At 42.8% G+C, this 72,089-nt stretch overlaps 1 protein-coding gene across 1 annotated transcript; it reads left to right on the top strand.

Moving 5' to 3' along the window:
* The first annotated feature begins 22,129 nt into the window (after positions 1 to 22,129).
* On the top strand, positions 22,130 to 65,670 carry NEDD9 (neural precursor cell expressed, developmentally down-regulated 9). The gene is made up of 7 exons (XM_079776584.1): positions 22,130 to 22,306; positions 39,491 to 39,937; positions 56,040 to 56,141; positions 56,623 to 56,724; positions 57,805 to 59,052; positions 60,347 to 60,436; positions 63,129 to 65,670. The coding sequence occupies exons 1-7, from the start codon at positions 22,295 to 22,297 to the stop codon at positions 63,636 to 63,638; spliced, it is 2,511 nt and encodes an 836-aa protein (XP_079632710.1). The 5' UTR covers positions 22,130 to 22,294; the 3' UTR covers positions 63,639 to 65,670.
* Positions 65,671 to 72,089: the final 6,419 nt, after the last annotated feature.

Here is a 72,089-nt window from a genome sequence, read left to right as displayed (position 1 = left end):
ATGTGTGAGTGTGCAAAACTAAAATAGGACATGAGAAACGAATGGGAACCCTAATCTTAGGACTAAAGTCTAATGTATTTTCTTTTGCCCATAATCTGATCCTTATCTAGAGGTTCTTGAAAGAACATGTCCTGGTTTCGTCAGGACTCAGCTGTTTTGCAAGATTCTTTGCTTATTAAGACAAACTTAAACATTCTTATGTCCCTACTTTCCCCCCAGAAGATAATGTTTTGTTTCTAGGCGACCATCAGTAAGCATTAAAAACATCAAGCTCAAGCCCAGTTTTCCAAAAGAATGATTTCTGTGTTAAAATTGGGGGGGGGGGGGGCACGCAAAAGGGGCTGTACTATCACCTCTATCTCTCATTTTATTTGCTTAAGGATATGCTGACCCTGGGGTACAAAACCAATTTACACACAAACAAGCCATATGTTTGAGAGCTAGAGCTTTTTCTGGGAAAAGAGAACTACACTCGGCTAGGAATTAGTTTCTCTGTAGTTGTCATTTCCAACTTTGCATGTTAAGAAAGCAATGCTTTGTTTGCATGTGCAGAAGGCTCTACATAATGGAACCGTGTAAGTACATGGAACAAAGATGTCGATTTCCTAGCAGCTCCTTTCTGATCTCTATAATGCTTCTTCGACCATGAAAGCGGGGTGCTTCCAGGAGGCCTGGGAAAAGGTCAGCCATAACTTCTAGGGTCTTTAACGCCAATTTGCAGTGAATCGTGTTTAGTGTGTGTCTGTGATTGTGTGTGTGTGTTGGGTGGGGTAGGGTGTGACTGTGTGCACGTGTTCATTTGTTTTACTCTCTTTAAAGGAAGGGAAGGGCTCACTCAGACTCACAGAGAATATCAGCGCCGATTTTGTGCTGAGACATTTTGCCGAGTCAATCCAAGTAAGCAGAGATAAATGAATTACCACGGGGAAGGACATGAGAGCTGGTTTGGATATTTCAAGAGGCACCTACCGCTCCTTCACTTGATTGGCACCCTCTTAGAGCCTCCAAAGCCCTGTTTTGATTTTTGTATTCATCCATACTCTCAGCTTCCAGTGGGCTGGAAAGTTCCTGACATGCTCAGGCTGGTAGAAAATGAGAATACCATTTGTCTCTAGAGAGGCCTCCACGACCGCTGCTAGGAGTCCCCCAGGACAGAGCTGACATGAAAGTCCAGCAGAAGCGGTGCTTCATGTGGGGATAGAAGATCAGCCTCTGATTCGAGTGGGGAGAGCAAAATACAATCTGTGATGGACAGGAATCAAATAACACAGCCTCAAACCACGGGGCAGAGCAAAGAAGGCACATAGTATAGGACAGGCATTTATGTGAAATTAAAGCAGGAGGTAATACCTGGCCGGTATTCTCAGTGGTTAGAGCATCCTATCCTGCACCAAAGGTTGCAGGTTTGATTCCCAGCTAGGGCACATACCCAGGTTGCTGGTTCCCTGGTTAGGGTGCATATAGGTGGCAACAAGATCTCTCTCTCTCTCTCTCTCTCTCTCTCTCTCTCTCTCTCTCTCTCTTCCTCCCTCCCTCCATCCCTCTCCCTCTCCCTCTAAAATCAATAAAACCATATCCTTGGGTGAAGATTTTTTAAAAAGCAGGAGGTAAGAGAAGAATTTTGCACTTCATCCTCCCCCCCCCCCACACACACACACACATGTGTATATACGCACAAAGAAATGCATGCACGTACGCATGCACACACAAACACACACAGAGACTTGTGCAGAGGCATGAAGCAGCACGGGACCCACAGCAAATACACTCCTGGAATTGATCCACAGAGAAATTAGTCAAACATTCTGGGGCAACTAGAGTACAAGGGTCATTTCTTTGTAGAAACACCTGATAAGGGACCATAGTCTTCAGTTAAGCCATGCATCTTCCCAGTTTTGCTTTGTTTTCCCCTGTGGCACAGTGGTTGAGCGCCTGCCTCTGAGGCTTGAAACTTTCATGGGTCGCTAGTGAGTGGGAGGGAACTGGACCCAAATGCAGAAACCTGGAGTGGGGCTGAACTGGCTCTGCTGGCTGGACAAATCCCTTTTACAGAAAATGAGCAGGCCTCAGCATTTTCACCTCCAAAACTGGGCCCCAATATGGGTCCCGCCCACTTTAGAGGAAGAGAGAACCCTGAGAGCTGAAGGTGCTTCTGGACATGGCTTCTCCACAAAAATGGTGATTCGTTTCCTCTGTGGTGTGGATTTGAGCTCCTCAGCTAACTATCCTACCTGCTTAATTCCTGCCTATGAAGTGTCCCCATCACTGATATCCCATTAACAGAGAGCAAGAGACCAAGAAAGGTGATTTAAACAAAACAACCACAACCAAAACAACAAAACACCTTTATTGGTCTCGAAAACCTTTATCTTTTCTGAAATGTTAGCATCGGGTTGTCTATATTAGGTAAGTTTGAATTAAATGTTTCATGTTGAGAGAGTTAAGATTGAGAGAATGAAATAATCAACAACCAGTTTTCATAGGGCTTTATTTTTTTATAGGATTGCATTTATTCTTTCCACTATAGGTTGTATTTCTTTAAAACCCAAAGTAAACAGTCACTTATCACAAAACCCATGGTCGGCTTTAAGTCTCCTTATAGCAGAAAAATTCCGAGAGCTTCCCACAGGTGGAAGATCCAGGCACAGCGCCTAGAGAAATGAAAGTGCAGTTAGAGATGAAAGTTAAAGATAGTGAGAAATGTGCGGGTGTGTGGTTTTATTCCCCAATCTAGTGAGAAGTACCATTTTAATGTTGTTGACCAGGGGGGTTAACCTGGGGCCTTGTTAAATTGATTTGCAAATGAGAACTTGGAAACCTCAGAGCATGGTGAAGTTTAAGGGCCCTTCAGTGCTCAGAGGAGTGGGGTAGGGACTGTGCCCACTTCTGGAATCTCAGAGCTGAAGTCACAGTGCATTCCCAACACACTTACCCCAAGGAACAATCGTCAAACTCAAAAACTGCCTCTGGACTCAGCTAACAGGTCTCTCTCTGATCTGAGAGGAGGGAGCCCTACCGAATGAATGTCGGCATGCTGGAGTGGGGGCCCGGAGCACTTCAGTAGATTCAATCCTCAGCAGATTCAGAATGTGATTCTGGGCACTTAGCCACCTCTCTCCTCCTCAGTGTGGTAAGGTACCCAGGGATGTTTCCCCTTAGCATTGATGATGCCGAGGAAAAGAAGAGATGTTAGAAGCCACCTGAGAGGAAAACTGATGGAGAGTAATGTGGTGATTCCAGCAAGGCTAGGTACAATTGTCTCATTTTTATGGTGTGGCAAATTAAATTTAGGTTTTGGCTCCTAAATTTGTCGTGGGACTCTAACTCTCATCCAGAGCCAACATTTCACAAAATTTTACGACTTCACACCATCTTTGACCTCCAAGGACAATGGCCAGTTAGGGGAAAGACCAGCAGGGTCTCTTTCCTCTCCTAGTCCCAGCTTTTCCCTCCCTCCCTCTCTCTGATACGCAACTTGGGTTGATGTTTGGCTACGCTTTGGCCACACCCATCCATCTGTACATCTCTTTGTACGATGTGTTGAGAACAAGGTGGGCTCATGACCCATTTCAGTACCCAGAAGTCATGGCACAGGCACTTCTGTGGGTTGGGAGGGACCTGGTCCTAGCTGGAGCCTCTGGGAGCTTCTTCAACCATGACTCCTACACTCACAACACTGTACCAGGAGGGCAGACCCAGGGTCCGGAGCTGGGGAAAAGCCTACACCAGCAGACAGAGCATAACCTCTCAGCAGGGGAAGAAAATGCAATATATGACCTACTGGCCCAGTGTGACTGTCTGCCATGAGCAGAAGGCTATCCTGACAGCCAGACAAAGCCTGATGTGTACACATTCAGCAAATAGTTTATCGAGCACCTACTACTAGTATACCCATTTACACAGTACGTACTTGTGGCTGACACTAATAGTCTTCCTCTAGCACCCATTCTCCTCTTCCTTAGTCGTTTCCCAGTTTACCTTGTAGCTAGTTGTGTTTATGTTAACATGATCTGGCTAACAGGATGTGAGTAGGGGGTCCATGAGCACCTTCCTGAGAAGAGGCACATTTTTTTCTCCCCCTTCTTCCTTCCTGCTGACTGGAATGCAAATGTGATGGCTATAGCTTGCGCAGCCTTGAACCTTTGGTTGAAGTGGACAAAGCATGAGATAGGAGGAACCTGGGTCTCTGCAGTCTTCATGAAGCCCTCAATCAGCTCTACACTGCTTTCCTCCAGACTTCTAATAAGTGAGAAGAAAATAAACTTCTGCCTTGGTTAAGCCTATTCTTCTATGATTTTTCTGTCACTCATAGTCAAACCTAACCCTGCAGTACTCAATAAATGTTTGTTGAGCAAACTGACTGACTTATTGGGACTAAATTAAAAATGAGTGAATACAGCCTGGCCAGCGTGACTCAGTCGTGTGTGTCCACCCATGAACCAGGAGGTCACTGTTTGATTCCTAGTCAGGGCACATGCCTGGGTCGCAGGTTCAATCTCCAGTAGGAGGTGTGCAGGACGCAGCCGATCAATGATTCTCTCTCATCATTGATATTTCTAGCCCTCTCTCCCTCTCTCTTCCTCTCTCTGAAATCAATAAAAACATTTTTTTAAAAAAATGAGTGAATGCAATTCTAGGTGCTCAGCATTTTGTCTAAGCCATACACAGTAACGAGGCAGTAAATGAGGTAGACATGCTTCCTGCTCTCATGCACTTGCAGCCTCATATGAAAGCTGGATTTTGGACAAGAAATAACAAGTGTGATGAACTTCATGGAAGGGTGGTGTGCAAAGGCGACATACAACCAGGAGCTCCACCACAATAACAGAGTGAAGTTTCAGATGGATCCTGAACACTGAGCGAATCAGGAGGCGGAGTGCTGTCAGCCCTGAGGTGAAAGGCAGCGTGTTGCACTGGAGGAACTAAAAGGCCAGTGGCTGCAACATTGCATTCAAGGCAAGTCTCAAGGGAAAAAAACAAAGAGGCCGGCAGAGGCCCAATCACCCTGGGTCTTCAAAGCGTGGTCCATGGACCAGCAGCTCCATCATTCCCCAGGAGCTTGCTGGGCATGCAGACTCTCGGGCTCCACCCAGGCTATGGAACCGGGCTGCATTTTAGTAAGAGCCGCAGGAGGTTGGTGCACACAGGAGAAGTGCTAGTACAGGCCAGGCCACATTGGGGATTTCTGTTTTGTTTTATTTCATTTTGTTACTTTTTCTTGAGAAAATTTGGATGAAGCCCTTTAAGCCTAGAAGGAACCTAATCAGATTTGCCTTTTCTTAAAGTTTTTCCGTGAAAAGAATGCATTGGAAACCTAAGTGGATGCACATATATGTAGAAAAAGAGAAATTTTTTAAATAAAATTGGCTCGTTTATTTGTACAGTGTTGGTAAGGCCAAAATCTGATGGAGATTTTGGCCTTACAAATCATGGCCAGGAAAGAGTTGCAATTCAAGTTCAATGAAACAGGAAGACTTGATGTTGCTGATGAAGTCCAAAGGACATTTTCAGAATTTCCTCTAGCTCAGGGAAGTTTAGCCTCTGGCCTCCTCAGGCCTTCATTTGATTGGCCCCCACACAAAAGGAAGGAAATCTGCTTTACTCAAGTCCATCCATTTAAATGTAAATCTCATCCAAACACCCTCACAGAAACACACAGAATAATGCTTGTCCAAATATCTGGGCACAGTTGCCCAGCCAAGTTAACATACAAAATTAACTATCACAGAAATGAAAACTGGGGAGTCATTGGCATGTGGGTGGGTGACAATGGAAGCATTGCTAGTGGGTTGTATTGCTCAGAGAGAGAGAACAAAGGGAGAGCCACGGGGAGCATCACTATTTAATGACGCAGTAGAGGAGATAGCAGGTAGATGGCAAGAGATGAGAAAGACACTTGGCTAAGTCCGTAGAGAACAGCCCATCAAGGAGAGCCATGTGCAGGTAGCAGGGCCACCCAGGAGCAAGATGGGTTCTCTGTCTCCCATCAAGTAAGTTACCAGCACTGGAGAAAGGCAGAGTAGCTCTGGTATTCAGGAGGCTTACTGCCAACCAGAGAGTTGGCCTCACGTGCCTGGACAAAACTGCTTCTGGATAAGACTCGCCTTGGGGATGTGATAGGCCATAGGTTCTGTTAGCTTCCGTGAAAGCCATAGACACCGGGAAACTGAGAGACATAACACAATAAACGAGGTTCTTTTCTGTGCAGGCTGGGGAAACGTTTGTAATACCAGTCCCTGTTTTCTGCTATTTACCACAGAATAGTGATTTCCATACCAGGGTACTTTTGGGGACCAGTTGAAGGATCTGTAGAGCCACAGTGTTCAAAGGAAATAACAAGGGTAGTAAGATCATGAGATTTGAAGCCAGACAAGCCTCGGTTGAACCCTCACTGTGTGATCCTGGACAAGGCATTCACCTCTCTAGTCACCAGGTACCTTGCCTAGAAAAGGATTCCTAGCTACTACTGATTGGTTGTTACACAGATTAGATAATGTGTTTAGCTGTATCTGGCACATGATAAGACCTCTACGTGGTAAATACAAAGAGAATAATCCTTCTGTCTCTATGACAAGACCTTCTTTCTCCTCTTTCTAAAGGCTTCACTCGCCAACACTCCCCTCAACTTTTGCTTTCCCTTTCTATATTTAATTACCATTTTTTAAGTTATCACTCCACATTCCCTAGCAAGTATTAAAGGTATATATGTGTTCATACAACCAAAAAAAAATCCTTTTAAATACATACAAAAATTTTAATGGTCAGTCTCATGTTTGTGTCAGCCTTTGAAACTATGCTGGAAATAAAATGCATGAAGTCAGTTATAACTTTTTCTTGCCAGACAGAAATTAGATTGGTGATTGTGGTTGCCAGGGGTTTGGGCCTAGGGGTGGGGGAAGAGAAATGGGTAGTGACTGCTGATGGGCATGGCTTTTTTTGGAGGGGTGATGAAATGTTCTGGAATTAGATGATAACAATGGTGGTACAACACTGTGGATTTATTAAAAACTACTGAGTAGTACACTTTAAAATGGTGAATTGTATGCTGATGAAAACAAGTAGCTATTGCCTGGGTCAAATAGGGGATTGCCGACTTCCAAGATCAACTGTTACTCAAGCATAAGACACTCACTATCAGACAAGGCATAATTAAGGATTCACAAGTGGTCCACAATGGCTTCACGATGCCAATGCTAGCCAAGGTGGAAAGGACTGTGAGCATAGCACGGTTCAGGAAAATGGCTCATCAGTAGAGGCTGGAGTACATTTCAAGGGAAAGACTTGAGCTGAGGATCAGGAAGGAATACTTGAACTTGAGGAAGCGAAATCGGAGACATTCCAAAGAAGAATCAGGAGGAAGAGATCACGGCCATCTCTGTACTTTGTTGTTGTTGTTGTATTTTTAATTTCATTTTTTATTACAGTGATTTCAAGATGCGATGGGAAGACTGGTCTCCAGGGCAGAGGAGTTGGGAAAACAGATCATGGCCAGACAGAGACGAGTAATATTAGATGGGCCTTGTCTCAATGTGCGAGGATGCAAGACCTCATTCCTTGAGGCCCTTGAACCTGGCCAGACAGTCACTCACCATTCATTCTGTTGCTTTTGAACCCCTATATCCTATATCATAGAACTTGCTGGAAAGACAGCCTGTTGGAAAGAAAACATTTTGACTGGGTGGCCTTTATAATTTTTTATTTACAAGAGTCATCTGAACTCTGTTTGAGGGAAACTAGTTCAGATGTATATACACACACACACACACACACACACACACACACACTGAATGGCCAGATTATTATGATCTCTGAACTCATAATAATCTGGCAACTCAGTGTGTGTATGTATATGTATGTGTGTGTGTGTGTGTGTGTACATATATATGTACATATATATATGTGTGTGTGTGTGTGTGTGTGTGTGTGTGTGTATATATATGTATGTGTATGTATATGTGTGTGTGTATATATATATATATATATATATATATATATATATATATATATATTTTAGAGGCCTGGTGCATGAATTCGTGCATGGGTGGGGTCCGGCCAGCCTGGCCGGGGGAGGGGACATGGGCGGTTGGCCAGCCTGCCTGTTGGTCGAACTCCTGGTGGAGGGGACAATTTGCATATTAGCTTTTTATTATATAGGATATACACTGAGTGGCCAGATTATTATGCGTTCAGAGATCATAATAATCTGGCCACTCAGTGTGTGTGTGTGTGTGTGTGTGTGTGTATAGTGCTTTGAAGCAGAGGGGAATTCCTAGGCGGCCATCTTATTTTATGTGGGTGTGAAGTGAAAAACCTCTCATTTTTGTAAGCCCAGGGAAGGCCCGTGAAGCAGGAACAAAATGAATATGCACGCAAACTTTAAACACCATTTTGAAATCCAGGGCGGGCTTTGTTGGCTAAACCGCAGCCCGTCTGGGAGGCTTCAGTGAAAAGGTTGGCAAGAGGTCTTGATGTTTCTGTAAAATACCAAACTGCCATGCCAAGGAAGATGGTCGAGCCCAGAGCCCAAAGGCCACGTAGATGTGGTTAATTCCTAGGACCTGGGACAGATCTACCTGGGCCTCTTCAGTGCAATCAGGACACCAGTGGATGAGCATGTCGAGAGAGGGGATGAAGTGGGAGCACCCTGGCATCTCCCCAACCTGAGGCAGATCGTGCCACTGCCCTGCCCATGGATGCCCAGGCCCTGAGCCACCGACAGGTGGGACTTATGTCCACAGTCTTGTATCCCATTGTACTGGAATATTTTGTAAGCTCCTTCTGGGATGATGGAAGTCTGGGTCTATGACATTCTTTTATCTCTTGGTATTAACATTATTATTCTGTTAGCAGTATAACATGGTATGGCTGCTATTTAAATATCCCCAGTCCCTATTTCTCACACACATCCCCGCCCCCGAAGAACTTGTCTGCTCTGAAAAAAAGTGGTTTGGGGTAAAGTGAAAGTTTTTTAACATCCATTTTCCAGACGGGCCTCTCTGTTAAATGTTCACATACACACACACACACACACACACATACACACACACACACACACACACACACACACAGCTAATCCATGTGGAATGCTCCTAAGTGAATATGATTGTTTACTAGACTTCTTAGTCCACTTTATGGCATTTTATAATAAAATATCAGCAAGCTCATAAAGAGAGCTTTTTTTAAGGTCCATAATCTCTCTAACCATAACAAAAGGGCGGTAAATATATTGTACGAGAGTGCGATGGAAAAAATGTGCTAAAGTATTTCCATAAATCAAATGTAGCACTTTGGCATTGACTCTAAAGCATTAAATTTAGTAAATTAGAACCAGATGATTTTAAAATAGAAACTTACACAACTTTACGGTGTGATTTTTTTTTTTCAACACAAGTTTATCTTCATGAAGTCCCCTTGGCTGCTACCGAATAGGTATTTAACAAGTGAGGGCAGCATCTGGGTATTATTCATCTTTGTAATTCCCATGGTGCCTCACATTCTATTGGGCAATTAGTAAGTATTGGTGGACAGATGAATGAAATCTAAGCAGCAATTAACAAGTACAAGTTAATTGGCAAGGAAATGTAATATAAATATTTATATGGATCTACAGGTAGACAAAACACTGCTACCCCACCCTTAATAGTAAAACTCTCTTGCTCTTTCTTTCATTGTTAAAAAATGTGTATGTAAATCAATGAATTTGAAATAAGAGTGTGTATCTGCTTCTCACTGAGTTACCATGCCCCCAATGACCATCACTCTGGAATTTTCCTAAGGCATAAGTTTGCGTTCTATTTCTGCTATCATAGGACCCATAGAAAACACCTTTTGTCATTTCCCCCTCCCCTCTCACACACAATTTTACAATGTAGCTGGTACCTACCTTAAGCATAATCTGGAAATTCAATGCAACATGTCAACTGAGAAGATCCTAAATGTGGTGCCACAGGGGTGCAAACTGCCCCAAGGAGAATACTTTCTGCGGAGGGTTAGTAAGGACACTCTTTTTGCAAGTGAAAGAAGCTCCGCTTCTTCTAGGTTCCTGAAAACAAGCATGTTTGTTGCCTTAGGAGGTAGGTTGTCTAAGAGCAAACTTCCAAAATAGTTGGATCCAAAGGCACAGACAACAGGATCAGGGTTTTTGCCATGCCAGATAGCTTTGCTTCTTTTTGCATGTGGACTCATTCTCTCTTACTATAGACACTCCCCACAATGAGAAAAAGATGTTTACTGCCAAGCATAGATTTATAGTTTATGATCCAAAGAAAAAGAAGCCCTCTCCATCCCAACCTTTATTTACAAAATCTCACACTGACTCCTTCTGAGTCCCACGCCGATTTCTTGGACCACTCACTGTGGACAAGATTATACATTCATGTCCTATCTGATGTGACAGACCAACCCTGAGTGGTGTTTGCGGATCTCCATTAGTGGGTGAATAGAAAGGAGGATATTTGTGTCATAAATATTGAGGGTCTAAAATTGACATGGCATGTGGGAAGTAGGGGGAAAAAGAAGAAGAAAGAAAAAAAATAACCTGAACTTTTGATTCTAGGTACCTAGGACAATGGTGGCATCATAAAAAGAAAAAGTTAAAAGTAGACAGTGTTTCATTGGAAAGTTCATATGTGAAATTGGCATCATAAATAGAAACATAATAGTTAACGGTAGATACTCTTTCATTGGGAAGTTTACATGTGTAATGGCCAGGGTTCTTCAGAGAAACAGAAACAATAGACCAATAGGATATGTGTGTGTGTGTGTGTGTGTGAGTGTGTGTGTGTGTGTGTGTGTGTGTGTGTGTGTGTGTGAGAGAGAGAGAGAGAGAGAGAGAGAGAGAGAGAGAGAGAGAGAGATTGATTTTAAGGAATTGGTTCACATGATTGTGGAAGCTGACAAGTCCAAAATGTGCAGAGCAGCTGTCAGGCTGGAGACCCAGGGAGGAGTTGATGTAACTTGAACACAAAGGCTCTCTGGAGCAGAGTTTTCTCTTCCTAGAGGACATCAGTCTGTTTCCTCTTTACGCTTTCACCTGATTAAATGAGGCCCATCCACATGATGGAGGGTAATCTGCTTTGTTCAAAGTCTCTGACTTTTTAGCTGTTCTCAGCTAAAAATATATATCTTCACAGTAACGTCTACACTAGTATTTAACCCAATATCTGGGTACTTTGGCCTAGCTCAATTGACCTATAACTAACTGTCACAATATGTACATATGAGGAGTTTCTGAGAAGCCTCTAGAATATTTCAGTGCAGGAGAAACTGAGAGTTTGGAAATTCAAACCACAAGTCAGGAGATGTGATTGTCATCAGCATAGAAATGAGAGTAGAAGTCATGGAAGACCATCAGATAAAGGAGAGAATCCGGAACGGAAAGGGCTGTGGGTGGAACCTTGGGGAGAGCCTACCTGAGAAGAAGACAGAGGAATATTGGTGAGAGTAGAAGAGAGAACCCAAGGAGGCAGCCGAAGGAAGAGACCGTTTCTAGGCAGGGCTGGTGGGGAATGCCCGGAGCCAGGAGATGCGGGGGACACAGGAGGCCCCCACTGCTTCCTGGATGGCGGGATCTGAAGCTGTGCTCCTTCAAATGGGACCTGCTCTGCTCACCAGGCCTCACCCCACACAGGCCACACCCCACACAAGTCACACCCGCACAGGTCACACCCTGCACAGGCCACTATGAGAGCGACACTGGGAGGGAGCCCTTCACAGCTCTGACAGCAATTAGACAGGACTCAGTTTACATCAGTTGAACTCTGTAATAGTAACAACAAACAAAGCTTGTTTTTTATTTATTTTTTATTTCATTTTTTTTAGTTAGATTTTGGCAGTTTTCATTCCACCACTTCACTTTTACAAAAGACCTATATTAGTACCTGTTTTCACTAACTTAAGGAAATATGCAGAAGTTTTCACTTTTATGAATTCAGGGAAAAGGCTCAAGTAGCATTCAGGGTGTGTTCTGCGTGAGCTGTTAAAGAGGCAGTGAGCACCCTGAGCCAGGAGCGTGGTGGTGCCCAGCTCCTGCCTGGGAACTGCACTTAGAGCTCCAAACTGTCTGTGAACACTGGGCTTTATCTCCATTTATTTTGTGCACCTGTTAGCAATCACTTCTTCACTGTATGCTGTTTCAGTTTCATAGGACCACTCTGCTTTCGGATAGTGGGGGAAACCGTTATCCGACGGATTGGGAATGGAAAACATTGTACTTTATGGTGGAGAACTTGAGATCACTGGCCTGGATGGTGATCGATGGAACGGATGGCAGGACCAGAGGCAAAGAGCTTTGAGTGTGAGACCAGACTGTCCACCTTTTGATCCTGGCATTTGAAAGAGAGAACACTTGGTCTGATGTTGGGAGAAGGAGAGGTGTCAAAGGGAAGGCCCTGAAGGACTAGAGAGTGTATTGATGGTCCACGCTCACTCACCCACATAATAAAGTAGGAAAGTCTGGAGTTCTTTCATAATCATTTGGCAGCAAAGCCTGACCTGGATTGGCCTGAGGTGATGCATAGTCTTTACTTACCCCACTTGATATGTACCCTACTGGTGCATCCAACAGCCAAAATATGAATGAGTTTGTATATGAGGTGCTGGCCTGGGTCCCACAGGGAGTTTTGTAGTATGTAGTGTGGATGCTAAATCTGTTTCTAAATTCTGAAATATTCTGAATTCCACAACTCATCTGGCCTCCAGGTTTTTGAACAAGGAACTGTGTATCTGTATTTAGGATGAGGAAGATGTGAATGTACTTGTAGAGAGCAGGATGTGAAAGATTAAGGGTGCAAACGAGAGAAGGGAGAGTTGGGTAGCTGAATCTCAGCATGGGCTTGAGAGGGAAGAATAAAAAACACATTGCTATTGGGTAAGGAGGAAAGAGTTTTTCTGGCTGACCAGAGCTTCAGAGGAGATGGCTTTTGGAGATACAGAGCGATTCTGAGGTGGCAAAACCGAAAGTTGGGGAACACGTGGCCCCTGTCTTCTTAGGGCAGGAAGGGCATAAGCCTTGTTTCTTCTCCCAACTCTCCACCCACCCGAAGACCCAAAGCTCCAAAGGCTAGTTAGAGCATGAGTCATGAGAACCACAGGCGATGAAGTTCAAGAAAACCCTTGCAACACCCCCTTGTCTACATCCTCTAGTCTGAAATCACAGGGTGCCCGGACTTAAGCAAATTAAGGGAACTTACACTTAACATCTGTAAGCCTCAGTGGTGTGAGTGAGTGGGCCTGAGAGTTTGGTGCACACTCATTAGCAGGGCTCCCCTTCGGCTTCTCTTATAAAGGAGGGAACCACTCTTTATTTCTCCGTTTCAGTGGGCAGAACGGAATGCGCTCTCCGCACTCCACACAGAAAGCCCAGGGTGGATGCTGATGTATGCACCACCGCCCACTCCCCGGCCCACGCTGGAGAAGCATTCCTCCAGCAGACAAAATAAAAGGTTGCTGATAGCTGGAGCACTTTGTTTGCTTTCTAAAATGAATCAAACTCTGTGCAAGCTTGGATTTAACAGTGTGGGTTGTGCTGTGTCCCCACAACACATTCCTTTCATCCTGCCGCCCCCACCCCCCACCCCAGGCCCTGCATTACTCAGATTCCTTTGACTCGCTCATCAGCGCCAGCTGGCGGCCGCCTGGGCTGGCCAGACCGTCCAGATGCCCTGGGACAGAGCCTGCTGGACATTCGCTGGCCTCAGCTGATGAGAGCTGTGAGGGACAGGAGGCAGCCTTTCTTGGAGAACTGGGTCAGCTAGCCTCTTTTAGGGCCCCAGGGGGAATAACATGGCCAAAACACAAAGAAATGGTTTACCCAGTGCCTCCAGGAAAGGGGTATTTTGCTGTCCAAAACACCCACCCCCGTGCTCCCCTATTCTTTCCCATCCCACCTCCACCCAGGAGGGATACCGGATGCAGGATGTGGAAGGTGATTTTCAGTGGCCAGTGTGTCTGCAGAATGCTAAAGCTCAGGAGTAGATGGGAAACAGAGCAGACAGCCCCATCCAGGACCTTTGGACACACAGTTCTCTGCTTATTCCACTTAGACTGTAGCAAAAAGCGGAGGGTGGGAAGGGGGCTGCAAAGTTCTAGCCCATTAGGTCATGCTGTCATGTCACAGCATATGTTTGATCATAATAGGTATGTGAGGAGGAGTCAGGAAGACATTTCAAATTTAAGACCATATAAAGGAAGAACAAAAGTTAGCAAGAAGGAAACGTGCTGTCTTTGCCCCTTCTTACTTAATACATATTATATAGCACTTTTATTGTGTTGGGCAGTGTCTTTAGAAAGAGTAGAAGGCCATCCTCCATCCAGTCACAGAATCCTGTTTATTTGGTCTTAGCCGATCACGTTGACCTTTGTAAAAATCCAGTCTAAAGTTTCTACCAGCAGCAGAGATTTCTATGTCGGTTTCATATAACGAATTGTTTACTTGGACAAACTAAAGCACGCAATAGCAGAGCAGATTTGGGAGCACTACTAGTATTTCATGGCTAGAGAAAACAGGAGAGAGCCTTTGCCAGGCAGTCTGCACAATTTTATTATTAAACTCCTTTTGTTCCACTGAACTTCATTCCTTGGCCCAGCTGCATACATATAAATAGTAGAAATCTCAACCTTTGCACATTTATGAAGATAAATAAGCCTAAACCCTTTATCATGAGCTTCTAATTTTTCACATAATTTCACCTCTAAATTAACTCTCTCAAATACTAAATACTAAATGCTAAAACGGAGCCTCACAATCGCTTGTCATATTTCACGAGAGTTGAGTGAGTTTATTTAACATATAATTTGATCTGTTACACTGTTCAGTTCTTTAGGGGGAAAGGTAGTGATTAAGTATTCCAAAGTTATAATAACACTATTTTATAGGTACTAGTATATGTACAACATCAAAAAGTTCACCGTTTTTCTAAAATCAAGTTAAGGTATTGCCCACAATCACCCCATTTAAAGGGATCTACATGAGTGACACAGTATTACATGTATTATTTCATGGTTAATCAAGGACTGAGAGGGGCCTAACACACTCAATATTAGCACCTCACCCTTGCTTTGACTAAAAGCCACCTGAAAGAGTTGGGATGGAAGGCATAAAGCAGTGGGAAGCGGGGTGGGGGAAGGAGGGTGGTAGGTTTTTTAAAGGGCAGTAACAATGACACACTATTGCCTGAGTGAAAAGGGTCAGTGAGACCTTGTAAAGGCTTCACAGTGTGGGAACCCACTACATCATGCAGGAAAGAGAAAGTCAGAGGAATCATTTCTAATCTCTGTTGGTTAGAGCCACACCCAACCCCAGGTGGCTCGCCATTGAGTGAGAATAAGAAATAAATCAGGGAGGAACCAAATCAGAATTAATTTGGAAATCATGAGTCAACAAGCCTTTTTAGTAAACACCCCCTGCAGCAACACATATTTTTAAACAATTCCTTTAACAACTCTTTCAGAAAACAGAGTTTCTTCCTAGAACCCTGTTTCTCTGTTGCTAAAAACAGGGGGGAGTGGGGTTGGGTGGCCTTCCTGAGGTCTCTTGTGCCAAAATGTTAGTGGAAGGAAAAAGCAATGAAAACTCCATTCCACAGCACAAAGAAGCAAGCACCAGAGACTGTTCTCGGAGCTTCTTTCTAATAATAGACTTTCATTCAGACCAAGATCGTGACCAGCTCAACAGATAAAAGGGAACTATTGCCTGGAGTGAAAGGTGTTGTTCCCCCTGCCTCTGAAAGTCACTTATGTTTCTCACGTTGACATTAGTGAAGGCTGGGCACATGGACAAGAAATAGAGCTTTGAGAAGACATAAGACGAAATTCGGTTACCTACATAGGTGCAGAGGGGGGTACAACTGAAGAAAAGCCAGAATCCATTTCTACAAGTTGCTTAAATCTCATTGTGGAGAAGGAATTCTCCCGGTGAAATAGTACAAGGCAATAACTAAGCACTAAATGATATGCTACACACGTAAAATTGTACGCAGAATTATAGGATTCCTTTTAACGTGTAGATTCCAAAACCTCACACCAGACCTACTAAATCCAACTGAATGGGGAGAAGTCTGAGCATTCAAGGTTGTTTTTTAAGGGAGGTCAGATTTCAGAAGCACTGTGGTCATAGGTGATGAGAGACATAGAAGGTGGTTGGGAGAACATCAACAATGGAGAGATTTTTCTAGGAAATAATTGATGAAGAAGATGGAGTTCAAAGTGGGGCCAAGATGTGATATAGCTAAGCAGACTGATGAAAGGAGGGCAGTCTAGGCAAGAAGGACTCCACACAGATAGGCTTCAAAGTGCCAGTGAGTAAGGGGGGGTGTGATTGTATGCACCCTGTTAGCTCTAGTCACCACTCAAGAACAATACCTGTTCCTCAGTTAGACTTAGTCCCACTAGGGTGAAGACGCTACCTTACTGAACTGACTTGGACAGCACAGGCACCCAGGGGAAGCCTTGGGCAGTACAGCACACCACGCTCTCGGAAGCCAGAAAGCCTGTGCTCACCTGCCTGTGACTTTGTGCCGGTTGTAGAGCCTCTCCAAGTCTCAGTTCTGTGACATGTAAATCTTACCTCAGAGGGTTGTTGTATTAAACGAATATTTAAAAACTGATGTTTGTGAATATCTAGCACAGGACCTGGCACCGGGGAGAGTTTCAATCAAGACTGAATGAGCCAGGGCCCAGTTGGGTTGAAGGAGAAAACTCTCAAGGGCTTATCTTTGTTTGAGGAGGTTTGTGGAGCCTTGTAGAATTAAGTAGTTGCTGCCTCATTTTATTTTTTGAAAGAACTTTGGTCTATGTAGACTTTTTACAAACCAGTATCAAGCCCAGCCAGTGTGGCCTAGTGGTTGAGCAACGACCTATGAACCAGGAGATCATGGTTCAATGCCAGGTCAAGGCACATGCCCGGGTTGTGGGCTCAATCCCAGTAGGGGGTATGCAGGAGGTAGCTGAACAATGATTCTCTCTCATCATTAATGTTTTTATCTCTATCTCTCCCTTCCTCTCTGAAATCAATAAAAATACATTTATAAAAAATAAAATAAATAAAAACCAGTATCAAACTAGGAATGGTAAAACATAGCCCTAGAATGGGTATTTCTAGATTGTTTCTCTATAGTTACGGCAGTCTGAACTTAAGGATGGATGTATCTTTCACTATTATAAGAGAGTGAGTTGACAAACTTTTTCTGTAGAGGGCCAGATAATACTTCTTTTTTGTTTTGGCTTTGCAGTCTACCACCTCTGATGCAACTCACACAAGTCTGCCATTGCAGCTCAAAAGACAAAGGTAAATGAATAGGTGCCTGTGTTGCAATGAGACTTTATAAACACTGAAATTGGAATTTCACATAATTTTCGCATCTCATGAAATAGTGTTCTGTTGATTTTTCCCCAACCATTTAAAAATGAAAAATCTATTCTTTGCTCATAGGTCATATAAAAACAGGCATCTGCAAACCATAGTTTCTAATCGACCCCTGTCCAAGAGGCAGAACTGGCACGTGCCTCCAGTTGGTTCTGAAAAGGTGCATCTTCGCTCCACTTCTAACACATGAAAACTGCACTGCCGCCTTAAACATGACTTCCTTTCCTGGGCTCCAAGCAGAACCTCCAGATAACACACTTTCTTTGAAGTTACGTTTATCCTCTTATTTATTCATTCAGCAATAATTTAAGCACCTATAAGGTACAAGCCTGCACAGTGTTAAACAAGACAGCACCTGGTCCCTTTGGGGTTCACCTTAAAACTGGAGAAGCAAACATCAACAAATCATTATGGCCTGGCTGGTGTGGCTCAGTTGATTGAGTGTCATCCTGTGCACCAAAGAGTGACTGGTTCGATTCCTTGTCAGGGCACATACCTAGGTTTTGGGTTCAGTCCCCTGTTGGGGTACATGTGGGAGGCAACTGATCAAAGTTTCTCTCTCACCTCTCTCTCTCTCTCTCTCTCTCTCTCTCTCTCTCTCTCTCCCCCTTCCTCTCTCTAAAATCAGTAAAAACCTATTTTAAAAAATCATTATGATACAATGTGATAATAGGCCAGGTTCCAAGTACAATGCTGGCAAAGTAAAGGGAAGGAGGAATTGGTTCTGAAAGGCGGAGGTGGACAGGGTGGGGGGCGTTAACAGGAAACAAAAGAGTCAGTGTCGGGCTCAGCTTGACAGCAGAGGAGTGAAGGGAGGACATCCTCAGCAGAGGCACCGTCTATGCAGTCAGGCCGCCACACGCATGTATTGGATTCAGTGAGTCGTCCCCCATTCCTTCCCCATGCGGCTAGAGTGTGGGATGTGGGTAGGGAGATAGTGGGAGATGAGTCCAGAAAGGGAGGGTGGGCTCAGATTACAACCCACAGTGCAGTGTGCAGATTTTGTGTTTTAAGGCACTGAAGTGTCCCCTAGAGGTTTTTAAACATAGTAGTAATGTGATCGGCTCTGTAACTCTAGAAATTAAACAGGTAGCAGTGTGGGAGCAGGGAGAGATTTCAGGCAGGAAAATTACAAGGAATGACTGTACTAAAGCAAAGGAGATACAGAGGACTGCCGGAAAGCACCGATTGTGGTCCTGATGCAAGTGGGGGGCTGGTGTAAGGTGCCCACCCTCAGAGCAACGACTTTATCCTCCGTATGAGGGCTGAACTAGATGGCTTCTGAGGTCGCTTCCTGCCCTCACAAGCTCTGACTGCCCTTCACTCTCAGAGAGCAGCCACACAGGCCCCTCCCAAGTGGTGGACCATAGAATCTCTTCCCTCTAGCATCCTCTTGACTTTTTGCTGTATCCATGCTAGCGGCAGCTGGAAAATCATTTGGACAGCATTCGATGCCATTGCCCTTGCTCCTGCCTACACATGAGCGTTTTGGGAGACAGAGTCCTTGGCAGACAAGCAGGCAGGCGGCAAGGCTGACGGGCGGAGAGAGTGCTGGTGAGCACAGGTAGGGGCTGAGCAAATTTTAGCCCACGGGAGTACTGGGGTGATTCTATAAACCAATCAACAGCACTGATATAGCACGGTTTAAACAGTATTTTTGCCCCCAAAATCTCAGGTAATCGATGGAGGAAATGTTGTTTCTCTATCCATTGAGAGAATTTGTGTTTCCTCAAAGGATTTTGAAGAAAAAGTTCTAGATGACGTTAATGAAGTAAAAATTACCTGCATGATACGAACTGCATGAAGACCGGAACACAGTATTTTAACTAATAGCCTGCAGTCCTTAAGTGTTTAAACAAAGGATAAAACAGAGAGAAAGATCACAGCATTCCCGCTCACAAGGCTCCAGTGACTCACAAGGCTCCCGTCACACTCAGGAGAAAATTCGAACTGCCACCACCTATCTCTCTGAGCTTGCCCTCTCCGTGCCTCCCCTGAGTGCCCCCCTCGGGGCACCTGGACTGCTTGCTGTTCTCAGGCATACCAAGCTCTTTCTTCCTCAAGCCCTAACCAAGGGTCATGCTCTCTGTAGAATGTTCTTTTCCCTGGTCTTTGAGTGGATCCCTCATGTTATTCAGATTTCTGATGTAATATTACCTCCTTAGAGAGACTTACCTGATCATTCTCTCTAAAGTAAAACACCTCTTCCCCCCAATCCTGGGCTGTTTTTCTCTAGCAATTTTTCCTCCTTAGTTTTCCTTCATTTATTTCCCCAAAATATTATTGTAGATTCATTTAATTATTGTCTTCCACTCCCACTAGACTGTAAGCTCCATGCGGGTAAGAACCTGTCTGGGCTGCTGAGTATTCTCCCCACCGAGAACAGTACCTGGCACATGGCAGGCGCTCAGTTGGTATTTGTTAAATGAGAAAGCTGCCTTGTGAAAGGATGGCATACACCCCCTTTTTCTGAATGCCTACCACACGTGTCTATAAGTCTAGTGGTAACCATATCCTAATTAATAAACTAATTAAATATTTATATTACTTATATGCTATATTTAACAATGTGGTGTAATGTATTAATAAAATAATGTGTAATATTAAAATTATTATTAATAATGGTAATGATCATAAACAGCCATTTATTTAGGTCTTGCTATGTGCCAAGTACTATCAACTTCTATCCACATTATCTCATCTAATCCTCATGATGACCCTAGCAGGTAGATATTATTAGTTTCTCAATATATACTTCAGGACACCAAAATCAGAAGTTAAGAAATTTGTTAATGTTCTAACACAACTTTATCTGCCTCCAATACCTTTGTGCTTTTCTTTATATAATTAAAATTCCAGTGACCCAAACCACCTTGAAATGACTTGCAGGTAGATTTTTAAGTGTCTTACTGAACAGGACAGAAACAGGAAAGTGGGAGGACCACTTGGTATGAATTAAGCTTTCCAACTAGAGAATCAGATGACAAAAGGCCCTAACAGATGCTTTGGGAAACTATTTGAAAGCAGTAAAATGGGGTGAGACACTACTCAATGGTACTCATCAAACAAAACAGAAGGAGGGTTCAACTTTACTGTTTAGGAAGCCAAAGGAATGTTATCTAGATCTTCTGGAGGCCGAGACTCATCTTACAGATGGGAAGGCCTTTGTCTAATCCAGGCAGACTCGGAACACAGTTTCCTGCAAAATAACGACTCTCCCATGAGTCTGTGGGACTGTTCGGAAGATCCTCGCAGTGCCGTATGCTGCACGCTTAATTTGTGTTCAGAAAGACTTGAAAAGTCACTCGGGCTCATTTTCACTCAAGGCTAAATAAGGGAAATCGAGGCCTAGTGGATGCCAGAACCAGTGTGTCAACCTTATTATGACTGCCTGGGGGTCATGTCCAGGGAGTAGGTACCACATTAAATTTTGAACTGAACTGTGAGCCCTGGATCTGGAAACCACTTTTGTGGGGCAGCTATTCTCCTGTGCTTTTTGCTTAGATCATAAAAGTAGTGTTACTCCATCGAGAATTTCAGAGGGGTGAGGGGGACAAATCAAACAGATTCTGGTCCAACTTGGCCAGGAAAAAAATAAGGACTGCGTTTTCCATCCCAGGCATGTACTCTGGTTGGTGTCCGTCCCACTCAGGGACAGCTGTTGTCTGCACTCAGCACGTCTGAATCCTGAGGCCCCCCGGAGAGGAATTGTCCCTCACCTCTCTGTCCTTCAGAAAAGTTGCCAAAGGTGACCATTTCTGTCTTTTCCTGGGTAATGGCTTTCTCTACAGAAATCATGAAGCTGAACCAAATGTTCTGTGCTTCACTGGAGAGAGACTGGTCTTCTTAACCAGGCTCATCACACAGCATTTTTTTTTTTTTTTTTTTTTTGTCGTTCCCCAGATAATAAGCGTTGGTGGGTTAATGGGCCGTCTTCAGGGGAGAGGTCAGAAGGAAAAACTGCAGTGTTAGAGCTGGAGCTAGAAATGCCAACCATCAAAGAACATAGTACTCAATAGACAGTGATGATCTATAGGGCGTGCACTGGCCAGCCCCATCTGAGGGGTCACATCTAGCCTTTATCCTCAGCAAAGTCAGAGACGGTCGCTGAATGGGGCTGACACTTAATTCTGTGAGGCCCTCATGAGAAGCTGGCCAGGGAAATCCTGGTGCCTGGGCAGGGAGTTCCTTTCACTGAGGGAGAATTGTATTCTGGCTCCTTGCAGACTGACGTCGCAAGTACTTTGAACACTGAAAAGAACAAAAAAAGCAAACAGCCACACAAAAAAGGAAGGGAGGGAGGAGAGAAGGAGAGCTAGAGAGATATCAGCAGGGGTAGTTAGTAAAAAGGGGCCCGGAGACAGAAAACCTTTTGTTCCCCAGAGTTCGTTTCATGTAGAGATTGTGAGGTGAATAGCTTTCAAATGAAATGGGTTTATGAAGGAGTTGCTAGGTCACAGGAAGCACGACTTTCAGGCTGCTTTGTGAATTCGATTTCTTTAAAACTTAGGTTAATCTCAAGAATTTATCTCCTTTTCCCGTTTATTTTTGGGGGCGTTGGAGTCAAGTTGGGAACGGTTCCCCACTTCGTTTTATTTCCACCCTTTCCTTTAATGTAAGAAGAAATGATCACATTACAAGTTCTTTGTCAGGAATTTTCCTAAGTGAAGAAGTGGGCGGGGCATCTCATTACCTTGGCCCACTAGCCAATGGTGGGACGGTATGCAAATACCATCCGTGATGGGCCCGCCTCAGTCAAAACAGTGAGCTCAGAAGCTTTGGAGCTCAGCTCTGCGCTGCGACTGACACCCCGGCCCCGGCCCGGGACGGCTCGCTTTCGTTTCGCACTGCACTCGATGGAGGGCGGACTCGCCTGTGCTTCATGCAGTCTAACTAGTGTGTAGGAAAACGGCTCAATTCACCGCTGCCGAGATGAAGTATAAGGTAAGAGAGTGCAGTGCCTTTTACATAGGGTGTGTGTGTGTGTGTTTCCTACTGTGACAACTCCTGCAGAGACCTCTGTGTGCCCGAGAGAGTGTTGAGATGGGTCTCAGTCACTGAGGTTGGCATACAAGCCAGCAGGCAGGAGCCAGTCTCAGATCCACTCCCGGCGTTCACCCTACACCCGAGTCCATCTCCTCTGAAAATGCTGGAGACTTGGCCTTAGAGCCGGTCTGTAGCAGCCGCAGGAGAGCAGAGGGTGTCTGACTTGAAGCGGAGCACAGCACGTATTAGCTCCAGCCTCCCAGCTCCCCCAGGCCTGGCCTCCACTGTCTGGGGGAGCCCGGGAGATGCAATGAGAGAGGAATCAGCACTGCTGAGTCTCAGCCTCCTGGAGCAGTTTTCAGCTTGCGTTTTAAAGCGTTTGGTCTGGGAAGCAGTTTGCCCTGTGTACTTTGGGTGGGAGAGATTAAAAGCCCCAGGTACTACTATAACAGCTGCTGATGAAGAATTTTGACATTCTCAAATGATGTTGGTTATAAGAACAAATGGGCGTTTGCCATTTCTGGAAAGCACTTTTATTGGCATTTGAATGGACTGAGGGTCTGAAGGCTGAGGCCAGTTTGTGGTCCCTGAAGTTTGCAGAGTGCCGTAACGCTTTGGCAGCATTTCCCCCATGCATTTACACCATTGTTTGTGTGTTTATTCTTGGCAAAAGGATTACAACTTGCTCAGCATATCCCATTTTAAGTCGCCCCCCCATTTAGGAGGCAAGCAGCTCCCAGGGACACTGAACCAAAGCAGATTGCAATGAATAGGGTGTGAATTTTCCTTGGAGTATAAATATTTCCATTCTAGAATAGATACAACCCCTAGTGCTTAAAAAAAAAGTGCTATTATTAAAATGAGCTCTGGCCAGGTGGCTATGCTTTGGGGATTGACAATTTGTATTACCTGTCTGACCTTCAGGACCGTGCTAGCTGGGAGCTACTTTGCTTTCTCTCTGAATTATGTAGCTTCGGGCCCATCCTTTTTTAATGTGATGTTGTAAATACTTGGATCTGGCTAACAGCCACTAGCTAACCTCAGTGATAAATCTTTTGTTCAAAAGTTATAAATCTTATCCAAAGCTCTAAATCTAAGTGGTGAAAGCCTTTGCTTATAAAATCTGAGTTACAGGTCTTGAAATTTGGAGACACAGGTATCGGTTACCACTCTACTATCAGCTTTCCATTATCTGCTTCAATAGGAAAGATGAGAGGAATGGATAATCTTAATATTTGACTTCAAGATGCAACCAGAAGCAAACCCTCCCATCTGACAGGAAAGTTCTCTTAATGCCGTTCACCCCGTACAGCCACAGTTTCCTTATTCAGAGCAATGATAGGACTAGACAGTGCTTAGCCAGCAGTGATCTGCCCCTCCTCTCTCTGTTGCTGAGCTTTAGTTCATAAAAATTGGCTTGCAGGGAAAAAAGAGAAAATATGTTCATACATTTATTACTGGAAAGTATAAATGACTGCAATTAACAATGAGCGCTGCAATCTAGAAAGTGACAAAGTCTAAAGTCACTTTTATTCCGTGACCTCCTCATATTTTGTTTTACTCTGACGGAACGGAAAGAAAACATCATAGCAACAGATGATGTAAGTTATGATTGGCATTCATGGAGAAATCCTGCCTCTCGGCGGGGTCTTACTAGTGTTGAATACCCTGCCAAGTGATGTAAATACATGATTTTTATTAGGTTGTGGACACTTTCACCAGATGAAAATACTGACTTCTCCAACTGACCAAATGACAGATTGACACCTTGCAGTGACTACAAAATGAGCCAATAGCTGAAGCAATCTACTTTCCCTTTCTTATCAGCCTGTTTTCTCTCTAGTTAATAAGAGACAACTTGTAGGAGAGAATTTTGTAATTTTAAGTAGGAGATGACACAAAGGTGGAGGAGTGATAAATAGCATTTCTTAAGACACTGTGACAATACAGCATTGTCATCTTTAATTCTCCCAATAACTCTATGAGGTGGGTATGATTATACTCATTTTCAAATGTGAAATTATGGTATAGAGAGGCTAAGTAATTTATCCAAAGCCACACAGCTAAAAAAAGTGGTGGAGCTGAGATTTGAACCAAGTCTATCTGGTCCCAGAACTTGTGACTTGAAATCACTATTAGAGAAAAAGAACCATCTGTGACTTCTCTAAAGTATCCTCTGTGACTGCTGTTTTCTTCTCCCAGGAAATGTGAGACTATTTCATTGAAACTATTCCAGCAGGTTGGAGTCTTTGTTGGTGGTGGTGGGTTTGTTTTTGTTTTGTTTTGTTTTGGGGGTTTTTAGGCAGTATCTCCTCAAAGCAAATTGAAATGCATGTTCCATAGTTACTTGTTTCATTTGATCCACTTAGGTAGTAAAAAGCCAGATAATTATTAGAGTGTAAATTCCTGGATCCAGAAATTATCTTTTAAACACTGTGTTGTGCTCTACACTGTAAGTTTAGCACAGACTTAAAAATGGTCACTGGGAGACTTGTAATCCAGCCACTATAAAATTTTGTGAAACTAGATGATCTGGTTTGGCTACTTCAGGGATCGGTCTTAACTGGACAACAACCAAACCTGCAGTCATTTTGCACTTACACACAGCTCCAGTCAGCCAGCTGTGTGTTTGCAATAATCTTGAAATTGTGGAATGTAAGCTGTTACTTTGGTAAACATTTTTGGTTAGCACCTACCTGGTCTATTTTTATTTCATTATATGCTTTTTATTTGTTCTTAGGAAGACCGCAGTCACTCTCATATGTACTCAATATTCCATTTATCTTAAAGGATTCAGTCTGAGGTTCTGTGATGATAAATTATGGGGGGAGGTGTTACTAAGAGTTTTCCACAAGCCCCTCTGCATATAGAGCATGTTCTGAAGTGGGGGGAAGGGGCTGTGGCTTGCTCAGGGAAGGCTTTGCCCCTGAGGGTCTGGAGGTGGAGGTGAATGTGGCTGCTGGCTGCCAGGAGGTGATTGAAGGGCCGGTGCTCAGCTGTGTTTGAGCAGAGGCTGGAGACCAGCCCGTTTTGTGCAGGCCCAGGCCTGGTCAGTGCTCTCAGCAGGCACTGCCTGTCCGATCTCCAATGGCTGAGCAGCTTTTGTGGCTTTGCCAAATTTGTGAACACTATGTACCTCCATTAAAATTCCAAATAATTTATCTAATCTACCATTCAACAAATTCATTCTTAAATGTTTGGACTGAAGTTAGAGAAAAACATAATTGAGGGTCTTCGATTTAGTCAATATGGTCATTTATGATTCCCAGTTCTTTCCTTGCTTTGACCTTTTGGTTTTCATTTCTTTATTCTCTTCTAGATGATTCATTGTACCCAATTCAAATTAGAACTTCCTTCCCATACACACACTTTTAAATCGTATGTGAAATCTATAAATTTAAAAGCACTAAAAAGTGCTTTGAAAAATCCTCACTTAATTATTTGTCTTATTTATTTATTGAGCAAACCATTTTTGGAGCTAAATGACTTACTTGCACAGAGATGGAAGTCTTTGTAGAGCTGAAGATGTTCTGATAACACCAAATGTAGCAAGTGGCACAGTGTGGAACATACCAAGATGCCTTTAGCATCCTTTCCTTGCTGGGATATACATGGGTTGTCTTCTCAGAATTCATCAGTGGCTTCCTGTCTGCACCCCTCCCACCAAGACTTCTAAAAACAACTTCCTCTTTACTTTTCAGTCCCCTTTGCAAATGCCCTCCCGTTTTTGCCCTCATTGGCTCTCATTTTTTCATTCAGTCATTCCTTATGCTTTCCTAATAGCTGACTTCTGTAGGGCTTGCCTTCCCAGTACATGCAGACGTGACATTCTCAAAGTACATCCTCTTTTGACTCTGCTTTGGGAAATCTTGGTCTCCTGCTGCTCCCTGATTCATGTGCCCCTGTCTCCTTTCCGTCTGTGTGACTTGGTTGGTCTGTCACTTCCCACAGGTCAAGTCTCCTCATCCATCCTCCTCTCTGTGAAGCAATCAAAAGCCCAAACCTTTGTCTCCTTGACTGTCCTATAATCCCCACAATGGGCTTTTTCACCTCTGCCCTACCTTGTTAGCACTACCTAACTTATTAAACCCTTTCCATCAAATTACTATCTAAATGATACCTGTAACTCACATAGGTTACCCACTGGAGCTGTCTGTCCAGCTTTTTCTTTTTTTTTGGTATCCTAACTGGGAATCAAACCAGTGACCTTTCAGAGGACAGGACAGCGCTCAACCAACTGAGCCACACTGGCCAGCGTCAGCTTTTTCTTTTTTAACCATCAGTGTTATTTTATTATAGTTTCAGGTGTAGGGGACTATCCAGCTTTAAGTAAGCCCCATTGAACACAAATAAAGAAATAAAGGATGACCTTTGTTTGTATGTAGAGGCAGGTTGATAAACAAGTCGCTGAATAAAAAGTATGATCTAGGACCTGTTGCCTTGAGGCAGCAGGGCCTTGGTCTTGTATATTCTTGTAATAAAGACAAGATAGAGTGTGGGCTTTGGAGGAAGACATTACTTCTTGTGATTTAATGCTCTGTACCCTTGGGCAACTTAAGCTCTCTGAGCCTCAGTTTTCTTATCTGAAAATAGAGATATTAGCTGCCTCATTCTATTGTTCTAAGGCCTAAACAAGAGAATATATGAATATAAAATACTTACTATGACTCCTGGCATGTAGTATGTAGACAATGCCAGTCGACTCCAGCTCTCCTCATACAGTAGATGTTCAATAGATGTTGAAAGAATAGTGTGGACTCAAGACTTGGTGATAGGATTATGTCAAATCCCAGTCACTAGGTTAAGATGGTTGAGTATTGTTGAGTATTCCATTGGCTTGGATGTGTAGTGTAGAAACACAAATGCCACACATAGAAAATTATCAGCACACTTATGCACCGCACCCTCATACTAATATATTAATGACTTGGTATCTTCACTGCTATTAATAACATTTGATCTTCCTGTAATTACAGGACCTTGATCATAGTACATACTCAACAAATATTGAATTACATAAAATACTTATACAAATAGCCACTAAAAAATGTCTTAATGCTGTATGGCATAGTGGAAAGAACATGGGCTTAATTGCAAATACCACTTTGGTTACTTTCTAACAATAGACAGGCAAGCTACTTCAGCCTCTGTTTCCTCATTTATAAAAATGGGATTTATCAAATACATGTCTTATCAGATAGTTGTAAGGAAATAAGATATGAAAATCTTTTTCAGCTTTTAGCACATAGTAGGCATTTTAAAATAGTAGCTATTATGGTGCATTATAAGATATATATATACAAGCATTCTATAGATAAAAATATAGATATACAAGCATTCTATAGATAAAAATTTAAGAGGAAACATCACAAGAATTGTTTTCCCAAAACAAAAATATTAGTGAGGAAAAGAAAAAATCATCACTTTAAAAAAAATCAAAGGTGAAATGCAAAGGTGGTGAGTTGCTGGCTACAGAAATTCATGGTAAACGATATCCCTTATCCTATCACAGTCAACTAGTGTGAGTTTATGGAAAGTAAGAGGTCTTGGTTATCTATTTTTAGATCCCTTTTAGGGTTAGAAAGAAACCTGAACAAATTGGTTTCAAATGCCAGTCGCTGGGACCATAGCATTGCTCTGCAGTAACATATAGACTTAATTATCAAGCCTCCTTGCCAAGATAAACAAACAGGGCCACTGGGAAGAAATACTACATTTCCAACTTAAAATGCCAGAGAAGAGCTGCTGGTTTCCTAGGCAATGGATGATTGCAAAAACAATGAGCTTTGAAAGGGGACCCCCTCCCCCCCAAAAAACTGTTTATACTTTGTCAACAACACCCCCTCCATCTTATTTACTTTGAACATTCCAGTCATCTCCCTGCAGTAATTCGTACTGGTTAATGAGGACTCTGCACGCCTGGGGAACATGACAGCCTGCCTCCCTGCAAGTCTATCTTCCCCAGGAATCTTCATTTCTAGATAAATGGCCTTGTTGGTGACCTTTTCCACCCTCCACTAGAACATAGTTTTAGAGGGCAATTGATCCAGGTAGATTGAGGCCTGGACTTTAAGGAAGACAGAACAGGCACTCTAGAAAGTGTGAGTAGTGATGGTGTATGACAGTGGTTTTTCCTGGTTAAGGTAGGGGGTAGGGCAGCTGATTATGCAGATATTAAAATTGCCAGAGGAATGTTTTCAGTATATGCCTGGGCCCCACCATAGGCTGCTAAAGGCCACTTTATTCTTTAAAAAGAGCTAGTCCCTCCCCTCCTTCTACCTCCCCAACCATTAATGGTGCTAAATAGTGTTGAAGTAGGTGATTCCTGATTCTTAATTCAAACGCTGGGGCCACTGATTTGGGGGTGTCTTATTTCTTTGTAAATCTTGGTGTATATGCTGCAAATGAGAACTCCTCCTGATAGTTCTAATATGTCAAGGTCATCGTTATGTTACCAAAAAGGTTCCTTATGTGGAATGTTGATGTTTATGCTTACCAGAAATAAAGATTGAGCAACCATGAATATGTAGAAGTGCAAGCATTGCACAAAAACGTTTGATAGCTCCTTTAGAATTTAATTCCTTTCTTTACTCTTCATGTGTGTGGGGGGAGGATTATTTGTGAAACTTAATAGAAAGTTGCAGCAACCAAAAGGCATATAAGGTTAAGATTTGAACCAGATCTTTCTATTTATTAAAGCAATATGTATTTAGGCCAGATGATGTGTCATTCATTTTTCCCCAATTTCTTTTAGTTATGTGGAAACCCTATGCTATCTCTTTTGTGAATTAGCCTTAATCTCATTGATTTGTGGTAGTCAGTTTGAAACTTAGTGTTTCACCCCATCCCATCCCCCAAGAGATGTGGCTGAATCCTGTAGGCTTTTCTGTCCCCAGACTCTGCACTACACTGAAAGAATGAGCTTGGATACCCCAGGCCACCAGCTCCCAACCCCCAATATTCATAAGAAGCACGCTGGGAAGGCGGTAAAGTGGACTTCCAGACACTCCAGGCTTCTTGGCATTCAGAGTCTTTAGTATCTAACAGTACGTTAGTAATCTGTCAATGAGTTTTTTGGTGTGTGTGTGTGTGTGTGTGTGTGTGTGTGTGTGTTACTAATCTTTTGTGGTGTGACTTAGAGTTTGGCAGGAAATGAATTGGTGGACCAGCAGGATTTCAGTACTACCACAACATTATTGGCATAGAATCATTTTGAGGTCCTCTTTCCCTTGAGTGCTCCCCTGGGATAGAACTTCCATGTTATTTTTTGATTCTCCAACCTTTTCACTCAGAGCTAAGTGTGATGAACACACCCTTGAATGGGGGTCAGGAGAGACAACAATAGGAATACAATTAGCCCAACAGCATTCTTTCTCTTAATAACCCCATTCACGGTGAAGCTGCGATTGTACACAGTCTCGGAGAGGCCCACATGCCTTTGGAATATATCTCATTTCCTTGTAAAGATCATCTTGTCATTTAGAGAACGTGTCGGTTGACTGAATCAAAGGCTCTTATCAGTACCTATCTTTTTTTCTCTCAAATCCTAAATTCAACCAAGGCAGACCTGTTAGCAAGATATGTACTTGCACACCTATCTTTTATTTTTAGTTTAAAATATATGTAATTTCTGTGGGTATGTATCCATGTCTCAAAAACCCTAAAAATGGGACATATGGTCTGACAATGGGAAGGATATTTGACACTGGTACTGTCTTGGGAAGTTGAGGAACACATGGTCACTCTAGACCATCAACATGAGCTGCTCCGGCCATTAGTCACTGTCAAGAGCGTTATCTCTTTTCCCTTATGTTAGCCTCTTGACAGCTTCTTTTATCTAAGAAGCTTTTTTAAAAAGTGGATGCAAGCACATTTTTTACGTTTACTTGTAAGTAACAAGGTGGTCCTTTTCTTGTTTCTTGCAGAAATAGGCATCGTTGGAAATGATGGAAAGCCTACTTTGCAGTGTGGGCTTGTGCAGAGAGCACCTGAGAGCATTAAGCAGCAGGGGATTGTATTTCAGTTGTTCTGGTTTCAAACCTGGCGAGGTAGCTCTGAGCCTCATAGCCTGCAGCGTCTGCCCAAGCCTCCTGCTCCCTTATTAAGATCTTAATTACAGACGCAGCTTACTTCATTGCTGGAGGGAAAGAATTTAGTTTCTCTGAACTGTGTCTGTTTTTTGGTGTGGCAGGTGTAATCATGATGAGATCATTGCTGGTTTATTTTCTTTTCCTGGAGGAATTTTTTTTGAGGAGGAGGAGTACAGTTCTTAAGACAATTTCATGAGCTCATAATAGTGCAGTAATAACTGTGCTGTGATTTTATAGAGACCCTTTCTTATGAAGAAATCAGAGCGTTTTGCATATATAATTTCATGTCTCCTCCTAATATTATAATAAAGAACATGTTCATTATCCCCATTTTGAAGATGGGGAAACAGAGGCACAAAAGGCAGTGTGATTTTGTTGTCATTAGTCTTCCAATATGAGGACCGCGACTTGGCTCTGTTAATTCAGTTTAGTGTCCATTCCTCTGTCCAGGGTTTCTCATCATCAGCACCAGGGACATTTGGGGCTGGGTCAGTCTTTGTTGTGGGGGACTGTCCTGTGTCTTGCAGGGTGTTTGCCAGTGTCCCTGGCCTCTGCCCACTAGCTAACACACACACACACACACACACACACACACACACACACACCAAAAATGTCTCCTAACATTACCAAATGTCACCTGGGAAGACAAAATCCCTTCTAGTTAAGAATCACTGGCCTAATCTCCCCGACTTTCCTCTGCTTAAAAATAGTTGCCTTACTGGTTTGATGTGATAGAAGCACAAAAATACAATCGTAGAACTGTTTGCCATAATTTTATCATGGCCAAGGCTGAGCTTTATGTAACAGGACCTAACCAAAAGGAAACTTCCCCTTATATGCTTAGCACCAATTTGTTGAGCAAATACCACAAAATATTAAGAAGCAAGAGGTTTCCCTCAGGTCACATGTAAAACCATCAGGCCACAGGAAGACAGAGTTCAGAGAATTAAGTTTGCCATAGAGGCAGTCTGATATATATATATATATATATATATATATATATATATATATATATATATATATATATATATATATTTGTCCACATAATGCATTTAGAACTGGACCTTAAAGAAAGCTATTTTATTCCCATAAACTGGTGTTTATCTACATGTGGGAGCTTATCTGTATACCTAGCCATTGAACAATGCGTTTGGAGATTTTTCCTATTCCATTTGCTCCTATCATCTTTCTCTCTCTTGTAGTTGAGAAGCTGCAGTATCTAAAATTCTTTCTTGAAACACCTCTGCAGTTGCAATGGTGACAGCATATGATTGCAACACCCTCTTAGCCACATGTGCCGATCCATGTTTTAAAGCTCTGAGGACCTCACAAGTGGGATACTAGCAATCAGGCCCCAAACCTAGGTCAAGGGATCTCTAAAAGAGTTCCAGTGAGCGTGGGCATCCAAGTTGCATCAGTTGGGTTCTGGCTGGGAGACAGGCAACAGTTGCCAGGATGTGTATGTATTTGTACTGGTATTGTATTTAGATATTGCTACTGTATCATATTATCTTATATAATAAAAGGCCAGGACCATAAGCGTAATGACCAGAACGACCACTTGACCAGTCACCATGAGGTGCATTGACCACCTCTCGGTACCTCTCCTGCCCACCCCCATCCCCGATTGCAGCATGACAAACAGAGGGGTAGAGGGTGGCAGTGGGCGAGCATCCTGGAGCGTCGTGGGGTGGCAGGGCAGCGAGCATCGCAGAGCATTGCGGGGTGGGTTGTGGGGCGTAGAGGGGCATCAGACAGCTCTGATTGCAGGCTAGGCCTAGGGATCCTACTCGCATACAATTTCGTGCACTGAGCCGCTAGTATTTAGATATAAATTAAGACCTTGGGGGCTGCATACCTTGGTGCAAATACTTTATTAGGTGTTATAACTTGTATGTTTTGACTTTTGAGAAATGATGTGAGTTTTGAAAATATACTCTACTATAATGGAATGGAGTCTCCTATCCCTTTATACAATTCTCATTTTGCTTCCCTAAGTACCTGGAGGTTGGAGGGATTTGTCTAGACAGGCAGATAGATGTGATCTGGTGCCAGCACTGTCATGTTGGCTGAAATCCAGATGGTTGTTTTATTGTTAATAAAACCTATCTTTTGGGTGAGTGGGTGTCAGGCCTTCATCATTATATGGCGCCTGTCAGATTTATCTAGGGACAGAACCCTGAAAAGAGTTTGTGCCTGCCCCATGTTTTTGATCCTTTGCCAATAAGCTATGCTTAAATCTATCAAAACCAGGCAATCTGGGACAAATGCTTATAAATTCCAAGGCTTACTAGCAACAGAACTAAATTCTAAGATGGAAAAGGTTCTTAAGAAGCACATCCTGGTCCAGTGGAAAAAATCCTAGGTTAAGAGAGGACCCAGATGCTATTTCTGGCAGCTAATCTAATAGAAGACCCTCTGGGTTGTAAAACAAGAAGATTGGGTTAAAATGATCTCTAAGATCCCTTCTTAGTCTGAAATTCTACTCTAGTTGGTGCTGGTCAAGTTGTGGGTAACTTCTGGTTCTAATAATAGAAACCTCAGTATCTGTCCACCTTCTTTAAGACACTCAGGAGTTGCTTATATCAATCGCAAAGACCACAGAAGAGTGGGAAATTGAGCTCTTAAAGATATACACATTATTTATGATCATTAGACTGGTAATGAAAATGCTAATTTATTTTTCTCAAATACTTTCATTAATCAAATTCATCCTCCATGACTGACCAAGAAATAATAGAAGGGGACTGTGATGTCACACATATACACTCACACATGCATACCAACCTACCAGTCCATTTGTCATTGTTTTTATATGAAAGAGAGAATTTGCTCTGGGCTTTTGTTGGTTTCCTGATAAACAAATCTCAGCATATAAATGTTTCTGTCCTCTATCAACCTTAAATCAAGGGAGAATAGATGACATTAGTTCCAAGGCGGGAAAGGAAAGGAAAGGAACCCAGCATTTGAAGAAACACTTTTTAAATCTCACATCTCTGCTGTCTATATCACGTTACCAAATCTGGCCAGACAGATATTTCTGAGATCTAAATATCTAAATTTACAAAGAACATCAGATCTTCTCACCAACTCTTAAGAACCAGTGTCACTTGGGCATATGAACCACCAAAGTAATGCTGGGTTCTGAATGATCCCTCATTGAATAGAAATAGGTCAATATGGAAGAGATGTTAGCTTCCCAAACGTGGGAGCCTTAGGAGCCACCACACACAGGGCGCACTCCGTCCGTGCATGTGGGGGCTGCTTCATGTGCAAGTATTTTGGAGAGGCAACTGTCTGATGTCACATTCTTAAAGTATCTCCCACTCAAAAATGCATAAAGAGAATGCTATGGGTACAATTCACAAGGCTGGAAAATCTAAGAAAACTTAAGGACTTGTGGCAGAGTAAATGACATGAAGAATCAGAGAGGGTCCAAGGTACTCAGATAAACTTTGTATCCATCATGGCAACTTTAGAAGCACTTTCCAGAAAATAAAAATCATTGACTGAAATGTGGTCTAGGTGCCAGAACTGTCTTTGGTGGCAGTATTGGATGCTCCTCACGTGATCAGCAGCACAAGGGACTCATGGGGCCAAAGAGGATTCTGCTGCTGCCTTTCTGTGACTAGTTCAGATCACATGACGAAAGTGTGTCAAATTGCAGTTGATAAATATTGCTGAGAAACCACTTGGATGTGCTGTGTATCACATCTTCTAACTCCTCAACTTGAAAGCTTTGTGTCTACTAATTAACAATCTCAAGAAAATTGGTAATTCGACATCGCAGATCATCCAATGAAAGAACCCAGGTGTAAACCAAATATTCCAAGAAGCGAAATCCAGACACTTGTAGATATCCATATATTCTGACCATGGCTGTTTCCTTCTTTTGGGAAATCCCACTCCCCCGATACCCTAAAGGTGATGGTGGGCGGAAGTAGTTTGACGACCCTCAGCCTGAAGCTGACTTTTGTCAGCAGGCACAAAAGCACACAAACCTTTCTCTTTCCCTGTGTCCTCAAACTAACCTTGATGCTCATCCTTCAGCCACTTCCTTTAGAACTGATTTCCTTGACGATGGCCATTTCCTTCTGTACTGTGTCTGTTTCTCACGATCTGGCCTGCACAAAGTGTGTGTGTGTGTGTGTGTGTGTGTGTGTGTGTGTGTGTGTGTGTTGCATGCCATGCCAGATCCCAAGGCTAAAGTTTAGGGGGTTGGGTACAGGAAAGTCATGTTGTTGAGAATGTGGAAGCCCTGAGGCTGTGGCAGGAGCTCCTGTATGATAAATATAGAATAAAGTAAAAATAATAAGAGGAAGTTGGGCCATTGATGATGCTATCAGTGCTAGTGGGGTGACACACCAGTCATTGTGTCTAATTTCTCTTCAAAGAACAGCATGAATGGTCATGGAAATTATTAGTCACACCTCTCTGTATTTGGAATAGCAGATAATTTCCCTGGCAGTAGGAGTAATAAGCTTTCTTGACATTTCGATAGCAGTGGGGGGAAAAAGGCAGGGAAGAGTCAGGGATGATGTGGGAGTTACCATGTGACCTACAGCTCTCTGTACCCGCTGTTCTGGCTAGTTGTATAGTATTTTCTTCCCACTCCTCAGGCATAGCTTGGGAACCAGGAACAGCAGAAACCAAATGTTCTGGCAAAGTATGAATGTGCTCAGTCACCTGCTGCCAGATGTGGGTTGCTACATTTAAGGGAGAAAGGCTCTTATAGAAAACATTGTATTTAATCTGGCTGGGATGGTCAGTTCCTCTTGGCCTCCTGTTTGTTCAGTGGTTGTGCACACTAGATTCAGGCTCCCCATCTACTTCACTATCCTGTTTTAATAGGGAGGGGCAGGCAATTTCCTGCTTGCTGTCTCCCACATTCTCTGGCTGTGAGGCTTGGTGACTTGGACACACCACTTACCTCTCTGTCCTATTAGTTTACCTTCCCATGTCCATCTGAAACTTTTGACCAAATATCATGCTGATTTCTCTAGAAAAGAATTTTACCCTCTCTGTAGAGAACCAAGAAATCCGAGTCCAGAATCAATTTCAATTTAGACATCTAATGAGTGTATATTTTGTTTCAGGCACTGGGCTATAAAGTTCTGAAAATGCCAAAGCAATAAGACAGTCTCCCTGGACTTTAAGGAGCTCCAAATCTTGAATGGGTTAATACAAGTTATACAGTAAGAACTACCATTCCAGAAAACTGGGAAGAGACACGATTAGATAGGTTTTGTCAAGATAACTTCCACATGGTTATGTGGAAGATAGATTTGAGGTGGGAAGACCACCTCAAATGCAAGAAAATCATTGGGAAGCAATTGCCTTACTCTCCCCAAAAGTTGCTGAGGTCCTGAACTAGGAGTGGCAGTGAGAGGGGGAAAGAGGGTTCAAGCTGATTGGGTGTCAGGTTGTGAAGACACTCAGAAAACCTCTGAGACCACTATCCTGGCAGCTTCGTGCATAATGTTAACTGAGACAGGTAAAGCAGGAGAAAGGGATTTTTGCACTTGTTAATTTTGAAATAAAGAACCCATTAGACAATTGGAAATGTGGGATTGGCATGCAGAACAAATATCTGGGCTGAAACTCTGGGTCTGAGTGCTATCTGTGTTTAGATACCACCACAATGGATGAGATTGCCTATAGGGAGCAAGACAAGTGCCAAGGAGACATCTCTTTGGAACATAATCACTTAAGAAATGAGCCAGGTTTTTTGTTTTTTTGTTTGTTTGTTTTTTAGTCTGTGAATGAAAAGGAAGATGAGTGGTCATGAGAACTAGAGAAGAAAGAGAAGTAGAAAGTGGTAACATAGAAGCCAGAATAGTTTCAAGAAATATTGGGACGGGGATCCGTGTGAGAGGCTACTACAATTAGGGTTCCCTCAAATAGGATTTATGACCCTAAAGGCCAATTAGAATCCTGATTAGAGCCACAACTTCTGTAGCATATATATTTGACTTGATTAAATACTCTCCTAATTCTGGAGCTGGAGACAGAAAGCCTGAATTCTTGTCCCAGCTCCATGACCTTCTTGCCAGGTGACTTTGGCAAATCATTAACTTCTTGAGCCTTATTTTTCTCATTTATAAAGTGACAGAGTTTGACTATAATTGTTTAAAGCTCCTTTGGCTTTCAAGTTCTGTGCCCAACTGTTTGGTGCTTTGCCAAGCTCAAGCTGCACTGCTAACTGCCGGTCTCTGGAGGCTAACCATCCAACTAGACAGAGAATTATATAGCTCTCTTATCTCTCCTTGGTTTGTTTCTGTGTTGACCTTGCCTGCCATGGAGATAAATATGGGGGCGAGTGGGGGTGAGAAAGAGTAGATCTGCCTTTCCTGGGTTTTTCTAAGATACCCAGATAACCACCTTCTGACTCTGTGGTCTTAAGGACTCATACTTTTGCACTGAAGGAGAGGGTTCCCCCACCTTCGCCTAGGTAGCAGAATTAACTCTTAATTCACCTATTTACTAGTATATGCTCTTTTGAATGAGATGATTTGTGTTCCAGCTGAAGTTAATTTTGCTGTTATCACCTTGCTGAACTCCTGCCCTAGCACACCAAGTATTTTCAAAAGCCAAGCCCTTATCCATGTTCCCTCCCTTTTTGAGGGGTTGTACTCTGCTACAATCTAATAATACTTATTCAAAATTTGCCCAGTAATATCATTAGTATTTGTATTAGTATTTTGCCTTAGCAGATCTCCTGAATGCAACAAGAGGTTTCATTATTGCTGCTTGTAGGCAGATACTCAACAAGAGGTTGCAATGCCTAGAACTCATTATTAATTCAAAGCATCATTGTTTTAAGAGGTGGTTCTCCTAAATGTAACTGTGAGCAAGGGAATCCCATGGCAGGGCCAACTCTCGAAGCCTCAACTTACTTACTTATTCATGCTGATTAAGTCCGTAGTCTTCTGCCTTTATACTGTTTTCTGTTTCTTTTCTTTCTTTGCTTTGAAGCCAATATAATTGCACAGCTATCCACCCTCAGTTCCCATAGAACTGGTCCCTCCTCTTTATCACTTCTGATTTCATCTTGGGGTCTCCTTACCAGCCATTCCCAGTTGTTGAATGGGTCCTGGAAAAAGGAACAGAGCCTCAGGGTCAGCTCTCTTCCTGTTCTATAATTTCAGTACACTCTGGGGAAGTAATTTTCCTCAAATCATTTTGGTACAAACAACCAGAATCCTGTCTTCTGTAATCTATGACTTTTCTTTTAAACTACAGAACATCCAAAAGATGGAAGAAGAGAAACAGAAAAGATATTAAGATTAGGACACATTCTTAAATGGCTCCTCAAAGCAGAATAGAATGATGCACGATCCTATCTTTATTATATGAACTTTTAATTGTTGAAAGGAACCCAAAGCTTCCTAGAATATAAATACTAAGTAAAGCGTTCACCTGGAACACAAACCCCTTAGTTTCCCTTTGGCTTCCCTCACTGCTCACCTGGGTGCATTGACTTCCTGGAGCTCAAAACTTTCAGGAACAGACTTTAACCTTATCCTTAAAGAGCATCACTAGGCTTCCTGGTACTGACCACTATGGTCTTATATCCTTTCCTTAGGTTAAGTAGTTGTACTGACTAAGAGGAGTTTGGTGAACAGAGTAAAAGTAGGACCCCATCCCAACCACCGACCAGAGGAGAGATCCCTTACAGAGCACGGCCGCTCCATAGCGGAGAACCAGCACACAGAGCGAGGCCTGCGGCTATGGGGCACAGCACGGGGGGAGATGATTAATGTGTGTCAGTTATAAAGGAATGCAAAGCATGAAGCTCAAAGATCAAGTCCACATTTCTAGAGAAGAAAACAGGGCACAGAAGTCCAAACAACAACCTCCAATTCCACTATTGTGTAAAGTCCCAAACATGTTCCATCCCATCGGCAGCCCTTCCTCCCACAAATGGTCATCATCGCATTTCTAGTGCATCCAGACGTTTTAGTGGAGCTCTAGAGGGATCACTTTTAGTTTTCTGAGTGCTTGTAGCGAATTTACAACGCTCCCCGACTCCTCTGTGTGCTGGGAAGGAGCAGGCATGTGGTGATGGCTGCCATCATGCTGCGAAGCATTACTAACGCCAAGAAATGAAATCTTTGGAGCCTTTGAAAGGCTTCCAAGAATGTCAGCACGTACTGCCTGCCCACTCTCTGCTGAATGCCTACTTTGGCTGTCTGCTCAGTACTGAATGTACCAGACAGGCCTTCATACAAAGAGAGAAAGTGTTTTGGGCCCCTGAAAGGGAAAGGCACAGCCTTTCTGATGTGAATGGCAAGACTCAAGGAACTAGTGGCAGGGTGAGGAGGGGCCTTCAGCAAGGGTAGGAATAAAAGAGCAAAAGAGAAAGAAATGGTATCTACCTTCGTGTGAGACATTCTTTGTAGCTCCCCGCCATCTAATCTGGAGATGCAAATACTGTCACACTGCTCCGTGCTTGATGGATCGTGGAAAAATGCTTGCTTGGAGATGCTCCCGTATCCAAGGACCTTGTGATCAACTGAGAATAAGAATTTGTAAGCCCTGCCAAGGCATGTATAAGTGTACTTTTGTTTCCATTTTAACTCCGAATATAAATGCCATTCATACTGTTTGTTTTTAGGGATGTTCTTTAACTCTTTCTGAAAAAATTGAGAAATGTCGGTTGTCGTACATCTGAATATCTTAGACTATTTTATATCCTAAGCTGGCTTTAGGAGAGAAAGAAAAATGTTTTGTATAGGCAACCATTCTCTGACTCTTTAACTAACAGTGCTGCTCATGATTCCTTGGCACGGCATCGGCTGCGAGAGGAAAGAACTCTTGTGGTGTTCTGAGCCTTTCCAAGGAGGCAGTCTGATGTCATTGGTGGCAGACGCAGAATGTATGTATCTGTCTTTTGTCTGCACCATCTGTTTTTCTCCTTACAGGCGATCGTTTAGATTTATTCTTCTCTTCTTTCCAGGAGGTGTGCCTCTCCATAGGAGCATGGACTTTAGGTGTTAAAGGGACTAAGCTAATATTCTAACAAGATTCCCCTCTGTTCTTTCCTCCCCAGAATCTTATGGCAAAAGCCTTATATGACAATGTCCCAGAGTGTGCTGAGGAACTGGCCTTCCGCAAGGGAGACATCCTGACTGTCATAGAGCAGAACACAGGAGGACTGGAAGGATGGTGGCTCTGCTCCTTACACGGTCGGCAAGGGATTGTCCCAGGCAACCGGGTGAAGCTTCTCATTGGGCCCATACAGGAGACCTCCTCCAGTCAGGACCAGCCTACTGCTGGACTGATGCACCAGACCTTTGGCCAACAGAAGCTCTATCAAGTGCCAAACCCACAGGGTGCTCCTCGGGACATCATCTACCAAGTACCACCTTCCTACCAAAATCAGGGAATTTATCAAGTACCCACTGGCCATGGTACCCAGGAACAAGATGTGTATCAAGTACCACCATCAGTGCAAAGAAGCATTGGAGGGGCTAATGGTCCCCACTTTTGTAAAAAGGTGAGTGAGCAACTGACTGGATTTTTATTCCAATTTATTTTTTCCATTGCACTTAGAGCAATAGAAATGTTCCCAAAATAAGAACTTGACCCTTCCAAGAGGTAAGTATATCTAAATACCCTAGCTCAGCATTATTTTTGCATCATTTTTTCATTCATTGGTCAGCAAAACTTTCTTGAATTCCTACTATGTGCCAACTATTGTTGATCCAAAGGCATCTTGGATTCCTGTGCCATTCCAGGGCATACTGGATCATTAAGTTGTTTCCATCTTTCTGATAGATCTGCTTTTAGACCTAGGTTCTGCTCTCAAATAGTTTCCAGTCTTTCTGTTTCTTCCCTAAGGGTGTACAAGGCACCAAAATTTGTATAAGCACAGTGAGGCAGCAAGGACCCTCCTTTCACCAAAAGCTGAGTCACGACCCCATTGGCCTGGCACACAAAGAGCCCACTAGAAGTAGGGGAAGCAAGGAAGCTGGGAGTGGGTTATGCCAACCAACTTGTTCTGCAGAGTTACTGGCTTATAGTTTGATTCATTTAAAACACAGTTACTTGTATTTAGAAAGGAGTCATCCTCTTATCTTCCAAGTAATTCCTATAATAATGCCTGAGCCAATGGGTGAAAAGAGTGGAGCTAGGATATGTAGAAAGGCATCATGTTAAAAAGAAAAGAAAGGGAAGGAATGAACTCTTCAGCACCTTATATAATTCCAATGTCATAACAATTTGAGATAAATAGAAAATTGTTAACGGAATGACTTTTAAGCATCTAGTATAGTTTTTGTTCTTATGATGCAGTGACGAATTAAAAAGTGAGCCAAACCTTCACAATGCTTACATTGTAGTGTGTGACATAAGCAGACACTGCACTGTCAGTGCTGGGAAGAAAATAATGTCAGTGAGCTTACGGGGTAACAGCCAACACCAAGATGCTGCTGCTGCTTACTGGTTAGAGGGACGGCTTTTCTCTTTTGTTTACTGGCGAATTCCAAAGGTCTACAGGGGGTCCAGTGAGGTTGGTATTAAGAATGGGCAAATTTAATGGAATAAGAAAAGACCTGTGAATTACAAGAGGAAAGATGCAGCTCTCTATGCCAAAAAGATCTTGTTGACTCTTAGAACACTACAGGCTCAGGTGTCCTGCCTCAAGAAAATCTAATTCAAAGTCTGAATTTACAAATCCATATAAATTAGAGAATATCTATTTGCATGATAATGGAATCCTCTGTTGAAAACAATAGGGGGGCGGATTTACTGTTGGATTTCTTAAATAACAAAGCCACAAATGAATCCTAATCACCTTCTACACACGAAGTCTGTCTTACAAAACACTTCTCAAGAACACGTGTTGCCTAAGCCCGGTGGGTGGTGGGTGTACATTAGGAGGAATTCCTCAAGAAGTGGTAAACAGCTTTCTGACTAGCGTTGCCCGAGACAATGATTCCTGTCTGCAGAGGATAGACTGGCCATGACCTTTCAAAGTCATTACCCCTTGGACGTCAGATTCAAAGGGAAAGCCAAACCAGGCTCTGTCTCCAGAGGAGAACAAGAACAGTTGAAAGGTGTAACTATAAATAAATAACTTCTCTCATTCTTAGCGCTGGTTGTTTGCACCTTAAAAATAGCTCTCCCTTCATCTGAGCCTGTGCGAGGCAGACAGGGGAGACCAGAACAGGAAATGCTTGGCTGAGAGGTGGTGGGGTCTAAACTTTCATCACAGTTTACTTTGGCAGGAAGGTGACATGTTGTCTTTTTTAGACTCAACCTTTTTCGTTCCAAGTCTGCAAAGTCTATAAAACCTCAGACTTCTTCCCATTTTATTTGCTGTTACTACACAGCAGATTCGCTCCCTTACTCTCCAAACCCAGACCTGAGAATATGCATTTTAGTAAGCTCCTTGGCTAGTTCGGGGGAAGTAGTCCAGGACTGCACTCCGAGAAGTACTGTGAAGGGGTGGACCATGGAGGGTATTGGGCATGTTCCAATCCGATTGTGAATTGGGACTTTCCATAGTTAAAGATTCCCTTGATGTTGCAAACAGACTGTGGGCTTCAGAAATGTTATTCACCACAGTTTTTTCTACTAATGAATCACTGAGGGAGGAAAAAAAAGACAGTGAATTCTGCCTTCTGTCACTTTAACTTTGCTCTCTGGGAAACTTCAGCCTCTCCCCCCTTCTTACATCCCATCCACATGAAAAGACATTCATTACTCATTTAAATCAGCGGTTAGGGAAAGATAATCATATAATACGATCCCCACCCTTTCGTGAAACAAGAAGACGCAGAAGTATTGTGAAAAAGCATGGGCTTTGGGGGTAGGCCACTCCTGGTTCTGTTTCTTCATAGCTATTATCCCTTGGCAGGTCTCTGAACTTCTTCAGGTCTTGCTCTCTTCATCTGTACAATGGGAATAATCATAGGGTTGCTGTGAGACTTAAATGAAGCAATGCATAGAAAGGACCTGGCACAGTGCTTAGCATAGCAAGGGCTTAAAAATATTAGTTCCCCTCGCCTTGTCCTTTCCTTTCACAGTTTATTTTGAACTGCATCAGCCCTGTTTGTGTTTCTCACTCTACACCAAATATGCAAATACTTTTAAAAATATTTTTTTATTGGTTTCAGAGAGGAAGGGAGAGTGAGAGAGAGAGAGAAACATCAATGAGAATCATTGATCAGCTGCCTCCTGCATGCCCCCTACTGGGGAATGAACTTGCAACCTGGACATGTGCTCTAACCTGGAATCAAACCATTACTTCTTGGTTTTGATGCTCAACCACTGAGCAACATTGGCTGGGCTATGCAAATACTTTATTGCGAACACCGACTGCTCCCTTTCGGTGTGTGCCTCTCTTTTAGCTTCTATAAGAATTTGCACAGAGTGGAAAAGAGCTCCCAAAGTTTTCTGGAAACCATATACACTGACACCTTTACTTAATTTCATTGGTCATTTCACTCTGGGTTCTGTGTGCAAGACCATTTTATCCATTGGGCATTGTGGGCAGAACGCCCAGGGCCTACAAGAATGTTTGAGAGCTGAATGAAAAATTTGGCTCCAAAATATGAAAGGTGAAAACTGCAAAATAGAAATTAATAAATACTTAGACAAATGTAAATGTTTCTTAATTTCCATTTTGCAGACAGATGTGTAGGAAACAATATCGTGTCAATCTCGTTACATTTAGGGCTCATAACTAATTGATTATATTTAAAAACAAATTGTAGGTTTGATTTTTCTCACTTTGCAAAGATTTCTAAATATGCCTTGTGATTTCCAAGAACTCAGAGGCAATTCTAAATTAAATGAGTTATTCATAGTCCAATAATTTGAAAAGCTGAGTTTTTAAAAGCAAAAATTCTACTTAATATGCGAGTGCGGTTTGGAGTGGAGCCCCCAAACATACGAAGCCCAAGGTCTACGAAGGTCTAACATAGCCTCATTTCTCTCCTTCAAAGATCAGTAAAACTGCCCCCGAGTTCATCCCTTTCATGCTTGATCTTCACAGGGAATTACACGTGCTTCTCTGATTATGTTTGGACATGTTGCTTTTATTCTAACTGGTAGAATTAGCTTTGCTTTGAGTCCTTCTGAAGATGAGTATGGGCTAAATTATAAACTCATTGAGGCAGGCAGGGGCCATGGCTGCCTCTTTACTGCTATAGGCCAAGCTCCCAGCAAAATATCAGCACACAGATAACACCCAATGAGCAAGGCCAAAGCAAGAAATGAAGCATTTAATTTGAATTGACCTTTAGATAAACTGAAAAGTGGTTCTGATGTTATCACCCATTCACCATCACACACTGTTCAAATCCCATGGTTCAGCTCATTACATTCTGTTATGACGTATGTCAGATTATACATGGTAGTTTTCCCCCAGAAGGGTCTTGGAGAATGTCACCATCTGTTTTCTGTAATAGTAACTATCTATACACAACAAATGAGCATCCAAAGCAGGATTGATGTACAGTTCAGCTTGTCTGAGAACCTCACTTTTATGCATTTTGCCCAGTTTAGACAATAATATTAGTTAACTCTTCTATAGTAACCTAAAAAGGAAAAGGACACTTTTTCTACTGAGGGGCAGAGCTTCCTTTGGGTATGCTATTATTTCCCTAGAATGCCTTTCCTCTATTCTATCTGTAAACTCCTTCATACTTTAAAACCCATTTTAATGTTCATCTCCTCTGTGAAGCTTTCTCTCTGTACCCCAGCAGTGTCTACCTCCTCTATGGCCCCAAAATATGTTATACATTTCTCTTAATCTCAAGCTCATGGGCTCATTAAAACTGTAGTAGTCTGCCATTATCATGTGTATAATGGGCTAGACTGGGGCAAGTACTGCTTCAGGGGTGGCACTCAGAAAACTCAAGTGATATTAAAATTTATCTAGACCCCATTACATTTCTGACCTTCCAAAATGGTACACAGCCATATGTTGGCAGGAAATGATTCAAAGATTTTAGCCAGGTCTTCGCAGCCCATTCCTGAAAGGTAATATAAGAACCAGAAATAGATTAACTACAATGTTTGTACCTTCTTAGACACTGAGTCATCATAAATTACACACACACAGACATACACGTACACACACGTACACACCCATAGCCATTGATTGGTTAAAAACAGAGACCTTCCCTTATTGGGATTGGAAGCATTGTGAAATCTGGTTGCCCAGAGCAACACTCAGTTACTAGCCAACTAACTGCTATATATTAGCTGTATGATTTGTCCACCAACAAGTAAAAATAGATTTAGAGGAAATGAAAGCTCCCAGAGAAAATAAACTCTGACTTCACCTCACTTTCTTTTGTTCCTTCCTACACACACACACACACACACACACACACACACACACACCACATACACACCCTGAAAAATAGCAGGGTTTGACAGAACAGAAGGTACCTCTAGTTTCTTCACTTATAAATTCAGTCAAGTATGACCATGTTCCAGTGTTCCAGAATCGTACATTTCTGTATAAAAATCGTCCTAGTTTAAATGAATTTATTTCTTCAACACGTGGCTTTTGGGGCTATGCAGAGAAGTGAACTTTCATCTAATATCTCTACCCTCAAGAATCAAGATAAATTTTAAATCATACACAAAATTTGAAGTCCTTGAGCAATTCAAGGGCAGGACTTGATGAGCTCACTTTGAAAATGAGAAGTATCTCTTCCCAGTAGAGTCACCCACGCCAGTAGAATGAGCAAACTGTAATATCTCCTAAAAATGAACAAAGGTCCTTTTTGTTTGATCAATGCCAAGGCCTTCAAACTCAGTTGCAATTTGTTATAAAGCTCAGAGATAATGCATATTTCTAAGAGTGCATTAGTAACTTCTTATAAAACCACACCAAAGCAGACAGAGGTAATCTTCCTTCCTTTTTCAATGATTTCATGCTAAGTGACTGTGCTTATCAGAGTGAATAGGTCAGATATTGTGTGTAGTATGATGTCAGGCTAAGTGGTTAAACTCTATTTGTGAGGGAGAAGAAAAGAATACATTTATTTATTTGATTGGATGGTGAAATGCAAACTTAGTACTGGTTGCACTCATCTTTGAAAGCGGACTTGTTTGAGTACATTGTGCAAAATGCAGAGAGGGATACCATCAGAAACACACTGGGTTCTAAATAGCTGTGCCACTTCTAGAGGGATGTGTCTTTCTTAAAAGTTATAACCCCAGTAATATTTGAAGAGTACAAACGAGTCCTCTCTTTCAAGGGACCCCAGAGTCAATCAGTTTTTGAAGCAAAGGCTCCTTTAGCAATGCCATAATCACATCTGATTTATTTGGATAATTTTTATAATATTTGTTTCATACAGCCTGGTGCTTAAACCAGTTATTTATCAGAATAATTACTTGTCTTCAAACTTAACACCAATCAACTCTGCAGCATTTAGAATGTTATTAAGTTACTCATTTTTTCAAGATAGTTTTGGGTCTAAAGTGGGCATGACTCAATGGTGCCTTTGAGCTTTGGCTCCATGTTAGGGACATTATATCCATAATCTCATCTAATCCTCTCAATAGCCTCATAAGGTGTTCCTTACAACCTTCACTTTACAGGGAGGGAGCTGATGTCTGAGGAGTAAGTTAACTTGCTAAAGGACATAATTCTAGTAAGCGGCAGGATTGATATTTGAGCCTGCGTCTGTCTGACTCTGAAACTAATGATTTTTACATCCCAGCTAATGGTTGATGTTGCCAAGTCCTAAAATAAGATGGCATATTTAGACACTTCATTAGCAAATCCAGCTCACCAGAATTCTGGGTGCTAACTAGCATCCTGTTGGCCAGGAAGAATTCAAGTCACTCCAGAAGGTTCCCACCTCAGATGCTTAGAGTCACCTCAATGCTAAAGGAATCTGAGTAAGAGATGAAGAAATGCCCACCTCCCCGCTGCAGTGGTCAGTTTCGTGGCAGGCTGATCCAGAAGTCCTGAGCAGCCATGAAGCTGATGTGAAGTCTGTGGTACATGGCTGAGACTATTGCTATGTTGGCTTTCTCTGCCGCTGAAAATACAGCCTTTTCAAATAACTTCAGATTGCTTCAAATGGAAACTTCATTTAACAGGCATAGTTAAATCTCCCAGAATGGGCTTGCCAGTAAAAGGGGCACCCCAAAAAATAAGATACCCAGATCTTAAGTTTTTTCTCATATAAGGAAGTAACTTTCTTTGAGAGTGTTTGTGAAATTAGAAGAGTAGTAAATTTTTAACATGTCTTATGAGTGTAGGCAACAGGACATTCTGTGGGCCCAGCTAACCAAGGTTCTCATTTACTCCTCTGTCATTAATTAGCTGAATAACCTCTCTGAACCTTAGCTCCCTCAACTGTGAAATGGGGAATAAGGCTGGATTGTCTTTAATGGTCTTTGCTTAAATTTTATGATCCAAATATCCTTATCTGATTCTTTCACAGAGTTGCTTGAAAAGTTGAATGAAATGACCTGGACTCAAGATTTTTAAACAAAAGACACTCAGGTGTTGATGTAAATTTCAGTTGACCCCAAAGTGTTGGCAAATCCTCCTTACTCTTCCTTTAGGATTCGATCCACCTTCCTAGAAACCACAGTCTCCTTTAGAAGATAGAACCATGTCAGCAGGGAGCAGGGAGCAGGCAGGAACATAGAGAGGGAGCGCTGGGGTGTGCTAAGCCAGGGAGAAAGAGTTGGCAGACCAGCTTCCATGCCTGGTCTGGGTATTAAGAACTTTTCTCTCTTCTTTGTTACGAAGAGCTAAGAAAGCACTTCATACTGGAACTCATTATTTTCTGCCCATTTTCCTCTTTAATCCTCTTGGCTTGGCGGAAGCGCTTGGTGGGTCTGATGTTTCTTGAAGCAACAACCCTGGGTCAGCCCCCTTCAGAACTGGCACTAAACTCTGCCACGTGGTCAGTTTGCTCCATCAGCCAGCCTGTCTTTCCTCCCAGTTAAGCCGTGGGGGGTCTTCTATTTAAGGAAGGAACGATACCCATGGGCATTTGGGTCCAGACATTTTCATTCCTTGATTTCTTTCCATAATTATGTCCCCTTTAGGGCATCTGTGGGCATCTCTCTAAAATCCACTTCAAAAATCTAGATTTAGTGTTTAGTGTCCTGTTGAATTTATTTGGACGTCAAAAGAACCAAAACGCTTGTGCCTTTTCTAGTTTTCATTCAAAGAACATTCTGGTTCATGGGATATTTAAAAAACAGCTTTGCTATATCCAACTGGGCTGTATTAGGCTTTGTCCAGAGCAAGACCTAACTACTTAGGAACCCAGACGTCATTTCCCATCATGTTCTTTCACATTAAAGAGCTTCTAACTGCTCTTTGGCGCTTGGTCACTCCATAACTAAATATTGCTTTAGCACTCACTACACAAAGAGCTTCCTGAAAGCAGCAGGGGAGGCGTGCTAGGGCCTTAACAATCAGGGCACTGTTTCCATTGAGTGGTTCGCCGCCCAAATGCTGTGTCAAATGAAAGTGACCCAAGAGCCCCGTTCCACTTTTGAGCTTTCAGTTGTTACTTTTTCCTCATTTGAAAAAGAGACTGACCGTAATTTAGATGTGTCTAGCAAAAGGCATAGTTCTAGCATAAAATCTAACGTCAAAATGTCTTTAAAGGAAAGTAAATTGCTTCTCCAAAACAGAGAGAAAAATCTTGATGAGTACAAGATAAGCAATAGGAAGGGTTAACCATGGCCATGGCCCGTGAAGGTGGCCAGACCCAGTTTTCATTATATTGTTGCTATGCAAGTAAATAAATGAGCTCACTGCTACACCCAGGCTGGGCAGAGAGAATTTACAAAGAATTAATAAATCCAGTGTAGGAAACATGTGGCTTTTTCTCTGGTCATAGAAAAAGCAACTAGTAATCTTGGATTTTAAACAGACAAACTTCTATAACTTTGCAGTTTCTGAATATTGGATCCAAGTTCTAATGGGCGGGCAGTGATAATAGGGATGTTTCTTTTCCTTTGATTTTCTTTAAAGGGAAAGGGTCACATCATTCTTGGGCTTGAAGACAAAGAGGTTATTATATTGTGGTGGTTCTGTTAATGCTTTTTAAGGGCATTTAAGAGAAATGAGTCCTTTCCAACAGGCAGTTTTAGAAGTCTAAATACTCTTATTAACGCATGAAACTCAGAGATAAAAATAAATAAATGAAGTATAAAATTCTAAGTAAAACAGGGAATGTGGGGGGATTAGAGATAGACAGGAAGCAATCTAATTTTACTTTCCACATATGCCAAGAAAAATGCAAATAGATGTCTGCTAACCAGTGAAGCCCACTTTTGAATTCTGACAATTTTAAGTACTGTTAATGGTGAGGTTATAAATATGTACTGTAATCAGTATGGCACAGTGGCACTTTTTAACTTGTCATCAATTATTCATTATATTTCCTGAGCACCACCTGGGTTGCCTAGCTCTTGAGTAGGCCTGGGGGCCAAACACCAGGAGCTGGTCACACATATCCATGCTCTGCTAGATTCATGGGAACACTTCCTTGGTCAATTATCAAGGCTTGATACCTCTCTCTCTCTCTCTCTCTCTCTCTCTCTCTCTCTCTCTCTATATATATATATATATATATATATATATATATATATTCTGTCTTTATTCTTCCTTGGATTTGCTGGTAGCATGGTAGGAGGGAAGAAGTCAAAACGGGAACAAGTATTGGAGGAGAGAGATGAGAAGTTGTGATAAGTAGGTTGGTGGTACAGCTGGCATCAGGAAAACGCACAGCAGACATGGCGGCACCAGAAACCCTAAGAATGAACTTTTGCAGCATTTGGGGGGGCAAGGAGGATCTGACTTCATGAATAGCACACCTGCTCCCTTCCCACTTCCCTCAGCGCTCCACTGAATTGTCAGCAGAAGCTGAAGAGCTCCTAAACTCAGGGCCTCTGCTACTGAGACGCCCCAATCCCAGGCCCCCACCAGCTCTTCTTTAAGGAGGCAAGGTGACGCCCAAGGAAAGAAGCCCCTAAGCAGACTTGCTGAGGCCTTGGTACAAGTGATCCCATGTGAGCACAAGTGATCTCATGGAAGTACCTTGCTTTTAGATATTCAGGTAGGTATGTGCCCTACTTCTTGGTGAGATTCTCTTGACAAAGCCAGCTTGTGATCTTGCACTGAATAGGCCTTATCTGAAGAGAAATTCAATAAAGTGCCCTGGGTTTTGGACCTTGCCATCTTTCTCTTGGATAAACGTCTTTATCTCTAAGCCTTATAAAGCATGTTTTCTCCTGGGGTTTCCCACTGGAGTGTCTTAGGCTGTTATGGTGATAAATGTGACAATGGCAACACTGATATGACCAAGTAAAACAGTAACCCAAGTAAAGCTACTGATGGTTATCAAGGGCCAAAGTCTCTTGTCATTTACTGCTTTGATTTAAAATTCCCATTGTCTTGAAGACCTCACTAGGAACACTTCATGCATTTGTGAAGATTAATTTCTTTCTATCTAACTTAAGTTTAGGAACAATTAAATTTTTTTCTCCCATGGTTTAATCATGAAACATTTTGAAGCAAATGGCCTTCAAATCTATCACTAAGACACAAACAACTCCTCATCATATTAGGAAGAAAGCAAGAATAGGCTGTGTTTGTCTTGTTTCTCAGTCTTTTCTCCTGCATTCCTGGCTATCTTTGACTGTGTGTTGGACATTGTATTTTTTAGATACTTACAGAAATCATTTAAAGAAATCTTATAAAGATAATCTCTACTTTGAGAATGGATTTTATTTCCTTTTTTCAGCCTCATGGGCATACAAAATTCTAATTTCAGACATTGAGATATTCTTGCCAACCCTCATGATTAAAACCTAGTCTCAGCCTATGCAAGGGCGAGTTCAGTTAATCTTTACCTTGGCATGCAGCCCTTAAGGTCCCAACCCAAAGTGGGGCATGGTTATCAGGGTCTCTACCGTGGTAAGCCACTACCTAACATTCATATCCCCCATCACCCAGCTATAAACACAATGTAGCATCGGAGACAACAGTTTCAGATCAGCAAATGTCCTCAAGGAAAATGCAACCTCAAAATTTGGGCTTACCTCTATGAATTCCTTCTCTACTTCCAAATTTGGACCCGGTAATTCTTTACTATCTTTTAACTCTTTGATGCTATTAGGAAGATTTTTAATATCTTTTTCTCATTTTCTTAAGCTATCTCCAGTAGGCTGTTTGACCTAAGTTACCTAGTTCACAATTTTAAGTCCATAGGTCAACCTAGATAACAATTATATTAAAAAGAGCTAAGGCATAAGGGTTTACTCTATGCTGAGTACTTTATGGACTTGATCTCATTTAATGCTCATAATATTCTATAAGTATTTTATTATCATTTTACTAATGAGGAAACAGCTTAGAAAGAACAAATACCTTGGTCATGTTCTCATAGCTAGTAAGTGGTAGAAACAGGGTGTAGATCCAGCTCTGTCTGAGTCCAGCTGATGTTCTCAATCACTCCCCTCTTCAGACCTCATCCTTTTGATGAGCTGAAGGCCCAGTGTGGCCATGGCCCCTGCTACACAGCTTCTCATGACACAGGCCTGTCGCATATTCTCACAACAAGAGAAAACTTGACTCCTGTTCCTTTCTATTGCATTTTCCTTCTGATGTTAAGGTAAAAAGCAGAGTTTGTTTTTATTTCTTTTTCGCACAGCTCCCCCATATGTTTCTGGCTTGTGGCTGAAAGGAACACAGGTGTTTGTGTCACATGCAGGCTCTAGATTTGGGAAAAAGAAACCATCTAGTGGCCCAAGTTGGGGCCTCTAATAGTGGTTTGCACCAAATGCAGTGCAGGTGATCATTTTCCCATGCGTTCTGATTTCTCAGCTTTATCTAACAGTCACTCTACTCCCTCACTTGCCCGAAGCTACCAGGCATGGCTGATAAGACACAGTTCTACCCCTTTGTCCCTTGGATCCCACTCAACCTAAAGCTTAACTTATCTGGAAACCAGTCTTATCCTCTACAGGCAGACCTTGTTTAGTATAATCTCTAGATTCATATCATCTTGCTAAGAAAAGCCTTGAGTTTTTCCTTAGTTTGTTAATACATTCAGTCAATACATTATTTAAGATCTGCTATACTCAAGACACAGTGCAGGGCCCTGCTGTTTATATACAATGAAGAAGAGGCCCTGGCTGGTTAGAGCGTCGTCCTGCTATATCAAGGTTGTGGCTCAATCCCTAGTCAGGGCACATATAAGAATCAGCCAATGAATACATAACTAAGTGGAACAACAAATCAATGTTTCTCTCTCTCCCATTTTCCTCTCTCTCTCTCTCTCTCTCTCTCTCTAAAAAAAAAATGAATAAATTAAATAAGAATGGCCTGGCTGGTGTTGCTCAGTGGTTGCTTGGGCACAGTCCCCTGCACCCCGGTGTTGCTGGTTCTGTTCTCAGTCAGTACACATGCCCGAGTTGCGGGCTTGATCCTTGGTAGGGCCCATGTAAGAGGTAGCCAGTCTATGTTCCACTCTCACCTAGATGTTTCTCTCTCCCTCTCCCTTCCACTCTCTCTAAAAATCAATTTTAAAAAAGCCTTTTTTAAAAAAATGAAGAAGAATGATCTCTGTCTCCACAATGCTGAGATGAGGCACTGAAACAGTCAAACCACAAGTGATAAGTACCATCAGATATGGATGGATGACACGCTCCGGGAGGGCCAGAGGGAGGTACTTAGTGTATCTGTCTGGGAAAGGCTTCATGGGAGAGACACACCCTACCTGGCCTGAAAATTGCATGAAATTTGAATCCGAGAATAGGAAGAAGAGCATCTTGGACAAAAACACAGCATGAGTAAAGGCACAGAGGTGTGAAGGCAGGATGTGTGTTAAAAGCAGTGAAGAGCTGTCCACCCTGCCCTCAGTGGCTCTCAAGGCACTGAAGGAGAAAGGCAGAAACACACCAATGAAGGCCAAGACTGGCAGCCAGGGGGACAGAGGTATGCTTAGTTTGGCCAAGGTGCTGTTTAAAATATTTGAGCCAATTTCTAAAATCAGATTTCACCTAAAAATCCAGATTTCTGGTTTCTTCTGGAACTTGAAAGATCTGGGAACACAAGCGGTATTTTTTCAGAATGGCAGTTGACTGGAACTGAAGAATAGCTGCCTCTTTGCCGTAGGTGTCACGTCTGTCTCCCCTACACAGAACCTCAGCTTGCTTCTCCCTGCACCCTGTCTGCTCAGCCCCACAGGTGTCTAAGCAGCAGGCCAGGTGCAAGCTCAGCTGAACCAAATGTGGAGACATGAATGACAGACCCCAAGGGCCTCTATTCCAGCTCACTGATTCCCAAATGGGTTAGTTTTCAGGGTTCCCTAGACCTGGCTGCTACCCCAAAGATAGACTCCTCTTTAAATTTTCAGCATGCACAGCTCTCAAAATCAGGAGATGTGGAAGTATTTAAAGCATCTCTAAAAACAGCTCATGCTGCCCAGGATCTGAGGCCCAAAATGGTATAAATCAAACACATCGACGTGTGGGGCCTGCCTGGTTGCTTGTTTTCAGGCAAGCCAATCAGTGAGAAAGCTGACACAACCCAGTCTCTGAACTGTTAATCCTGCCCTGCCGGGGAGGTTGGAGATTTATTAAACGGACACTCCCTGTTCTGAATGTCTATGGTCAGCCCTTCTCTGCCTCATAGCTCTCCGCAGTGTCCACCCTCAGGCTCCTTCGTTAGCTGACAGGAATGGTACTGACATCCGAGGAAGGTCAGATTCCTCATCGGGACAGGAAACCACCCTTGGGAAATGCCAATCCTCTTCCAGGGTGATCGGGAAAGCCGTTGCAGCAGCGTCAGTCAGAGAGCCCAGGGATCCCACAACCTAGCCCCTTGGTGGCACCACTAAGGAACCAGGAGGTCAGTTGGGCCATTTCTAAGTCTAAGCTCTTGTAACTATAAATAAATACATAGAAGGAAAGGCAGGCAGAAAAGGAAAACGAACGGGGCCGGGGAGGGGGTAAGGGAATGAAAACATAACTGGATGTCATTGAAAAAAAGTAGCTTAAAGTGCCCTCTGTGTGGCAGTTCCACCAGTACCTTGCTGGCAACGGCTCAGGAGAATTCTTCCAGAACCTACGTCCCTTTTGCTAGACCTTGGTGCTCCCCGTAGGCTGGGGTTCAGTAACTCGGGGACAGTAGAAAGGTTTTGGTGTACTCCGTCGAGCAGGAGGAAAAGGCCTGATGCACCACAAAACTGGATACTTGGTAAGGTACAGAACAGTCAGCACTTTCCCCTGAGGAGAGAACACACAATTAATTGGCAGGAAAGCGACCCAAGCGGCGGGCAGGGGAGGAGAGCGTCCAAACGTCCATTTCCAGCTGCACGTTCTTTCAGGCGTCGGAGTGCAGGGCTGTGCTCCCTGGATGCGTCTGACCAGATGCAAACGCTGGTCCCACGGAAAAGCCATTTGTGGACCAATGTGAATTAGATGGTAACGTCGGGAATGCTGGAAACGGGGAGGTTGTATTTGGTTGGCTTTATCCCCCTGTGGTTTGCACCATCTGTTTCTTTTAATGCATAAACAAGGAAAATGACTGGTTTGGAATACAAAGTTTTTCAAAAAAACAGACGACCACAGGCATCCTCTAAATGAGAAAGAGAGAGCAAGTTGGGGTTCCGTGACATTTGTCAGGAAGTGAGACGTTAAATACTGGGAAGCATTAATGCTTTGCCAGGGAAGCTCCACAAAGGCAAGGAAAAGCCTTGTCCATGCCCCGCCTTCCTGAGGTCATGCCCTGTGTTTACATTTCACCAAGGGTTATTTTCAGATCCCAACACCGCCCACCCCCCCTCCCTTCTTAAACTAAAGATGAAGCTGTTCAGCATAACCAGCCTTGGTTTTCTATTAGCAGTATTGCTAACTTGGCAGCCTTGGATAGAATCTACTATTAGAAACTTTCAGAATGAACAAAGGCTGCGTTGTGAGCGTGTGCTACTATAAAGCCAAAATAGAGAGCTATAAATAGAGGAGCTGATGAGAAAGACAAAGAGAAGATACTTGATTTCTCTCCTCGACAATAGTGAAATACATATATAAGAGGGCATCAGGAACAGTGTGTTTTTCTTGAGCAAAGGGCATCCTGCTTTAAAAGGAAGGTTTTGCTCTGCGCAACACAGTGGCTACTTGATAGAATGGTTCTGTATGCTCTGTGCCAGCAAACCTTAAAGCAACAGATTCTTCTTTTAAACTGAAGGCAGTGGAGAGATTTGATGGAGTGGTGACTGCATTCTAATCTCTTTTACCTTCCCTGCAAGAAGCAATCAGCCTCAAGCATCAGGGATTTAAAACCAAACCGAACTGGGGCGTTTTGGAGCCGCTGGGGAGAAGAGCATTGGTGCATTTGGCTGAGTTCCACCCTTTCCAGCACAAGACAGACATGAGCATTTTTCACCTCGTTTGTAGGCAGCCTGACGCCAGAGTTTTCATATTAGAGAAAGGATAAAAGATGACGATCTCTTAGGGAACAATCAACTCCTCCTAATTTGCAAGACCTGTTCTCAAAAATTCCACGGGCAATACCGAGGTGGGCGCCGTTAGTCATTCAGGGGCAAGGGTTAGGCAGAAATAAGACCCTGGCAATTTAGAAGCCTTTGGAGGATTAAATACATTTCAAAGTGAGTTTAAGTTCAAATAGTTTCTCTACCCGTGCTTAGGACACAGTGAAGTATGTAGATAGGAAAACACAAGCCTGTTGGGTGCAATTGGTGTGATTGACATTGGCTCCAGGTGCCGGGTTTGTGATGCGTGGATTTGACTTCTGCCGGCCCTTGGGCGTGGATACTGTCTGCGGTGTTTGCTTCCCTGGTGGAAATGGGGAAATGATTAGAGACCCGTGCTCTGTTCCTAGGACTCCCTGACTCAGTGTTTAATTTGTTCCCCACATTAGATTGAAAGCTACTGGAGGCTTCCAAGGGCAGCACGGTGTGAGCATGGGCTTCCTGAAAGTACTCTAGTGGCCTGTGGAATTTTAGTTATAATCATAACAATGGCAGATGAAGAGGCGTCCTGGGGAAGGCATGAGAGGAATTTTAAGTGGCTGAACTCAGTTTGCATTATTCATTTTACAAATAGTTTCAGAGCCTTAATTTTTTTTTTCCCACTATGCCCTGCTTTTGAGGCTCCAAAGCAATAATCTAGGCCCTAGATTCTAGGGTATTCGTAACTTAAAAGTGATTCTCCCTTTAAGCACATTTTGGGAATTGAGTCTTTATCTGACCAGCTTTGAGATGATTTTGTTACCATGGGGAAGGGGGATAGAGATATTTCAGGGGCTTGTTCTTCATGGGGATTCAAGAGGAATTAAAGTTTACTGGCCTCATGGCCCCTTGTCACCTTCCTTTTCTCTCTTTTCTGTTTCTTTGGGGCCTTCCCTCCCTCCCTCCTTTCTTTCCTTCCTTCCTTCCTTCCTTTCTTTCCTTCCTTCTTTCCTTCCTTCCCTCCCTCCCTCCCTTCCTTCCTTCCTTCCTTCCTTCCTTCCTTCCTTCCTTCCTTTCTTTGGGAGCAATGAGGGAAGAGTGTCCGATGAGGAACCTATGAGATTCACTTAGGACTTGGGCTTGGAATTTTACACTTCTGTGTCTTCTTGCCCACAGGTGATAACCCCAGTGAGGACAGGCCATGGCTATGTGTACGAGTACCCATCTAGATACCAAAAGGACATCTACGATATCCCTCCTTCCCATTCTACTCAAGGGGTACGTACCAGGCCCGTGGTCCCCATGGCACAGGAGCACTACAGGTGGCAGTTCCTTCAGCACTACATGGGAAAGGAAAATTACAAATTATGTACATTTCATATGAAGCTTGATTTGTCTATTCAAGAGCCCTTGTAGCCAACATTATTAAATTATATTTTCTGGATTTGCTTTATCAGGAAATCCTAGGCTTTTATCTGACAAAGCTTTTGTTGCTTATCATTTTATTTCAGGAAGTATATAATATCAACTACAGTTTAAAGTACAGACAGTGTAGATACTCCACTTATGATCATTTTTACATTCAATCTAAGTAAAAAAATAAGAAATTAAAAAATGTTTTCACCAACTCCATGTTACATAGAATGCTGTAAAAGAGGAAGGATGTACATAAGCTGGTAAATAAATCCATAGTTCAAAGCTTAACGCATAAAAAAATGACAAGCATAAGACATCCGTAAACTCAGGTATTTATTTTCAGGTATATGATATCCCTCCGTCATCGGTGAAAGGTCAGGTGTTTTCCGTTCCAGTGGGAGAGATGAAACCTCAAGGGGTCTATGACATCCCTCCTACTAAAGGGGTAAGTGAGCTCCTACAGAGCAGCAACAAAGTGTGTGTGTTTATTTACTGGAATGAAGCAGGAAGGACAAACCAAAAGAAAAACTAGTCTCTGTGAGAGAGTGAAGGGATGGGAGGGAAGGAGAAAGTGAAGAAGCAAAGGCAATAATTAAAGATAACCCTATGGATTCCACATTTAGAGTCCCCCCCCCACACTAAAAACGGGGTAGTCAATAAGGAGAGTCAATAAGAAAGTAAAATCATTCATTCAGTTTGGCAAGCAACTAATATATCTCATATGTATATAAGGTGTCACAGCGCACTCTCTCCATGTATATGTGTTAATGAAATTGATTCACTCTGCCACCCTCAGGAGGAGGCCTACACGGGAAGTACAGTTATCCTTATTTTACAGATGAGGGACGTGTGTCTCAGAACACCCAAGTGACTCATGAAGTATCACACAGCTGGTAGACCCAGGGAGAGGCCTGAGGCCTTCTGACACCTAGTGCAGTGTGTTCATGCGTCCTCTGCCTCTCGGCCTGACTCCTTCAAGGCTGGGACCCAGAGAGAGCAGCTCAGCCAGCAGAGCACACATAACAGGCAGCACTGGGGCCAGGGGAAGGACAAAGGAAGTGGGGGCAGAGTGGGGCCTTGGAAATACATTTCATTAGTGGGTGGGGGTGGAAGAAGAGGAGGCAGTGAACAGGACTGAGAATCCAGGCCTTCTTCTGTTGTTGTTAATCTTCACCCAAGGATATTTTTTCCATTCATTTTTAGAGAGACTGGAAGGGAGGGTTTGCGGGGAGGGAGGGAGGGAGGGAGAGAGAGAGAGAGAAAGAGAGAAACATTGATGTGAGAGAGACACACTGATTGGTTGTCTCCCACACATGCCCCAACCAGGGCCCAGGATCAAACCTGCAATCCAGGTACTTGCCCTTGACCAGGAATCAAACCTGGACCCTTTGGTGCATGGGCTAACACTCTAACCACTGAGAAACACTGGCCAGAGCCAGGCCTTCATTTTAATGTGCAGTTGTTTCCCCATGTTCACATGAGCCAATTCAACAAATACTAGCTTCGGTCTCTACTTACTTTTCAGGTATATGCCATTCCACCCTCTGCTTGCCGAGATGAAGCAGGGCTCAGGGAAAAAGAGTATGATTTCCCCCCTCCAATGAGACAAGCTGGAAGGCCAGATGTCAGACCTGAGGGCGTATATGACATCCCCCCAACCAGTACCAAACTGGTGGGGAATGATCTTCACATGAAATATAACTGTGATGCTACGGGAGCTGCTGAACTGGTAGCACAAAGGCACCCAAGCATTTCCCTGAAACACCCACCCTCACAGCTGGGACCGTCAGGGGGCACGCAGAGTGATGCGTATGATGTCCCTCGAGGGGTACAGTTTCTGGAACCACCAGCAGAAACCAGTGAGAAAGCAAACCCTGAAGAAAGAGATGGTGTTTACGATGTCCCTCTGCACAACCCAGCGGACGCCAAAAGCTCTCAGGATGTGGTCGATGGAATCAACCGATTGTCTTTCTCCAGTACAGGCAGCACCAGGAGTAACATGTCCACGTCTTCCACCACCTCAAAGGAATCTTCACTGTCAGCCTCCCCATCTCAGGACAAAAGGCTCTTACTGGACCCAGACACAGCCATTGAGAGACTCCATCGGCTCCAGCAGACCCTGGAGATGGGCGTCTCCAGCCTAATGGCACTGGTCACGACCACGGACTGGAGGGGCTATGGATACATGGAACGACACATCAATGAGATACGCACTGCAGTGGACAAGGTGGAGTTGTTCTTGAGGGACTACCTGCATTTTGCCAAGGGCGCTGTAGCAAATGCTTCCTGCCTCCCGGAACTCATCCTCTATAACAAAATGAAGCGGGAGCTGCAAAGAGTGGAAGACTCCCACCAGATTCTGAGCCAAACCAGCCATGACTTAAATGAATGCAGCTGGTCCCTGAATATCCTGGTGGTCAACAAGCCCCAAAACAAGTGTGATGATCTGGACCGCTTTGTGATGGTGGCAAAATCGGTGCCTGACGATGCCAAGCAGCTCACCACAACCATCAACACCAATGCAGAAGCCCTCTTTAGACCAGGCCCCGGCAGCTCCCATGTGAAGAATGGGCCTGAGAGCATCACGAACTCCACTGAGTACCCCCATGCTGGATCCCAGATGCAGCTGCTGCATCCCGGAGACCACAAGGCCCAGACCCTCAACAAGGCACTGCCCCCACACCTGAGCAAGGATCAGCCTGTAGCTGACTGTAGCAGCAGTGATGGCTCTGAAAGGAGTTGGATGGATGATTATGACTATGTCCACCTACAGGTAAAGCAACCAGACTCCTAAACCACCTGTAGTCACATTCAGGGAGCCCAGAAGTAAGGCTGTGAAGCTGGCAGCTGGACTCCCAGAGGAGAGAACGTGGTTAATGTTAATCCAAACGGTTCACTCATTGGAGGCAATGTGCATAGGGAAGAACACGGGCCTGATAGTCTAGAGTCCTTGGCTTGAGACCTTCCTCTGACACGAATTGTATGACCAACTTATGTAACCTCCCTTATTGTCCTCATTTGAAGCACAAGATTGTATTTGATCCTACTGATGGAAGAGACTCCCTAGGTAGGAGAGTGGGCCCTTGGAGAATCATACCAGCACCACTTCTATTTGCCTTTTATGATATAGTTCAACGTGATATTTTATTTTTTAAGAGGTGGGGCAGGGAGTTTAACTGTTAAGAAAAAAAAATAATTGAAAGCCTCTGCACTAGAGAATTTCTAAGGTTCCATCATATCTACTGTGTGTGTGTGTGTGTGTGTGTGTGTGTGTGTGTGTGTGATTACTTACAGAAAACTTAATCTCATCTCAGACTTACCTTGATTTGCCAGTTGATCTAGAACTTAACCTGTATTAGGCAGTCACAGTCTGCCTCCTACAGGTGGAAATTCCACCAAGTTGACCTGGGGTCTTGATAACTTGCCCTTTCACTTTGGGGAATTAAAACGTTCTACCAAGATCCATTATTTAGAATTTAGCTTACTATCTTACTCTGCCATTCTTTTCATTTGACTAAGAGCCAAAGATTATCCTGAGAACTGTCGTGTTTAGCTACAATTCCCTTGAGTGCAGGATACTGGGGAAGGAAACACTTGAGCCACACCTAGTGCTAAGGAAAGGGCTGGTTGTCCGATTCTGCATATTGAGAAATATTATTATGGTGTAGAGTTGTAGATGATTCAAAGAAATTAGAAGTGCAACATGACCACATTTAAACCTGGGTTAGGAGGTTAATGGGTTCAAGTATAATCTATTAGAAAAGAACCCTAAGAAATAGTACTGGATAAGGAGATTTGAAGGGGATCATGAATAGCTCTCTGAAAATGGTAAAGTGGAACAGAGAAGGCGGCACCCTACGTGTAGCCCTAACTTAACACAGTTACTGTGGAGGTCTGGCCGAGAAGCACATCATCCCTGTCTAGGATTCATGGAGTCTAATTGGGCTTGTGGGGAATTACCAAGGCAGTGGAGAATGAAACAGTACCTACGCATTTGTCAATGAAACTGTTAGCATAAGTGAATCACAGTGGTGATGTAATGTTTTCTTTATGTTGAAAAATAATAGGGTAAAGAGGAGTTTGAAAGGCAACAGAAAGAGCTGCTGGAAAAAGAAAATATCATCAAACAGAACAAGATGCAGCTGGAACATCATCAGGTAAGTTCAATCAGGACAAAAACCACTTGGTATTGAAAAGATTTCCTGCTTAATAAGAAAGGTATAACTTCAAAAGATCAGGATTTTGATCCTTCCAGCACACTTTGGTATAAATAAGCCCCAAGGCATATAATAGGGTATAAGAACAAAGAGAAGGTTTATGCTCTTAGTAATCCAGCTGGTATACCTGGATTACATCCGAACAACAATTTTTCCAGGCTAAGCCTGTACATCTAACTTATTAGGCCTGTTTGGGTTAAGGCTGTTGATCTCAATGAACAAGACCCACTCAAGCTAGCCCAAGCAAAAAGGTTCTCTAGTCAGGGAAATTCTGGAACAGAAAATGAAGATATATACCCAAGTCCAATGAGAACTGGGAGTGTAAATTCTTTCTCCTTCTTGTACTTCCTTTGCTTCTCTTTAAATTTGCTTCCTTCTTCCCTATTTTCTTATAGTTTCCCCTTCTTATCTACTCATTTGGCTCCCCTGTAACTTTACAGAACCCATAAATGGCCACTCACAACCCTTTCTATAGATGGCTTTTCATCTTACCTAATAGTCGACTCCTGCTGTGGTTCATCAAATTCCTAAAAAAGAATCTGATTAGTCTATCTCTGTCTATCAGTCTGTCTGTCTGTCTGTCTATCTATTTCCCTACCTACCTATCTCTCCCCTACAACACAAGCCTCTGGGTTGGCTGCTCTTGGTCAAATCAAAGGGTAGGAGGGCAGGATCCAACATTTTCAAAATATACCCAAGTCCATTTACTAAGGACTTTGGGCAAGACAGAGTCATTCGAAAGTAGAGCTTGAGTGGGGCAGATAATTATGGGTATTGCTAGTGCAAGGGCATAAATATAAAGAGGAACCAATTGAGGGTTTATAAGCCCTTTTTTAGATTAAATAGAATGGCATGTAGAGACATGAAATGGCAGTTGCATTCAGGAAACCAAAGTTCTATTCCTTCCTTTCTGACTAACTAGCCGTGTGCCCTTAGACAAGTCATTTAACCCCTCTGAACTTCAGTTACTTCTCTATAAAATGAGAAATCCCTCATCCCTCTATCTAACGAGATGATGTATTTACAGACATATTTTCAAAAGCATAAATTCAGTATCCTGAAGCAGCACCCTATCTCTGTTTATGTTCGCTTTGGCATTAGGCCAAGTAAGACTGCAGGGCTTTAGGTAACTTATTGAAACCATAGTAATTTCTAAGAAGAAAACAGATTCTGTAGAAAAGTAAAGCTCATTGTGCATTTCTTGGGGAAGGAGCTGGGCGAGGTTATCCCTGCTCTACCTCAGGGTGAAAGATTGACTGAGTCCTAAGCTCAGGTTACAGATAGTCCTTACCTGCAAAAGACAGTCTCTCTTGAGAGTCGGTGGGATAGCTGGAAGTTATTATTGCAACTTAAGTAATACACCATCTGGGGGTTGTAATAAGAGAAGGAAGAAAGCTAACACTTGTTGAGTCTGACTCTGTGGCTGTCGTTTTCTTTCAACAGCTCTGTGGGACTGTTACAATGCACAATTAGCATTCAGATTTTCTTAGAGATGTTCTTTTCCATAGTACATATATAGTTATGTGCATTAGTCTTTCCTGTAGCACTGGATAATCTATATATATAAAAGGCTAAGCGACTGGCCGACCAGCCCCCTGGCCTGTAGGTATGATGCACACTGACCACCAGGGGGCAGATGCTCAATGCAGGAGCTGCCAAGTGACAGCAACTTTGCAGAGTGCCCTCTCGCACTCTGGGACCCCTCGGGGATGTCAGACTGCCAGTTTCTGCCCAATCCCCGCAGACCAGGCCGAGGGACCCCACCTGCCAGAGAGACCCTACTCACTCCGCAGATGCCCTTCGAGCTCCAGCACCGCCCCAGGTGCGGCCGGCCAGGGAGGGACCACAAGAGGTTGGCTCCAGGGTGTGTCTGGTCCATCTCGCCCAGTCCCACCCCACTGACGACCTTCTAATTAATTTCCTTTCAATGTGCACGAATCCATGCATCAGGCCTCTAGTGGCATATATAAATCTGGACAGAAAGAGTAGGAATGGGTCATGGAGTGTCATTTATCTTAGCAATGGGTCATGGGTTGTCATATGTACCGAGAAATGGGTCATGGGTTGTCATATGTACTGAGAAATGGGTCATGGGTTGTCATATGTACTGAGAAATGGGCCATGGGTTGTCATTTGTACCAAGAAATGGGTCAGGGATTGTCATTTGTCTAAGCATCTTGAAGGACAGAGTCAAGGCTTTCCTGTCAGCAATTTCCTTGATAAAGAGATCCCTACATTTGCTTTCCCTGCACCACTCAACATTCATAAACATTTACATAGAGGCTGTACTGTACCAAACATCATTCTAAGCACTTTGTAAATATTAACTCATTTAACTTTCATAAAGGTATAGGTAACAGAGCTGGGTTTAAACCCTGTACGGCCTTCAGTCTAAGGGCAGAGGAGGCCAATCATCCAATCACAGAAAGTCAGAGCTGGTGGATTTCTTAGGGATCACCTTTCTCAACTTCTACATTTTACACTTTAGGAAAGCAAGGCGACTGGACCGAGGCTTCACATCTAATAAGCACCTGGGATTAAAACCTCTGTCTTTTAACACCAAGCCCTGATTCATTCCCATTACAGCACACTGCCTTACCCTCAATGAAATCTGCTTTTGTCTTCCTTGCAGCTAAGTCAGTTCCAGTTGTTGGAACAAGAAATTACAAAGCCCGTGGAAAACGACATGTCAAAGTGGAAGCCCTCTCAGAGCCTCCCCACCATAAACAGCAGCGTGGGCGCTCAGGATAGGCAGTTGCTTTGCTTCTACTACGACCAGTGTGAGACCCATTACATTTCCCTTCTCAATGCCATTGACGCGCTCTTCAGCTGCGTCAGCTCCGCCCAGCCCCCGCGGATCTTCGTGGCACACAGCAAGTTTGTCATTCTGAGCGCGCACAAACTGGTGTTCATTGGAGACACGCTGACAAGGCAGGTTGCTGCCCAGGACATTCGCAACAAAGTGATGAACTCCAGCAACCAGCTCTGCGAACAGCTGAAGACTATAGTTTTAGCGACTAAGAAGGCCGCCCTCCACTACCCCAGCACCACGGCCTTGCAGGAAATGGTGCACCAAGTGACAGACTTGTCCAGGAACACGCTGCAGTTCAAGCGCTCTCTGCTGGAGATGGCAACGTTCTGAGGAGAAAGGAGGACAGGGGGACTGAGTGGGTTACCAAGGAAAACTGGAAATATTATCTGGTTTTTGTAAATGATATCTATTTTTGTATATATTTTATATGGAAATGAAATATTTTAACATTTTATGGGTTAGACAACATTCAGGACTTCAGGGAGCTAGAGAGGGAACTTTGTGTGTGTGTGTGTGGTTCTTGTGTACACATGGAAGCATCCAGAACATAAACTTGTACAGAAACTTGTCCACGTGCGTGTGTGTGCCTGTGTATTCATGTTTGTTTGTAGATGTTTGTCTGATACATTCCATTCAAAAACATGAATTAAGAAGCACCTTAGTAAGCACCTCCTAATGCTGCATTTTTTTATTTTTTTTAGAAAACATACCAGCTGGTTGTAATGTACCTACATATACTAGCAATTTATTTTGAGCCTATCACTTCCACGTCTGGGAAGGATAGTTTATTTGCAAATGCTCACCTCCCAAATAACAAGGCATGATATAACTTTTCCTTCTTTTGAAGCCCCTTCCAAAATTGACTATCTTGGACACAGTACAAACGGTCTCTCTTCTGGTTGAAAAAGTTTCAGAAAGTGATCTAAGTTCCTATATTCTGGGAGCTGGAGAGGGAAGAGACCCGTGTGGTAAGAAGCCAAGTCCCAGTTAGGATTGGGTTGTTTCAACACTGAGGACACCACGATAAAAGCAGAGAGTGTGTTTCCTGGGACTATTGAATGGTCTGTGTTTTTGAGTGATTTTTGCCATGAGATTTTCCAGATGATGTTTTCAGACTTGCAAAAACCATATTATTTGCAGCAGGAGTTTATAAAGACAGATCAGGCTCTAATCATCCACAAAAAGAAGGATGATTCCGTCTGCAGGTGTAAGTAGAGGCCTTTCTGACTCTCAGCATTCACTTAGGTGCTACTACCCCTCCATTACCTGAAAGAAGCCGGCCAGTTCCTTGGTCACCAGAATTTTAGAGCCACTCGGCCACATCCGACTCTAAGAGAATTTATTGCTTGATCTTGCACCCTCCGTAAACCATGCATAGGCAGACTTGATGCTTAGAGTAGCTATCCTGAGCCCATTTAATCTTTACAACTCTGTCTGGACAACAATCCTGCATACACGGCCCACCACTCAGCACAGCATGCATTCCATAGTCTGTCCCCTTGCGCCTGCTGGTGTTGGCACAGCACAGACACACCACAAGCCACCTGATTCATCATAAGGCAAATAAAATACTTCCTGCCCGGTGAGAAAAATGCATTCACATATTACCAAGTCAAGAAGCGTGCTATCACCCTGGCTAGTGTGGCTCAGTTTGGTTGAGTATCATCCCATGCACTGAGAGGTCACCGGTTCAATTTCTGATCAGGGCACATGCCTGTATTGCCTGCTGGATCCCCAGTGGCGGAGAGGGGGGGAGGGGGGAGGTGCAGAAGGCAGCCGATCAATAGTTCTCATTGATGTTTCTCTCTCTTCCCCTCTCTCTAAAAATCAATAAAAATATAAAATAAGAAAGAAGCACACTATCTATGGTCTTTCAATCCAGTTCTTATTTAATGGTTTTATTCCAGCCTATTTGAAGACATTTTTATTTACAATATATGCTTTAATAGAATTAACCTTGCTTGTTTTAAACAACCAAGTCGTTAGAACAGGAGAAGATTTAAAGAGCAGAATGTGTGATCTCAGGATCAGTGAAACATCATAGAAGGTGCTTTTCAAAACAACCGCTATTCTACTTCTCAAAGTTCTGCTCTGCCAAAGTAGGATTAAAAGTTGTATTGTTATATGATAAGTAAATGTGTAGGGAGGAAGGGGGTTGCTGAAAATCGACAACACTTGAAAAGTATAAAAGTGTGTCCAATGAAAAGATTTCATTGTAAATGTGTATTTCTTAGGAGATGACAGATTTGTTCTAAGTGGTGACATTTCATGTTTGTAAAACCAAAATGTTCAATCTGTATTACTCTCTTTGTTATTGTGTATGTAGAAGCTATTTTAAATCATTAAATTTTTTAGATCTGTGTTTTCATAGCCACTGGGTTTTCTTTTTCATATTTCTCTCCTTATCAAAAAATTAAATACAGGCTTATCTTGGCACTCCTAATACAGAGTCATTTTATTGATACCATAGATGTGGATTTTTTAGGAAAATCAAGTTGTGTATATTTTTATCTTGTGTCACTTCGGAGTGTATTTGCATTTGAAGAAAAATCTGGGATCTGTTAACATTACCAAACCCAAATATCTGGAACAAGGCTTCTCTTCACCAGAAAGCCTGTACTTTTAAGTGATGGAAAGGATGATTTCTGCTATAATATGAATGCTGCCATTCATGTGGTTTTAGAATCAAAGGAAATTGTTCCATTCATTCTGGAATAGACATAAAGAAAAAATTTTAAATAAACTGTATTTGATTAAAAAAGAGATTTATAACCACGTAAATTATTTTTAATGTTTAGACTGCTCTTTCACTCAGGTATCCTACTGAGATTTATAGGTAAAGTATTTAAATATACCTTGTATCACTTGCCCACATCTATAAACATTAATTGGTTTTGAAAAAAAATGATGCTTGAACAACTAGATCTTTCCATGAAAAAAATGAATACTTACACCCCACACAAAAATTAACTCAAATAGATCATAGACCTAAATGTAAAACCTAAGGCACTGGCCAAGTAGCTCAGTTGGTTAGAGCATTATCTTGATCACCAAGGTTGTGGGTTCAATCCCCTGTCAGGGCACATACAAGAATCAGCCAATGAATGCATAAATGAGTGGAACAACAAAGCAATGTGTGTTTTTTCTCTCTCTCCATTTCTCTCTCTATCTCTCTCTCTCTCAAATCAATAAATAAAAATAAATTTAAAACTTAACACTCTAATACTTCTAGAAGTAAACAAAAGAGCTCAGGGAAGCTGTTGGGAATGATGAAAAGCCTATTATTTTTGTTGTGTGTTTTTTTAACTGTTCCATTAAGTGAATTTTTAAAAAACAATTCTTTATTGTTGAAAGTATTACATATGTCTCTTTTTTTTCCCCCATAGATGCCCTCCAGCCCACCCCCTCCCTCCACCCCAGGACCTCACCACCCCATTGTCTGTGTCCATGGGCCATGCATATATGCATACAAAGTCTTTGGTTGATTACCTCCCACCCTCCCATCCTCCTCCACCTTCTTTCTGAAATTCTGCACTCTGTTCCATGCTTCTACGTCTCTGGATCCACTATATTCATCAGTTTATTTTGTTACTTTGATTCCACATATGAGTGAGATAATGTGATACTTGTCTCTCTGACTGACTTACATCACTTATTATGATACTCTCAGGTCCCTCCATGCTGTCTCAAAGAGTAAGATATTCTTCTTTTTTACTGCTGCATAGTATTCCATGGTATAAATGTACCACAGCTTTTTTATCCACTCAACTACTGATGGGCACTTGGGCTATTTTCAGATCTTAGCTATTGTAAATTGTGCTGCTATGAGCATAGAGGTACATGCATTCTTTCTGATTGGTGCTTCAGGTTTCTTGGGATATATTCCTAGAAGTGAGATCACTGGGTCAAATGGTAGTTCCATATTTAATTTTTTGAGAAAACTCCATATTGTTTTCCATAATGACTGCACCAGGCTGCATTCACACCAGCAGTGTATTCCCTTTTCTTTACATCCTCACCAGCACTTGTCATTTGTTGATTTGTTGATGGTAGCCATTCTGACAGGTGTGAGGTGATACATCATTGTCATTTTAATTTGCATCTCTCTGATGATCAGTGACTTTGAGAGTTTTTCATGTGTCTCTTAGCCATCTGTATGTTCTCTTTAGAAAGTGTTTATTTAGGTCCATTGCCCATTTTTAATCGATTTTTTGTCTTCTTTCTATTAAGTTGTATGAGTTCCTTATATATTTTGAATATTAGCCCTTTATCAGATGTGTCATTGCCAAATATGTTCTCCCATACAGTGGGCTCCCTTTTCATTTTGTTGATGGTTTCTTTTGCTGTGCAAAAGCTTTATATTTTGATGTAGTACCATTTGTTTATTTTCTCCTTAGTTTTCTTTGCCCTAGGTCCTAGGAGATGTATCCGTAAACATATTGCTATGAGAGATGTCTGAGAAAGAGCAGGCCTAAGGGGGCAAGATGAGTAAAGACAATAAAAGGGTAAAAGGAAGAGAAGGAGAAAGGAAGGGAGAAAAGGGACAGCAAGAGGGAAGGGCAGAGGTGGGAAGAGCAGAGAAGAACACAGAGAGAAGAGGCAGCGGGAAGACACGTAACAAGAGTAATCAGAAGAGTCAGTGAAACACTTAATGACGTCAAGAGATGTAGATTTTAAAGCAATATTTTCTATTCTTTGGTAATCTAGTTTCTCAAGAAATATTGAGAAACAAATTGTTAGTTGATATGTTGTGTTGTCATTTTGGAAAGTACCACTATGGTGTATGGCTCACTTGGAGCGACATAATACTCATGAGCATATTAAAAGCTCTAAGGAGCCTTTCATTGAAGAACTCTGTCTTGTCCACTGTTTCCCAAAACTTTTTTTACCCTAAGATCTGGTCTAGGATGTTCAGATAGTTTGTCTTCGTCTCCCTCCCACCACAGAAGGATGAGGCCTGCTAAAGAGGCTCATGTCACAGAATCGTAGTTGGTCACACCCTATTTATCAAAGTCAACACCTCTACCTTTAATAGCTCTTTAGAACCAACAGGCTAAGGGGCAGCACCTGTTTTGACCTTTAGCTCCCATCCTCCTCCTGAATCTTTACAAGGCACCTGCACAATCCATGTCTCATCATCTGAATGTTCTAAAGTAAAAATAAAGAAAGCAAACCCATGATTAATTTGGATGAATTTCCCTAAATAATCAACTCCTTTGGACTAATATTTCTTCTTTTTTCTTTAATGCTTTGGGAAGGTCAATCTTATATGAGGAGTTTTTGTTGTTGTTGTTTGTTTGTTTTAAACATCTAATTTTTGAAATTTAGTTTTATTTATTTCAGAGAGGAAGAGAGAGATGGAAACATCAATAATGAGAGAGTATCATTGATCCCCTGCTTCCTGCATGCCTCCTACTAGGGATCGAGCCTGCAACCCAGGCATGTGCCCTGACTGGGAATCCAACCGTGACCTCCTGGTTCACAGATTGATGCTCAACCACTGAGCACACCAGCTGGGCTTTATGAGGGCTTATAAAATAAAAGTACTTTTGGGTGTTGGGGAGGGGCTGAAGGGTTTGAGAAAAAAAAAAAGAGAACTAGAGAACTCATGGACATGGACAACAGTGTAGTAATGGCAGCGGGGGCAAGGGGAGGAGAAGGTGAAAGAGCATAGAGCGGATAAACAGTGATGGAAAAAATAAAATAAACTTTAAATAAAAGTATGATTCAGATGGGAACCAAGAAAGAAAAATAAAATACATATAGATGGGAAGAAAAAATATAGATAGAGACAGACTGGCCTATCATGGAGGAGGTGGAAAGGTTTCTTAAAAAAAGTGGCAATAATGATAAAAGAGGCAAGATATACATTGTTCTGAAAATAGCACTCTGCCCTGTGGAAGGTGCTAATTAGGGCCCTATGAGTCCTGAAAGCTCAGTTAGGAAACTCTTTGATCAGTTCTAGGAGAAAGGGCCTGGACTAGAAAGGTGAAGAAGAGAGAGAAGTGTTTAGATCCTAGGAATGTGGGAGGGGAAATCAACAGGACTGATGAAGAAGCTAGGTTGAGGGTGTCAGGCTTGGGCACCTGGATGCATGTGGCTCTATTCTGAGCTCAGAAGCACCAAAGGTCTCAGCATCTCCATGGAACCAGCTGTGAAGTGCATATTTCAGTCCTCCCTGGCACTGAACTTCAGGCTGGGCCAAGAATAAGCAGGAGCAAGCAACACTGGCCAAGAAATCCAAACTGTATCAGGAGAAGGCTACGTGAGCCCCACCACACCCCCACCCCCGCCATCCTCCCAGGTCCTGAACGTGTGAGCACCTGCTTATTCTGTGGTTGAAAGAAGAAAGTAAAGAAGAAAATAGAAAAACAGCCTTGAAAGGATTTTAATGAATAGAGGCCAATATACAGGGAAGAAACCTCAAAAAGGGCCACAAAAAAAAAAAAAAAAGGTAGCGTGCTGACTTTTATCTCAGCATTTACTATTACCAGTCTGTAAAACAAATGCTTCTGTAGTTCTTGTGGGGGGCTGGGGGTGCGACAGCACATACCTCACAACATGATTTAAGTCATCTCCCAACAACTATAATGAAGAACACTGAGTTAACAGAAAGGGCATCTTATTTTGTCTCCTCGTGGACAATTTTCCAGGGAGACTAGAGTCAGCAAGGAATAATGTTAAATGAAAACATACCCCTAATTTTCTCTGGTCTGCCTGGCAGTTAGGATACCATTAGACACCAGACACCATCTCTCCCTCCCCCAGCACTTACCATCCAAAAGTGGTTTATGAGTCTCCTTTATGACCCTGGGAGCATAGGGCTTTTCAGAATTGCCAGGGCCCTTTGTGACTTAAATTCCTAGTAAAGTTGAAGTCTCTATGAACAATGGTGGTGAATGGACATTTAAACATTGGTAAGAGGAGCAACCACTCCAGAGACTTGCAGTGTTGAAATAGCAAGACAAAAGACTGTTGTGGGTGCATTTTCATGAGGATATACAATTGCAAATGGACAGTTAATTAATATTGTCCTTGCCCTTGGGCAGTTATTTCCACCTATCTGTCTAGACTTCCAATCAACACTAGAAAGGGCTTAAGATTTGACAAAAGGAGGTTTTAGTTGAATAATGGCCCCTCAATCCTGTTTGCAAAAGGAAAATCAACACGGCAGAAAACAAAAGGTCTGCAAGGAACTTTGGGAAGAGGGCTTGTAGGGTCCTGTCCTGCAAAGGGAAACTTTCTAGAAAAAGTAATCATGCCCCATGGCTCACAAAGGAGAGGGGACTTGTGTGTGTTTACACTTCCCAGGTGGCTGTCCTTGTTGGAAGAGGCCTCCAAGCGCCCTTTGTTTCCCTGCCAGTGCAAATGGCCAGCACCCCGTTCACTCCAGTTAACAGTGTCTTTATCTGGACACCACCCAGGGTGGTTTCAAAGCTTTTCCTTACCTCACACCTGTCAGAATGGCTACCATCAACAAATGACAAGTGCTGGCGAGGATGTGGAGAAAAGGGAACCCTCGTACACTGCAGACTGGTGCAGCCATAGTGGAAAACAGTATGGAGTTTCCTCAAAAAATTAAATATGAAACTGACCCAGTGATCCCATTTCTAGGAATATATCCTAAGAGACCTGAAACACCAATCAGAAAGAATGCATGCACTCCTGTGTTCATAGAGCACAATTTATAATAGCTAAGATCTGGAAACAGCCCAAGTGCCCATCAGTAGATGAGTGGATAAAAAAGCTGTGATACATTTACATTTATGCCATGGAATACTGTGCAGCAGTAAAAAAGAAGGATCTCTTACCCTTAAAGACAGCATGGAGGGACCTGGAGAGTATTATACTAAGTGAAGTAAGTCAGTCAGAGAAAGACAAGTCTCACATGATCTCACTCATATGTGGAATCTAAGTAACACAATAAACTAGTGAACAAAATAGATCCCGAGACATAGAAGCATGGAACAGACTGTGGAATCTCAGAGGGAAGGCAGGGGAGGGTGGGTGGGCGGGAAGAGATCAACCAAAGAACTTATATGCATATACGCGTAACCCATGGACACAGACAATAGGGTGGTGAAGGTGAGGGCAGGGTGGGCTATAAGAGGTCAATGGGCGGGGAGGGAGGGTTAGGGACATATATGTAATTCTTTCAACAATAAAGATTTAAGAAAAAAAGAAAGTACTTTGCTCATGGAAGCAGAGTTCACTTGGGAGCCTGCAGGATAGCCCCCAAAGTACCCCCTTGTGGTCTGGGAGGGAAACAAAAGGCCCAGGAGGACAATTTGGTTTTTAGAATGGATTCCTCCACCAACCTGACTGAAATGGAGACTTAAATGTAGACCTTGCTTAATGTTACGAATATATTTATAATAATAAGAGGGTAATATGCTAATTAGACCGGACAGCCGAACGACCTTCCAGACGAAGCCGGGGCTGCGAGGGCCCAGCCCCTTGCATGAATTTTGTGCATCGGGCCTCTAGTTTTTTAAATAATTCTCAAGTGCTCTACGAACATGTAGCAGTACCATTATTTCTTTGTCTGCATATCTCCCTATTCTTTTGTGTATTTCAGATCTGGAGCATATTGAGTTCATCTTCTCCATCTCATAGCCTGGCTTACCCAGGAGCACAATTTATGTTTGTTTACTGGGCTAACTGACCAGTCAACAAATAAATGAAACCACACCCAAACGCCCCCACCCATCCCACATTGTAAGAGCCCTTTTAAAGATAACAAATGAAAACTGAAATCCCTCCAAAGGGCAGGATTTAGAC

The sequence above is a fragment of the Cnephaeus nilssonii genome, assembly GCF_951640355.1.
Source record: "Cnephaeus nilssonii genome assembly, chromosome: 7".
NCBI classification, from domain to species: Eukaryota; Metazoa; Chordata; class Mammalia; order Chiroptera; family Vespertilionidae; genus Cnephaeus; species Cnephaeus nilssonii.
The sequence above is the reverse complement of the archived record's forward strand: the minus strand, read 5'-3'. Positions and strand labels throughout refer to the sequence as shown.

Bases quoted from the DNA above. Each gene is read 5' to 3' on its own strand.
- NEDD9 (XM_079776584.1), top strand. The intron at 56,725-57,804 runs GTAAGTGAGCTC...CTTACTTTTCAG, and splicing joins ACATCCCTCCTACTAAAGGG to GTATATGCCATTCCACCCTC. The intron at 60,437-63,128 runs GTAAGTTCAATC...TCTTCCTTGCAG, and splicing joins TGCAGCTGGAACATCATCAG to CTAAGTCAGTTCCAGTTGTT.